The 59,770-nt window shown below is 41.0% G+C and overlaps 4 protein-coding genes across 4 annotated transcripts in view; 1 reads left to right on the plus strand and 3 right to left on the minus strand.

Moving 5' to 3' along the window:
• The first annotated feature begins 905 nt into the window (after positions 1–905).
• Positions 906–7,345, plus strand: LOC119729788 (tubulin beta chain-like). The gene is made up of 3 exons (XM_038202531.1): positions 906–1,050; positions 4,597–4,938; positions 5,384–7,345. Exons 1-3 carry the CDS (start codon positions 991–993, stop codon positions 6,287–6,289), a joined length of 1,308 nt encoding a protein of 435 aa, XP_038058459.1. The 5' UTR covers positions 906–990; the 3' UTR covers positions 6,290–7,345.
• A 1,247-nt stretch (positions 7,346–8,592) lies between these two features.
• On the minus strand, positions 8,593–34,691 carry LOC119729492 (gamma-aminobutyric acid type B receptor subunit 2-like). The gene is made up of 17 exons (XM_038202062.1): positions 34,351–34,691; positions 32,609–32,746; positions 24,111–24,278; positions 22,285–22,392; positions 17,862–17,927; positions 15,994–16,185; positions 15,517–15,759; positions 14,879–14,951; positions 14,497–14,580; positions 13,837–13,987; positions 13,318–13,450; positions 12,668–12,781; positions 12,332–12,454; positions 11,772–11,949; positions 10,512–10,681; positions 9,378–9,518; positions 8,593–8,889 (listed from the first exon to the last, which is right to left on the minus strand). Exons 1-17 carry the CDS (start codon positions 34,642–34,644, stop codon positions 8,803–8,805), a joined length of 2,463 nt encoding a protein of 820 aa, XP_038057990.1. The 5' UTR covers positions 34,645–34,691; the 3' UTR covers positions 8,593–8,802.
• Positions 34,692–45,444: 10,753 nt separating this feature from the next.
• LOC119729475 lies at positions 45,445–51,695 on the minus strand. The gene is made up of 10 exons (XM_038202040.1): positions 51,249–51,695; positions 50,616–50,738; positions 49,693–49,835; positions 49,312–49,534; positions 48,870–49,010; positions 48,308–48,705; positions 47,857–47,955; positions 47,234–47,317; positions 46,691–46,767; positions 45,445–46,421 (listed from the first exon to the last, which is right to left on the minus strand). Coding segments are annotated over exons 1-10 (1,593 nt in total). The 5' UTR covers positions 51,553–51,695; the 3' UTR covers positions 45,445–46,420.
• A 4,636-nt stretch (positions 51,696–56,331) lies between these two features.
• The window catches only part of LOC119729821 (platelet glycoprotein Ib alpha chain-like), a gene marked incomplete at both ends in the record, with an annotated part of 4,020 nt that continues 581 nt past the window's right edge, over positions 56,332–59,770 (minus strand). The window contains 2 exons of the mRNA XM_038202610.1: positions 56,332–56,382; positions 56,587–56,715. Coding sequence (XP_038058538.1) covers positions 56,332–56,382; positions 56,587–56,715 — 180 coding nt within the window. The remainder of the gene's footprint in view (positions 56,383–56,586; positions 56,716–59,770) is intronic.

Consider the following 59,770-nt stretch of genomic DNA (forward strand, 5'->3'; position numbering starts at 1 on the left):
ACTGAGGTAGACAACTTTAAAGACTGAGGTCATTAAAAAAAGTACCAAGTTCCCTCAAAACGATTTGCAATTCATATACATACAATATTATATACATATATTTAGCTGTAATAAACTGTTAGCAAATAAATTATAGTTAATTAATCATTAATGCATGAGATAAAAGCATATTTTATGAGGCATTGTTGCAGGTTTGGAAAGTTTGCGCCCACATTATCGGACACAAAGATGTTGTGCAAGGCCATGAATATCGTGCACATTCTGGGTCGACACTATGGGAGAATCAAACTCTTTGTCAAAATAAAAAAAAAAAAAAAATCAGCAGCATAAATGTGTTTTTTTTTAAATTTCTTTCATATCCATGGGCTTTCATATCCTAGATTTTGATAGTGCTACAGGCTCAACTTCATTAAAAATTTGGACCTGCAATTTAAGATGAGGTTTGTTGTTTACTCGCCCTGTATAGCATGCGGTTAATTCTAAAACCTGATCATGCGGGTAATTCTAATGCTTCATTGGTGCAGAGAATCATACAAATATATACAACCTCATTAAGTCAAACGACTGAATAGTGGCGATAGAACACTTATTATTCGACTTTGTTACCCCTGCTCAGGTGTGAATAATATTAACCGCACCAATGAGCATCGGTCGTGCGCTCGTTTCTGCAGGGAAACTCAATATGGAGCCGGTTTACATCGCGGATTAATATTGCATGCATTCATAAAATTATTCTGATTAATTTCAACTGAATAATGTTAATAAATATTCATCATCGGTTCGAAAAACGTCTGCACAATGAACAAAGAACATGTTGGATATCAGCATCGACCGCCCTACTTGTTCACGCGGATGACTTCCTGAAATCCCCCGCTCAAAAAAAAAAACCATTCTGACGACAACAAGGTACACTACGCCCATCAGTAAGCATCTGTCTCTTGTGAGGATCTGTTGTCATTCTTTCTGAGGGGAAACGTCAAGTTGATAAAAATGTCGCGTGAAATCATTACGCTGCAAGTTGGTCAGGCTGGCAACAAAATTGGCAACAAGGTAAGAGAACTGTTGAAGAATCAAAATGGATACGTTCCTGCTCAGGGTTTTTATTCACCATTTCATAAACAACAAGGCTCGTCAAATTATTATGGACCGTATGGAAAGAAACTGTACATCTTACATGTAGTCTATCTGTTCAAACTGTTGGCTCTATCGTGTCTCTTCCTATTTTATTGTAACCTGATGCCTGGAATTAATTTAACCCGAGTTATGGAGTGGGCAGTGGTTGGGTATTAATTTTTTATAGGTATGAGTAAACGTTCTGTGCATTCGTTTAAACAAACAACACAGCACATCCTCTGGAGTGTCTGTAAGTTCCTCATAGACCAGGCCTGACAATTTCCGAAGCTGATTATGTTAAGGAGAATACACGAGAAAGTGTGGATTCGTAATTTAAGAATTCACCAGGCGCGAAGCGCCGAGTGAATTCGTAAATTAAGAATCCACACTTGCGAGTGTATTCTTCGACTTAAACCATTGCGTCAACAGAAGTATTGGAAAGAATGTTGCAACCTGACGCCACTTTTTTCTTCATATATCATCTCAATGAAGGTCATTCGTTGCAAAAATGATGATAAGTCATGAATCTGGGACTGAGAACTGTTTCCAATTTTGTTAGGAAATACTTGAAATGACTCTCCATAGACTTTGTACACAAGCGCGGAAGTGGCGTCAGGTTGCACCATTTTTCGCCACACCCGTGTGTGTACAGGCTCCTTACGTCAAAATGGATAGTTCAGACGACGATTTCTTTCTGACTAAAAGTAGTTTTTGCAGCGACGGCGGAGGATCTGACTGTGAAGATGCATTGGTAATTTTCGGAAAGTAAATTTTCACGCAGACGGTCCTATTCATGCTCATTATCATTGTGGAGACAATTGTCCGACGTTCAAAGTGTGGATTCGTAATTCCGAATCCACACTTTACTAAAGATTCGTTATTCCGAATCCCATACTTTTTGATCAGTGTAAGAGATTCGTAGATCCGAATCAACACTTTTAACAATAGTGTGACGTCATAGCAATGGTTTCAAAGAATAGTATACACAAATTGAATGCAACCTCGTCCCCAGGGTGTCGAGCAGTACGCTTCCACCACTACCTGCTCTCTCACCCTGGTATTGGATCATTTGCATGTGCAAGATTTTTGCACACGTATGCAAATGAGGAACAGTCTGGTGCCTGGATATGCGTTACACATTAGCGTTTGTTTTTGTATGGGGTGTCTGGGGTAAAAACAGAGTCAATTCGTAGCAGCGCGAGCACGGCGTGAGTTACGAAAACACGATTTTTGAAATCAAACTGTTACGATCTTATCGAGACAACATGCAGTATCATATTTCATATTAATATGAACAAATTGGAAAGGAAATTAGTATTTTCGAGAAGGCGTGGACGAATGATCGCGAAAACACGTACTGCACGTTATGAATATATAGCACCAAGTACACGATAAAAATCCATTACTAGCCAATTGCGGTATCCAATCAGGATACAGGAAGAAAGTTTCCTATCCAGGGTTTTACTTTTGGAAACGCGGTTGGAAATAAAGTAAGCACTGGGGACGAGGTTGAATTGAATGCTTCGAGTGGTGTAGTAAAACTAGCCTCCCGAGGTGATCCATGGACATTCTATTTTCCCGAGGCGAAGCCGAGGGAAAATAGAATGGTCCATGGATCATCGAGGGAGGCTAGTTTTACTTCACCACGAGATAAAGCATTCAACATTTGTTTTATAACACTTCACCCACAGATTCTGCTTGATTTTAATATTTTAAATTATTTAAATCTGAACACAGTTGAAATAAACTTCAAATTCAATACAAAATTGGTGGAAAATGTATTTCTCTCTTCCAAACTACCCCTTCACGAAATGTTTGAACCCAAGTCTGCGGTGCGCTCTCTTTGGAACAAACGCGCTGCTACGCGCAACGCGCACACAAGCATCCATTTGCACACAAATACCGCGCCGTGGAAATAGTACTTTGGTTGCCAGTGGTATAGTACTTTGGTTGCTACGGGTATAGTACTTTTGGCCGTGCACAGAAAGATAGCAAAATTAGAAAGTAACATGTGACTCGCTCTCGGCCAATCAAGACACAGAATCTGTGGGTGAGGTGTTATAATATTAGCTGTTCATCCATATGGACAAATGATGGGTATGGGCGGTTTTATAATACACTCGGCCAAAAAAGAAAGTCGCCCCTTAATACTTTCTTGTCACACTCAAAAGCTACTGGGCACATCTTGCTCAAATTACAACTGATCAGTACATAAATTCCGTAGCAATCCAGTATACTCTTTGTTTGGCCCAAAACAGTGATAATATGTGCAGAATTATGCGATTGATGACAAATGCTACCGAAACAATGTTGCACTTTTGTACACGTGCAAAGTGAGCGTGAACCACAACTTGGGCGTATACAAAAGTGCAACGGTTTTCGGTATCATTTTGTCCTAAATTGTTTAAATTCATACACATTATCACTGTTTTAGGACAAATAAAGAGTATGGCTGGATTGCTAAGGAATATCTGTACTGATTTAGTCGTTATTTGAGCGAGATGTGCTCAGTAGTTTTTGAGTTGGACAAAAAAGTATTGGAAGGGGGGACTTTCTTTTTTTGGTTGAGTGTAGCATGATGCACTGTACAGTATTGCAAATTGGTTATGTGGCGACACGTTCATCACGAGCTACTTAAGGCCAACGCAGCTGCAAAGGGCCTACAGACCCCTTGCATCAGACGTCATCATCTCAGGGCATGTCTCTGTTCCTCTGTTATAGGTATGGGAAGATGCATTGTACTTCCATATTGTCACTAAACTTAAAATGACCAAACCTGTTTTCAGTGAGGGCGCGCTGTGATGGTGATCTATAATGCAGTGCCATTGCAGCACAATGCCTTATGACCAAACACGGACACTGCCGCATAAATTTACGCCAAGAAAGATGGAAAACCAATACCCGGCCTTATCTGTATTTCATTTCATTTGAAATTCATAAAACAACTCATACCACCAGCAACTACTCTCTCATTTAACTGCCTATCCTTGCTCTTATTTAACCAATGTTGAAAGTTGTCTCCTGACGTTATTTTTGAGTTTCAACAAGAAAAATAGCCTTTTTAGTGTTATTTTCCCCCTCTACAACAGTTTTGAATGAGACAATGCATACAAATCCGTTAAAATTTAGTTACGGAATAATTGATTTCGAGTTATTTGTGGCCAGCCCGACAGTTATTCATACGGATCTTTTTTGCCGTTTGCTGGGGGGGGGGGGGAACTGAGGCCTGAAGTGTTCGAGGGGGGGGGGGGTCGTGCCTCCCATGATCCCCCGGGTTATGCCAATGGTTGCAGACACTTAGAAAATAATAGTTTTTCATTAAAATAATGACATACAAAATACGCAAGAAATTGTTCTTTTCCTTTAAATTTGTTGAAGAACACGGTGTTAGCAAGTTTAAGCTTAAGCCAAACGAATGGGTTTGTTTTGCTCTTACGGTCGTTTGTTTATTTGTTTATTCAATCTGTTTTCTTTTCCCGACAGTTCTGGGAGGTGATCTCTGACGAGCATGGCATCGACAAATCCCGCATGTACCACGGTAACTCCCCCGTCTCGCAGTTGGAACGAATCGACGTCTACTTCGCTCAAGGTTCGGCAGCAGAAAAATATATACCCCGAGCCGTGCTGCTCGACCTGGATTTCGTTAGCCTAGCGTCCATTCGGTCTGGACCTTTGGGGGCGTTCTACAATCCGGGACACTTCGTCTCCGGCTTCGGTGGAACGGAAAACAACTATGCCAAGGGTCACTACACAGACGGGGCTGCGATCGTCGACGAAGCTATGGACGTTTTGCGAAGAGAGGCTGAGAACTGTAGCTCGTTACAGGTATGTCGGCCTGTATCACTGCCGATTTCTGGCACAATTATGCCTAGGCCATTTGAAGTCCGTGATGTCACATTGACAAAAAGTTAAAACAGTGTAATTGCCTGATAATAGTGTTGGGTTATGCGTTTCTCAAATCGATACACCTTTACAATTCATCACACACACAAAAATCACGTTTAAAGGCACAGTTACGATCTGAACTTTTACAGAATTTATGGGCGTCTGCAGGTGATCGATGGGCAAAAGTCCCCCGCCCACCCTAAAAAATGTGATAAATTGAGAATAATTATGCTGGAGAAAGTACGAGAATTGTTTGGGGGAAAATTTGCTTTGCCCCCCCCCCCCCCGAAACAACATTCTGGCGACGTCAATGATTTAGTAACTGTGACTGAGCTGTAAGTGATGATGATTACTATCTGCTTTATTGTGTTTTTTTTTGCTCCAGGGATTCCAAATGACTCATTCCCTTGGTGGCGGTACTGGCTCGGGCTTGGGAACACTTCTTCTAAGCAAGATTGTCGATGCGTACCCAGACCGCATGATCTCCACCTACAGCGTTGCACCTTCCCCGAAGATGCCACACGTAGCTGTGGTGGAGCCGTACAATGCCGTCCTGGCATACCATAGTCTCATCACACAGTCACATGCCACCTTCTGCATCGACAACGACGCCCTGTACGACATTTGCTTCGACACCCAGGGTGTGAGCAGCCCTACGTTCGACGATCTCAACCACCTTGTGTCAGCCACCATGAGTGGTGTGACCGCCGCCTTCAGGTACCCTGGTCACGTCAATGAAACCCTCATGAAGATGGCAGTAAACATGGCCCCCTTCCCCCAGCTCCATTTCTTGCTGTCTGGTTATGCTCCTCTGACCAAAAGAGGCAGTCCACCCAAGACTAACCTAACCGTTCCCGAGGTGGCCCAGCATTTGTTCGATGCCAAGAGCATGCTGGCCGCTTGCGACCCCAGTCATGGCCGTAACCTGACCACTGCCGCCCACTTCCGAGGCCCTATGACCCTGAAGGAAGTTGACGAGCAGATGCAGCAAGTGAGAGACAAGAACAGCGACTACTTTGTGGATTGGATCCCAGACAACGTCTTGACCAGCGTCTGCAAGATCCCACCACAAGGCCTCAATATGTCCGGCACCTACATTGCCAATAGCACCGCCATCAAGGAAGTGTTCCAGCGCATCTCCAAACAGTTCGCCAAACTGTACAAGCGCAAGGCTTTCTTGAACATGTACAAGAGCGAGGGTCTGGATGAAATGGAGTTCCAAGAGGCTGATAAGAACGTCAGAGACCTGATGAAGGAGTACCAACAATACGAAGATGCAACAGCTGATTAAGGTGGGGGCGCCCTTGATTAGGAGTAAACAAAGCAAACAACAAACAAAAATCCACGAACAACAAATAAATACATTCAAAACGAAATCTTTAGACAACGTTCAGGACATCTTTTTAAGCATTTTTCCGTCTTGTAAATTTGCCGGTTTGAAGGTCAATCAGACTATAACGGGTTTTGTGTACCGTAACTTGTTGCTTAACGCTTATAGAGGGTTTTAATATCTCGGGAGTTGCTGTATTTTAATTGGCAAACCGATATGTTTACCCCACTAGCACATTACATCGGATTCGAAGAGTCTTTGAAATCTGTGGTTAAAAATTGCTGAAACACTTCGTGTTTGAAAAGCAACGTTTTATGACCGTACAGGTTCAGTTTTCGGGATTTTAGTTGAATTAAAAAAAAAGTGTTATCAAAACATAAAAAACACGTTACTTTTTGTGGAAATTGCCACAGCAAATTTATTCGGCATTTACGGTGTGTAAAAATATCAAGATTTAAGAGTCCATTCCATTCTTGTTAAAACGACAAGTTGTAAATATTCAATAGCCTCCATTCATAATATAAACGTAACTATAATGATTCCATTGTTACTTTTACTTCTTTTCCTTTACCTGCATAGACAAAGTAGCCACGTGCTATAATTTTATAGTTGTAGTCAGTTTGAAAAGTTGTATTTATTTTAGACTAGTTGGTCACTGAAGTCTAAAACACGGATCATCAATCGAAAGTATTGAACCATGATCTGACAAAAAAACTGTGCACTCTCATAATATATATTGGCTGTTTCTCCGTCAGCCAACTTTGTTATGCGCGCATGCGCGAATTTCGCTACCAAGGTTTTCTGTATAGTCATATTCGATCAGAATATTTGCATTTGTAATGATTTAGAACATAAAGACAAATTTAATATTTAGCGAAATTCTTGAGGTGGATTTCTTTTCCCAATTGTATGATAATTTACATATTTATGGTTTTACAGGGTCTTTGCATACCAAATGTTATGGTAATTCAGATTAATATTCATGCAAATTAAAGCAGTAGCTGCGATGTTTTTTTGGTCAGGTCTCCATTTTGTGTGTTTAATTCTCTGTATTATGTAGGCCTAGTGTTCTCTCTACATTCCAAAGAGTGACATTAGGGACTAGACGTTTTAGAGTGAAAATTACTCTCCTTTTCGATTGAAATAGTCTGAAAAAAGAACCACTTCAGTCGAAGCTCAAGTCAAAGCTCAATCTTTACGATTGAAAAAAATTCAGTCGAAAACGTCTAGTCCCTAGTTTCCGACTGTGAGAGTGAATCAAATGGAGTGAATTGTCACTCTTTGGATTTGAGAGAGTATGAAAGCCAGTCAGTGCGGAGTAAACTAGTTTTCAAACTTCTTCAACAATCACTGTTTTTTTGGTTAATAATTTCTTCTTAAAAAAGGTAAAGTGAATGACGAAACTGATATCACGGTAATCGTGTTTTGTGTCCGACAAATACCATTATAATGGGTGAAAACAGTGCACTTTAGAATATCACTTTTTAACTACTGTTGGCACTATAATCGTGACGCCATTTTGGCATAAGACATGTGAATCACAGTGAGGTAATTGTCGTCGGTTTACATTTTGCCATAAGGCCAAAAAAAAATAAGTCGGTCTCTGGTCAGCGCGCGCGTCGATTTTAATCATGCGCGTCGATCTTTTTTATTTCCAAAATGTTCCGCGGTAGCTCCAACAGCGCCCTCTATTTCCGCACCTCCTCAATTTTTTTTTTACCAAAGAGCACCAAGGAATGGGAAAGTGCACCAAGGCAAATGATCGAAAGCAAATTATGGAGGACACCAATGTACATGAGGACACCAAATAAGCAAAATAGTACCCACCTGGTCTGTACAATCCAAGCTTGAAGAAAAAAAAAATTCGTCAATTCCGGAACTTTGGTCTGACCAGAGACCGAATATTTTTTTTTTGGCCTTAGTATTAAAATATATCTGTCAAAGGATCTTGATTTTTTAGATCGAAGTAAAGCTACATTTCATTTTGCATCCATGACCGCCGTGATGCTTTCCACTGATCTCCATGTAAACAAGCTGAATGGCTTGTTGGCCATTTGGCGCTTTTACAAGTGAATCTGCACGCTGGTTCCCGATGTTGCTAGTGAGGAGGGAACCAGTCTCAACCACTCCCATCGTTCAATCAAAAATAAAATTGAACGAAACATTAATTTGTTCCTAAGCTGAAAAATTACGTTTAGTAAAAAAAAAATGTATCATGTCAATTAAAGTAGATATATTTCTTTATAAATTAATTGTTCGGGGGGGGGACATGACGACTTCACCTCGATCAGCCGATGGGCAATCCAGAGTTTTAAGAGATCAGTGGATATTTATGTTGTTTAATTTAGAAAGGTACACTCACATCGCCCTCATTCGCCCAGAAATAACTATGGTAGTTTATGACTGTGCTCGCCGGTGAAAATGAATATCCCAACTACGGTGTAGTTTTAGTAGTCACCGTTGATATTGTTCGTTCAGTCCCTCGTTATTTGCTGCCGTTTGTGTAAAGATGCAACCACAATAGCAAGATGTTGCTTAAGGCGCTCCAAGAGAACTTCCTTCTGAAAGACATAAATGAAAATGGAAGTCAGTCCATCATGATCTGCGACAGGAATATTAGAAAGTTCGACTGGTTTCTTCTAATAATACTGCGCCATTCACATCAGCGACTGCCAGATTTAACTCTAAAATAGCTTTGTTTTTGCCTTCTCCCCCAGAAGTCAGCAGTTCAACAGCATATTTCATTAAACTTTGGTACACTCACGTTGTGACTGACGTCAACACCAATTAGAACACTCTAACCCTTGACGGAGCACCAACTTTTCACAGCCAGTGAACAAATTAACATTGGACGCACATGTCTCCAAAGTTCTCCATGTCGCAAATACAATGCCTTCCATTGCTTTCCTCCACGAAATTGGTGTCAAAACGCGTGGGAGACACCAGCAAAATACTCATTTAGACTCGGTACAAAAACACATGCGTTTATAAATCCTATAATCGGTCCACCATATCTTGAGCAAAAAAGGAAGAATTCATTTGTTCTTACTTGCTGTAGTTTTTCCTGTAACTTGACGCTGGAAGCCGATGCGTAATCGCTGAACGTGGCCGTGGAGTGATTGGACGGGAATCTGGTCATCATCATACTCACGTGGAAATTCGCACGACCCACTTTGTATAAAAGACATATCTGACGATAAAAAACAATATAATAGTAAATATGACAAGTTTTTACGAAAATGACCAACTGGTTGCATTCTGCAATTATGTTCACTGGTTGCATTCTGCAATTATGTTCACGAAGAAATTCACCTGATCTACTTTGTATAAAGAGACAAATGAAGATGAACAAAATCACACGATTGAAAGTGATGTCCAATTTGTTGATATCTTATAGACTACTTTTACTTGCAACTGTAACCCATTCCAACATCGGACTCGTATTATCCATTTTGAGATAATGATTGAGACAACGGGGGCTTGCTATTTAGAGTCGGTAAACTATTAAGTGTTTTCCAAATTTACCAACTCCGAATTGGTCAAACCCACTTTGTGTAAGAAATATATCTGGAGATGAAAATGTAAATGTGCATCCCAGAGTAAGTAAACGGTGACCAATAATTATGTGTGTAACTTTATCTCAACATCGAGTCTAAAGCTATCTTAGAACAAACAGTATATACCTACCCAAACTGTCCAAGTCGTGATGTCAGGAAAATGTTAACAGCGCCACCATTTGGTCACAGTTCACGCGCATTTCATCGGGCGACATGAACAATAGCTTTTGATATAGCTGGCGTAAACCACAGTTGTATTGTCGGCCTGAATCTCTTTAGGGGAGCAAAAAATAACCACTTTCCTTTCCTGACTTCACCATTTCGGGTATTGCTTTCTAAAATTAATTCTTTATTATATTTTGCGGATGTAAATGTCTGTCTGTGGACGTTCCGTGTGTGAATGCGTCGCTATATGAAATGCGCGTGAAACGCTGTCACAGAAAATGATGAGCCCTTTCTCGAAAGAAGTGACATCATATTCAACCGCGTAACCTTTTTTCCGAGCATATGCCATGGACGCTTAATCCCCTTCTCCGGCAGCTTAATGGCTTTGCAACTCGTGAATATCTTATTCCTTACAGTGGATAATACACGTTAAAGAACAGCCTCATTTTTTTCTATCCTACCTTGGGAAGAAACACTAGACACAGGACGGTTGTGTTGGTGATGATGATAGCTGAGCCCAGGATGGCGAACTCGATGGTCACGTTCTGCCGCACCACGTGCAGGTTGAGCAAGGGAAGTACAATGGCAAGAAAGATGGCCACGACGTAGATGGACATCGCGATGTATTTACCTGGTCGGCGGGAGTAATATGGTAACATTAGCTTGAAATTGTCACTGTTCGTTACAGTGTTCATTTTGAGACCAAGTCATCACAAGCCATCCAGACTCAAATCAAGTACAGGGTCACCGTGAGTTAAAAACAAACGAAACCCAAATGTTGGGGCCATATCTTTAGTGAAGTTCTGCATGTAGCACTTTCAAAATCTAGGATATGAAAGCCCAATTCATAAGCTTACCTTTTTAGTACAAGAATCATTCAATCACTCATGTAAATTTTAAACACAACCACTGTTTTAAAGTTCTGTCCACGGATCACAAAACGTTAAATGTTCTTTCAGCAAAACGAAAACAAATCACATAAGGATGTGTGTGAATTGTTCTCGTTTTGCTGAAAGAACGCACCTTATATAAGAAGGAGCTCACTACATCCTGCTTATTGACTGTGCAAATGGACTTTTAATTTACCTTTTACCGTACGTGTGATTGAATCGACTACAACACCCTCAGAAACCCTACTTAAGCAAAGTGTAGATTATGCTTTCATAGCATCATGCATTAATCGTGATCCCTGACCATATTACTACAGGGGATTAGCGCCCATGAAAATAATTAGAAAACGCCAACATAGGGTTGGATGGCTCAGTTGGAAGAGCCCCGTTAAGGTCTTCCGAAGGTCGCAGGTTCAAACTCCGCTTCAGTCAAAAACAAAACAAACTAGCCAATTTCTCATTGTACGTTTTTGTTTTTTCTCTCTCACAAACGACTCAAAACATTTGGATGAGTTAGACGTTCAGTATTCAATCTCAGAACCAATAAACAAAATAGAACTGATAATGTGAAACAAATACAAACTAAGAGCAAAAACGTACTATCAAAGTTGTCCCCATCACTCACTGCATGGGCCGATTGGTATTATTTGATGCAGTAGTTGACATCAGCTACTTGACAACGATTATGTATAAGTTCCCGCCTCAATTAAAAGTTATATGATACATATTATAAACTAATTCTACCGGTAGGACCGCCCATCATAGGTCAAAACAATATATTTTTTTTTTTGAGGGGGGGGGGGGGGGATAATCAGGAAGTCAAACACGTACTATCGTTCAGTGAAGAGACCGTGATTTTCTTGGTTTCCCAAGCCAGAAAGATGCCGAACATCAGTAGAATGCCCTTGGTGGCGTAAATCACGCCCATGAAGTAACTCACGTAATCGGACGTGCAATACGGAATGACGGACACTATGTAGATCTCTTCGCCAGGTCGAGACACATCAAGCTGTTTCAAATCAACACAGAAGAAGAAAAATATCTAAATGAGATTGCACACCATTGAAGATTTTGACTCAAAATCCAAATCCAATCTTCATGGAAGGGCGTTTTTGTATTGGCTAAGACGTGTTAGAGGCCCCTCTGGTCTATTTTTTTTTATTTTGATGAAGTTTAGTCAACTTTCATGCTAAGTATACTTTCAAAGGTTTAGGTCAATCAGACAAATCGTGAAAATCGTGCCTGATCGTCAAGGGCAAAACCTAAGTTGATCGTGAAGCATGGAAATAAATGTGAAGTTGAATCGAATTGAATTGAATTGAGTTGAACTGAATGTTGTAGGCCTTTAGCATTATTATAAAACCACAGCAATGAACCACTATGCAACTTACCCTTGGCTCAGACCTTGTTTCAGCAACATACGTCTCACCAAATAATATCCATATCGTGAATACTACGATGTCAACGGCCACAGCAAGAAATACGCCCAGTATGAGCTTACTGTTTGGCAATGCCTGATCGTTCGTGGAAAAAAAAGAACAAAATGTGCCTGGATAAGCTCAACAAATTGTGACTTTACTGAACAGGAAGACGATATACTGATATCTATAAGGAAATACAGTGAGTGTTGTTTTCACCCAATACACATTTAACATTACCTAGCATGTCTTCCACATAATACACCAACCCACAATACACCTGCACCGTCAATTAATAAATGTAATTACCACGCGTTTCAATTTGGCCACAGCTCTGCTGAATATGGCGTGGATTCTGTAGGTTTTCATGAAGAGCGCCCCGAACGCCAGAGAGATACCAACGCACACTAAGCTGAGTTTTATCTGTGGAAAGGGGAAAAACTCATTAAACGAATAGGCCTACCTCATAATTACCTGCAAGGTTCCTACAGAAATCTTAAAAAGAAATTCCATGAGTATCTCAAAACAAAATTAGGGCTTTCCATGACCGATTCCTATGCTGTTTTTGGCATCTTAGGTGCCTATTCATAATACATTGGTCAGTCATCACACCAAGGAAAGGGATGTCAGTCCCTCGCAGCCTTCCAGTCAAAGATCCATACTATTCGTATCGTTTGTGACCGGTCACCACTCCCAGCTGATTTGTATATAGCTCATCAATATGCTAAGCACTTTTCTGCTTATGGCCACACGTCCGAATTACTTGTCTACGGCTGAATGTTACACACGCGTCTATGGGAGGCGGCTGCAGCCGCAGCCGCCTCCATAGGCGCGTGTGTAATTGATTGCCATAGCGAAGTAATTCGGACACGGCCTTATTATAGACAATGCCTTATCATATTTTCTGTCTGTTTTCCCCTCATTTTTTGTTGGAAGATAATAACACTGAGGTCACTCACGTGACATAGCCGAATTATTTCTGTATCCGTGAAGTCAGATTGGTCTACACCAAACAGGAAGACGGATGCGTACAGCATGAGGCTACCGAGCACGATCAGGTTATTCAAAGGTGGTGTAGATATCTTGATTGCCCTGGGGATAAGAAGACAATTGGCCCCGGTTCAAATGAAAATCCCTTTTATGCGATATCCTCGTCCTGTACGATGTCCTTGCATATATAAGATGGAATTGAGGGGACCATCTCAATATGCTTGCCGTTAGATGTGTTGGATAGTAACCCTTAGGCCTATAGTTAAAAATTGTCCATCTATATACAACTCTATCCATCGTACCTCATTTCAAAATAATTTGATGTAGCTTCATGGGCAAGCCCTTTAAAAGCACACAAATATTATGATGGTATTATTGGAGACGAACAACTTAAGCCTGCCTTTGAAACTCATTACTTTTCACCTGTTTGTGTTATTGGGTGAACGCAAAGAGGCGCAAGGAAATTATCAACAATGAAAAAATCTCACCTCTCTTTTCTAAATTTGACATTTATGTAAAGAAATGCAACATCAAGAACAATCCCCGATGAAGTGAAGATAAAGAACGTCAGCCGAACAGGTGGACCGATTGTATCCTTTTGGTCGATAAGTGTTTTCCCGTCCACTGGTGGCGTTCCATCTGTTCATCACGAACAAACAGATAAATTCAAAATCGTATCAAGTCACTGTCGTTATGGAATGGAGGGAAGGGGGGGGGGGGAGAGTTATTAGATCTCCCCCCCCCTAAAAAAACAACAACAAAGAAATAAAACGGAGAAGTAAAGGGAGTACTGAAGCTACTTAATGCAAAGGTTTTGTAGAAATTGCCGTGCGTTTGTATTCTCGTGTTTCTATATTACGAAAACCGCCACCTAGTTTTAGATATTTCTAGCTCCTGCTCTTCGATTTTTTCAAACGTCTTATGATGACGTCTTTGAAAAGATGACGTCTCTGATAAACCTCCTGACTTATGTCATGAAACGTTTCTGTTGATAATGCACTCTACAATGAGTAAATATGAAAGGTGTCGCTTGATACCATTTGCTTCATTTCCTTTTATGGGTTTCGACTTTCGAACATCGTTTGGAATTATGAACAGCAACATAATGTCAAATTTGTGTACATCTTGTCGACGCTTCAAAAAAATACCTGGCCAACGAAACCTTCTGTTCTGCACTTCTCGGAAAGTCGTTGACTCGTTGTGATATTCGATTATTTCCGTCGACTTCCCGTCTGCAACGATTATCACATCAGAACACACACGTCTAATATTAATTTGTCTTTGTTCTCTTCTTCGGAAGAATTGTTCATACTATGATTTTTGTGAATACATGATTATTAAGGAATCACAATTTCAAGACGCCCGGAAACTATTGTCAGATTGTTTTTGTTCAGAACAGATGCTATTGTGAATAATCAAAGAAGATTTCTCTCAAACAATATTAAGTGTCGTGAGCTATTTTTGGTCACTATCCCTTGCTTGCGTTGGTTGCCGCGGAAAGACACAATAGGCCCGTGAAGCCATTCTTACCTTGAAACTGAGCGATGAAAAAACGCACATTGTTCTCCAACCGGAAACCACCATGCTCTATTAAAACAGAACCCTGTAAAAGTTGGGAGCGTAGACGGGGAACGATATTAAAAGTAATGAGCAGTGATCGACATGTACACGAATTCCAAAATTATAGTTGAGGAACAACTCTCCATTTTTGCCAATACACCTAAATTTCGACGTAAGTTGTCACTGCAAGTATTCTCTATACTAAGCTAGTGAGCACAAGTAAATCGAAAGTCTTCCCATCTCGAAGTGACAAGCTAGAGTCAAGTGAAGTCAGACATCGGTTCTTCTTTTCGTTATAATGTGACCTGATGTTATTTGCCTCCAGGATCAGGAGTGAAATGCGACTGATATTACGACCAGTAGCATTTCTTGGGGGGGGGGGGGGGGGGAAAGCAAAATCACCGATTTTAAAGGGGGTGTGACAATCACGAGGACTTATCATCTTAAAACAATCCTTTTAATTCTACAGAGGTCTCGATTAACAGCGCGTATGCATCATTAGATGAAGTTATCCACAAATGTTAGATGCCTGTTCAAATTCCCGATTTATTTTTTTAATTGTTTATTATTAAGTGCATGCACTTTGGTAATTAAAGACAAACACTTACCGTTGGCCCAACGAAACGAGTCTGGTAGACACTCTCCAACAGGACGCCTGACATTTCTCTGTCCGTGTAGGAGAAATCGTGTAGCGCCCTCGCGGGCTCAAGGCTGGCCAGCTTCTCGATCGAGCGGTTCAGCGACATCGCTATGTGGATGAGGGAGTCGTACGACTCGATATGCTCAAGTCTATCTACGCCCTCACGCGATAAGAGACCGCGCAGAAAGTCCAGCTGGTAATCAGGTGGTTTCTAATAGGTCAATAAAAAAAAAAAACCAAAGTCACACAGAGAAAGTCTACGTTAGGTAGTAAAAAAAACCCAAACCAACAACACACCCAACAGCCTACAGAGAGTACCATCAATGTGGACAGGCTTCGTTATTTAAGTGCAGTGATAATAAAGATACAAAGAGTCTACTTAGAGGAATATAGACCTGCCCTCAGCGAGGGCGCCCTTTGCAAGCTCTCTATCGGTATAACTTACGATGTGGCCGTAATTAATTTCATCCAGGTTGTCTACAGATCTCCAGGCGGGTACGGAAAAGTGATACCCTAGTGCTTTCTCAAGCTGCTCTGCGGTGCAATCATCGTCATTCACGGCCATCCACCACTCCTCTGGGTACCATCCTACAAGGATCCACGCGTACCTTGGTCCGAACATCTCCATGCGATAAATCTAAAGGGAAAAAAAAGAGTCACATAGTACGTTTTTGGAGCACGGCAAGGCTGATAGCTACACTGGGTAAAGGGCCGCTGAGAAAAATGTTAAATGACAGAAACAAAGAAAGGAAAAGCAAAGGAGATCACTGATTAATTCAATTAATTTAAGAAAGAACACATTTATAAAGGAAAAGATCAAAGAATGAACGGAAGCAATGAGTTCCATAAATATACCACTTGAACAATGGCCACATCAATAAAACGAACAAACAACTATACATCGTCTGTGGGTAAAGCGCTGCACACCGGCAAAGAAATTGAATATTCCTGCTTCCCGAATCCTTATGTCACGCCTTATTACCACGACTTTCAACCAGCCTTCAATTAAGTAAATATTGTTACCGCTTCGCTTGAATTCAAAACACAACTGAGCGAACAACGCCGCCGTGATTGAATTGAGCCGTCTTGAAACATTCTTTCCGATAGTTAATGGGAAGCATTTTGTGAACATAAATAGTCTCTGGAGTGCTCCCAAATTGAATTCTGCCGCACTTCGTGAACTCAGCGATGTCAGGCAACGAACACATTACATCGTCAGTTGAATTTAGTTGCTATTAAAATGTGTCTGTTTCTAATTAAATAACACATTAAAAGTGCTACAAATCAATCTTTAGCAGGAAATGGACGTTATTGCAAATATTGGGACAAGGTTTGCGCCCTAGCGGCGAACTCAATCAAATTTACAGGCTGAGAACGGGTCATATAAACACACATACATCATTTATAAACACTGCTGCCACGTCCTTTTTACCGTTGTTTTGTTTGAACTCCTAAAATAAACTTCACAATCTACACTATAGAAATGGGTTGTTTTGTGTTTCGGAGCCTTCATGTTGGCAAGTGGTTGAAAGCTTTTTGAAAACAATAATAGTTTAGTCCTCACAAAATATTTTTTTTTCGTTCGTGAACTCTGCAAATTTGACGTGCGTTGGAAACACATCGCATTGTTATTTTTAATTTAGTTATCAATCCGTACGTTTCCGTTGCTATTTCTACAACAGATACATTTTGACAATTGAGCAATATTCTTGCATTCTTTTTAAACGGAAAGAATTGCTTCCATTTATAAAAGTGTCGGTAAAGTTCGCATCTAATACAATAAAAGTTTCGAACTTCTTGTCAAGTTGGAACGATGTACGATATCCATTGTTTCGCTGATTTCCTTTCCCTGTAAAGTCCGTTTTAGCTTGCATACCAACCAGGGATGTAGCGACCGGGGAGGGGGAGGAGGGGGGAAGGGAGGGCGGAGGCCGGAGGGGGGAGGGAGGGGGAAGGGAGGGGGGAAGGGAGGAGGGGGTTGTCTCAGTCGGCAAATGAACAACCCAATCAAAATACAGAACAAGGGCTCATCTCACGGGCGTCGCCATAGGAGGGTTGTGGTTGGTAGCATGCACTACCCCCGATTCCAGTAATCGTTTTTATCAGCAAAATCTTCCCATTGGCAAAATCGTCTGTTTGTCAGAAAATATGGTGCAACGAAGAGCGCCACCTAACACCTATTGTCCGATAGTGTCCAAGATCGTCATGCTTTGTGTAGTCCTCTAATATCCAAGATCGTCTGCTGTGTGTAGCACCTTTAAGTCAGATGGTGTGGGTCCCCCCCCCCCCCAAGAAAACACAAGAACAAATTACCGTGCAGAAGAGCTTGATGGCAGTGTCGAAATATGAGAGAGCGAAAATGATTCTCGCGTCGTGTCTCTGAAAGAAAGAAAAGTGCACTTAGTGATGCTTTATTGTATCATACTCCAGCTCCACAGATGCATGTCATATCAGGGTCGGGACTCTATCACATATGTCTCATTTCTATTATTTGTAGGCTTGTGCGATTTTAGGCGACACTGTCTTAGTGGAACACGAGTACAGAAAAATCGCTATAAGTGTATTTCTTACCAGCCGAACATGACGCCAAGTCGCCACATTGAACGGATCTGCTGACTACGAAAATCTACGATTTGTCACATAATAACCGAATGGCTTTGTTCGTTCTATTACAGGATGTTGGCGCACGTAAAGTTCATGCGTTTTCTCGGCAGACCTAACCCGTGCAATACGCTAAGCTTTGCAGCACAAATTGGGCGGAACACTGCTCCCAATTTAATTATGTAAATTTGAGTTTTATATTGAACACGTCTTCGCAGTAGTCGAGGTAGTTAAGGGAGGACGGTCTAGCGCTATACTAGGCCTATATCGGCAATACTGTAAACTAATCTTTTTTACGTTCACGGTAGACGCCTGCGTGTCGCAAGGCACGTATTGGGCGCATCGTGGTTCATTTGTAATACAGTTCCTGACATGAATTTCGTAAGCTCACTGAATGCAATACGAAATCCTTACGGGAATTGAAATAGTATCGGTCGTCATATTTCGGCAAACTATTCCTGTGGGGCTGTGTCAATCAATGGCATCCATATTCGACCACAAGACCCAATGGAATACCTGCAGGGTTAACAACCGAACAAAAACAAAGAGGATGATTTCCATTGTACGACTCATTCATACCTGCTTGGTATTACGTAGGCCTATGATTAAATAGCGGCCCATGGATATTATTGGAAATAACGCCAAAAAAGGATAACACATTTGTATTACGCATTTAGATTGTGGTCGTGGAAAAATGGGCAAATAACGCAAAAAGGGTAACAATGTAATATAATGCGTGGCTTTCATACGCTGTTAATAAATAGTTTTCGAGCCCCTCGTAATCGATACGCGTCTTTCTACTTCCCCAGCTATTTTACGCTAACATTCAATTTTGTCAATTTTACCAACGTCCAGCAAAATTGATTTACTGCATATAGTTTCCCCCGGTATAATTGTAATTATAGTTATCATACATTCAAACCGTAAGCACACATATTCATCAATTAGCATTGGATTTCGTCCCAGTCCCGTAGCCAGGATTCTGTTTGCGTTGCAAAATACAATTTTCATCCCGTTAAACCCATTTTCCGTCCCGATTTCGCTTCGGTCTGCGTCCCGATTTTGCTTTTTGAAATCTCCATCCCTTTGGAATCTGCCAATCTTCAGACACCCCCCCGGCTACGCCAGTGTTTTTATATCAAGCCTAACCATAGTATTCATTGTCTTATTTTACACAAATTAATCATAGTTTTGTTCAATTTAATTGTTTGTTTAATCATTATAATTGTTTTCATGCGTTACATCCTTACACGGCATCTGCAATATAGATGGCTTTAAAAAAAGAGAATATTGGTACTTGCCACTTTTTTACTTCTCCGTTCCTTCTTGTTCATTTTTTTTTCAGTATTACTGTTTTTTTCTTTTTCGGAGTGCATTTCAATTCTCGGTCTGATAACATGTGAACGAATGTAGCGATTGCACTTGGCGACACAAGGAAGATTGCTGTATCCTTATACCATACTTATTTTCTTAACAACAGCATTTGAATGATATTGTGTGTGGAATTCAATGTCTGAATGTTCCCGTTTTACTACAGGTGTGAGGATTTCGATCGGTATTGACGAATATTCATATTTTGATGTTTAAATCAGAAGTCCAAAGAATGATAAATGGCTAAATTGATTTAAAAAAAAATGCATGTGAAATTCTTCTTAGGCGAATTTGAATATCAATATTTGTGAACTTGAATCATTTGCGGTACAAAAAGAGCTGGGAAACCAGTACGATTTTAATTATGGCGGAACGCATTTCTTTCCTTAAGAATCCAATAATACAAGAACAGGTGCTATATTAGAACGGTTACATTTTATGCAGGGACCAATACACAAGTGGGGGAATTCACTGGCCTGGGGGGGGGGGCACTTGCCCCCCACAAATTCCAAGTCATGGTGTTCCCCCAGCCCACACACACACACACCCAAAATCGCCCCTACACTGTAAAAACGTTGGGTAAAATACTGTTGGGCAATGTAATTTACCTGACATTGGTATGAAATTACCTCATGTTGGGTTGAATTGGGTAAAAACTGTCGAACTATTGGGAAGAATTTGCCCTACAGTGTAGGCAGTTGATAATTCGACCAGCACTGGTCGAATTATCAACCCGACCAGCACTGGTCGAATTATCAACCCATTTTGCCCAACTTTTTTTGTTTTACAGTGTACCGTCATGAAATATGTCTGGTTGTTTTTAGTAATTAAACAAGGAGATGAGTATAGTACTCGATTAGTTTCAACTCGATGCTACTAATTCCCTTTCCCCCACGGATCTGAGTAAATCTATTTGTAATAAGAAATAGGGGTAGAGAACGCCCCCTGGCATCAAATGATGTCCGGTCGTGTTCCCCTCCCCAACTTTTCTACTTGCAGCAGCATGCTTGCCAGTTGATTTGGGAGAATGTGGTTCTGGATCCCCCTTGGTACGTGCCCCCATAAACCACCACCACGCAAATGAAATAAATATCCTTGATACGCCATCACATGGGCCGGAAATCGCGTGCAAAAGGTTACTCTGTGCTAAATCTTACTGGAAAAGGTCAGTGGACTCGTATTATAAAGAACTTCCATTTATTGTCTCTCTCCAAAAGAGACGCTAATTGAGTCGATCGAACCATGGTCACCCCTAGGAATTACTAAAAGCATGGAAGATGATTGTCTCATTTTAATCGGCAACGGTAATTAGCAGATTCTTCGCCAATTAAAGTATAATGAGATAAGACATTTTCCGACGCACACAAATGAATGGGACCCTTGAGGAATGTAAGACTTTGTAAGATGACCTTGCGCAAGGACAAGAATACTACGCACGTTGGCCATTTCCAATAATCAGGGACAAAACAGATTTCCTGTTATGTCCCTCGTGCGAACTAAAATGAAAAAAAAATGAAGAAATCTTTCAGCGAGGCAACTTTCAAATCCCTGACATTTTCCAACGTTGGCAGGCTATTTTTTTTTTAAGAATGGTACTTTGTGATACAGAGGAAAAACTTTTTAAAGAAAAAAAAAAGCATTTTGTCAGAATTTGCCGCTGCAAAGTGCGACTACCTTGCACATAGAATTTCGTGTAAATTAAGACAACTGCGCTAAAAACCCTGTTGCATGTCTTGGTCTTTATTTATGTCCTTTCAAATACGAAACTACAGACTACACTTATAATTTAAATATACGTTTTGGTACTCAAATGCATTCGTTGTGGTACTAAAATGAGCCTAAAACTGCAAAGTTTTTATTAGAAAATTGCACCTTTGCCTCGGAGATCCTCTGAATTATGCATTAAAGAAACTTGTAGATTAAAACAAACATGACAAAGGAGCTACGTATCACTCCCCAGGTATATGTCAACGCCATTATCAATGTTTTTATCAATAGTTGCTGAAATAACAGTCAAAAGCGATCATCTCGCTGTTGGATTTGGTTAAGAAATTGTTTTTAACATTATACATTCAATGCGCAGGGATTGCGCGCACAGGGAATTGTGACCCGGATCACTGGCTACATGAAGCCCTCCTCTGAGATCTCAAAGAAACTGAAGAGCACTCACGCCATATATAAGGCCAGTGCTTCCTCTTTTAAGGAAATTTCCTTATTTTAAGGACATTTAACGTCCTAAAGAAATTTCTAAGGAAAAGAAACTAAATAAGAAATGTTTAAGGAAATCCAAAATCTGAAGGACATTTCAAAGCAATTTCGAAAATACACGAAAAAAATCAAGCAAATCATTTGAAAGGTTAGTAAATTTGAATCCAAACGAATTCTTAGGCCATTTGGGGGGTCTCTATGGAACAGGACTAGAGCGGCTACGGCTCAAGGGCTGCGTCCTTAGTCATGGCCAGCACACACAAAGGAGCCTTTAGCCGAAGTCGGCATCAAAATATTACACTGATTGCAGATGATATGAGGACACAGCTAAGCTTTGTAAAAAGAGAAAATTAAAAGTTCAGAAATAGCCGTTTTGTATAATTAGCCTACCAAGGTGACTTCATTATGGAAATATATCAGTAAAATTCCAGAAAATCCTAAAGAAATTTCAGGAAATCTCTGGAAAATTATGTGTCAAGTTAAGGAAATTCATATTAGGAAATAGGAAGCATGGAGACGAGTAAATAGCCATGTGACTTGACCAAAGAGCTCGTACCTTGAGACTCAATAGCTGCTGTTCAGGTTTACCAGCGTCACTGATTGCTTCGATGGCAATCACGGTCACCCTTTCTGCCTCTAGTTTGGCGCGAAGGTCCTCTGCGTTCTGCATTTTTAAATAAAAAAGGACAACAAAGGAATTCTAAATTTTATCACACTACTGAAATCGAGGCTCTTAGTGCTGAGCCATTGTATAAATAATCCAACAAAAGACAGCGCTGAGGCCTTCGGCTTCAGTGTCAATCATTCGTCAAGTTTGATTCAATTATTTTAAGCATGCAACCAGCGTTTTTTCTTGTATTTTTCTGTTTTCTTTTTGTCAAACATGCAAATCAGTTCGTAGTGTTTAACAAACGGTGTAAGTTGTATTAAATCCGTGCTTATTTGATGCTATTAGGGAACTATTTTGTTACGCCATTACGCGGGCTAATACTTTGCATTAATAAGAGTTCAGCATTCTATATAAGGCTTAGGCGCGGCCGTTTGAATTCAGTGGCCGTCAGCCTGACCTGGGACACATCTCATCATGCCTTCATTTCTTTGTGAGTTTTGTTTAATATTAAATTATGTTTGAGATGATAATTGGTTTCCAGAGTTACTTTATTTTGTCACTGTATCCCGGGGCAAAAGAGGACCACATAACAATACACTAAAACGAACGTAGGTCAACCGCGTATGCAGAATCAGAATTCATTTAAAACGTTCGTTTTAATACTACACGAAAATTACGTGAAATGTTCACAGTTACTAGTCAATAACATGAACTTTATTTCTACGTATTTTCTTAAAAAATTGAGCGAGCCATTTTTCTTTTTAAATATATTTTTTTCTGACTCACTTTGTACTGTGAAGTTTTACGACTATATTGCCCGTCCACACGATCAGATTTAAATACACCATCGAATATGGGAACTATTTTATCAAGCAAACCCCTGTTTATTTTAAGAGCAACATAAATATTTTTAATTTGATAGGAACATCTCAAAATGACGTACGGTCTATAAACCGGTACTTGACACGCGCTGTGCTTTTTGAAAATCAATGATGTACTTTCTCGCAAGGGTGAAGTATATGGGAAAGTCTATAGCACGGGCCACTGAACTGTTCTAAGGACATGACATTCTATTACAGCTTGCTCTCCTTCTGTCTGTATTGCCGGTTTTTACCATCTCTCATTTAATAACCCAACTTGTGTTCATTCACCATGTAATATATGCACCTTGCGAACTATTAAACAGTATTGTTGGTGAAGGTCGGTTGAAATGTCAGCGCGCCGACATGAATGTCGAGGCACGCCGCTTCATTGAGCCTTTTCACACGGTGTTTAATTGTTCTTGTGTGTCGGCTAGTTTACGCCATCATATTAAACACCGTCATATTCAATGCCCTGCATTTAATTTCAAGGACGACGATGTCGCAACTGTGCCCTTACACTTGCTCTTCAAAAAAAATCTACTTTGGTCTTCCTATGAAAGGTTTCTTTAATCTTAACAACATTCTTTCGCATTAACTTGTTTGGGTGTCTGCAACCCTCAAACAACCCTGAACAACAAATCTGTTTTAACCATTCGAAATTTCAATATTTTTGCTCCTTACCTCATTCCAAAATATTTTGTAGAAGACGAGGCATAGAAAAATAGTGAAAGAAAAAAGTTCAGGGTGAAATTTGAGCATGAAGCAGGGACAGTGCACCTTTAATTTCAAGGACCACGAGTCCTGACACCACTCTCATACTAGACTTAAATCAAGCCTGACCAGTCGAATTAAATCCATGCCGCGTACTTTGAGACCAAGCGTGAGAATACATTTCAAACATTGTCTTACCAAGCGAAAGTACTCGTTATCTTCGAAGATAATGGCTACCCTGCTCCAAGCCATATATCGCATGAATGCTACCCGTGCTGGGTTGACGCTGTCTTCGCTCCAATACATCTGTACGGTCAGTGGGTACCTTGTCCGGTCGCGTAGAGCTTGTGAATTGGCCAGACAAACCTGTTTTGCGAAAGGACAAACAAAATGGCACACTGAATTCTTAAAGGCACATATAAGATAATTTGCATTTATCCCAAAGGTACCCTACCAAATTATTAGCAAAAAGCTCATTGGATGAAAGATCGCACTGGTACTAAACACCCCGTGAAATTATTCCGTCTACTTTGCTGTCATTAAGAAGAAATCAAGAAATGTAGGTGATTTCCAACGATCAGTCAATATGGACTGATGTTTTTTTGAAAATAAAGAGTTATGTAGACGAAATCGTGTCTTCTCGAAAAGTGTAATAGGCGTATTTGCTGAGCTGAAACTTCAACAGGTTATAGGCGTTGAACATTATTAATTAGATATTAATATAAGAGGTGTTATTATTGGAAACGAACAAAGACATGAAAAGCAAACGATCCTGTAGGTTTTTAATACGAAAGTATTTTTGGGTAGCGTAGATTTCACAGAGTGTAAGTTTTGAATTCATGAACTCGAGGCTCGAACAAACCCGGCCAATTACCAACTTCAAAATGTATTGTCTTGTTGTTCCTGTGATCGGCAAATGTATTGTATTATTGCAAATGGTTTTCATTACCTTTATACCCAAAATGAAAATCACAAGCAACATCTCTCGAGGCTGAACGCAGGCCTGTATGGACAAACAGTCTACGTATAAATAAGCCTCTTTGTAAAGCCAGGGCCGTAATAGCAAGCATTTCATCGTCGTGGCAACGATGTCAAGTGGCTTACATATTATGTTACATATACAAATTGCCATACATAGATTTCAATCAAGTCAATCACAAACCGCATTGTTATAATGAGTTCAATTTCGCCAGCCCAATCTCGTTAGCATTAACCCATACGACAATACGATATAGGTTAATATGTCAACGTAAACATCAGCTGTACAAATTTAGGCGTGGGTTTATTTGTACTTCTGAATTAATTAGAACACTGAGTGACGAAGTCGTGAGTCGTTACATTTTCTCCAATATGACAGATTTCCATTTATGTAGTTGAGTGTCGTATCTGCATTCATGTTTTTGCTTGTCCATATGTCCTCTTTGTATCTATCTCACCTACCTAATGACTAACTGACTTACGGAATGTCTCACTGCCGACTGACTGACTGTCACGTGTGAGCCGGGCAGTGCTATCTCATAGGATTACCCCATAAAGCCAATGAGAGTACACCACATGCATACAGGTTTTATAATCTTGATTGTTTTATTTTTAGTTATCTAAATTTTCGATGTGATTTTGATTGAAATTGTGAAGTTATAGAGGACAAAAAAACAAAAACAAAAAAAACAAGATTGTCGAAATATTGAGCAAGCTCTGAATGAAACAATTTTGAGGGTTGTTGTTGAATTTATTATTCCCCATAGTTTAAGGGATTCGATTTTTTTTTGAATAATTCATTTATGATAAGATGGCTGCTTGGTAATACATCAGCCTTGCTCTAACACCGACCACTGTACTTGGCAAGAAAGGTCACTCAAGTAGAAGATTACAAGAACCTCAATCAACAGAAGAACATGAAGCTCAGTCAGAAACGTCATTTGATAAATTTGGGTTTGAATTTTTATCATTTATATTTAAATTGTTAGAGAGAGTATATTGAATTCGATATGTTTGGAGTACTGGAGTTGCATCGTGAATTCGAATTAGTAAGTAGGGCCCTGCTAAAGAGATGAGGTAAACTAATTTTGATAAAGAATAGAACTGTTAATTGTGAAGAATCATTTAACTGTATTAAGAAACTCAAGAAACAGTGGGATTGCCCCCAAGTGATTTGTAAAATTGTGCCTTTAAATAGATGACGATGAGAGTTTTAATATAATAAAGAATTTTTGGACGTGCTGCATTCCTTTCATTCATGGTGTCTGATTTTGTAAGTGTTCTGTTTTAAGACCTGGGATTGCCCATCCAAGTTTCATTCGGTTTATACTCTAGACAGCTTAATTCAGGAATGGTGACAAGACGCTTCTAGAGATAGCCATTGTGATTCAATTGAAAAGAAATCTGCATGTGCACTTCATGACCATTTTATTTTAGCTTGTCTTGTTTTGTTTTCAAATTGACAAAATTGCAAATAGAGGAAGAACAATTCGCAAACAATAGTGGCTATTTTTAGTGAATGATTAGACATGCTCAATCGGTTTAATTTGATGCTGGATAATCTTAAAATTCACACGGTTATTCTTTTCCCCCAAGAGATTAATCAAATTTCATTATTTGCGTTTCTTGTACTTTAGTCGCGGGCCTCGGCGAATTAAGTGACTAATTTAATCAAGCTTCGTCGGAGCCGGAGATAAATGCCTAACGTTTCAATTTCCATCAGCGAGAGAGCGTTACGGTAAACTATTCCTGCCAATTACTTTTCAATAGAGTGAGTTAGAATGTCCTGACACTAAGGCGTATTCGAAACTTCGATCTCAAGTGACCCGCGAACAGTGTTCTCGGTTGCCGACGGATTACGAACGCCAAAGTGCACAGCTGGCCGCGCATGCAAGGTGGTAGCCGCCATATTAAAACGTCGAATAAAAAGAAGTGAAAACTATATTTCTATCTTTTGAAACCAATTTTAAACACCCATAAAAATTCTAACGCCTATAGAGCCCTCTGTGCTGAAGTTCAAATTACTGCTCCTGCTCTGAATTAGTGATTTCAATTTTACACACATAAACATTAATGCAAATAGCGGTAAGTCCGCCATCTTTGCCCTTATTCTTCATATATCCCCAATAAGTGGGAGTGAAAATCCTGTTCGCGAACACCGATCGCGTGTTCGTTCTCTTCGTTCGAAACCCCGTTCTGGTGTTCATTCAACACGAAAACGGGGTGCGTAATTTTTTTTCCTAGGAGGGTTAGGGGCAATGTCATGAATAATTCAGTTTTTCCTTTGAATCATTGCAAGACTTAGGTTCTCGTTCTATTTTCCCCTTAATTTAAAATTATCTCAGTGATAAATTTGGAGAAGAAAAATAGCTGAAGAAAATGAGCAGCGACGACGTGGATTCGAACCAGGGATCTTTGTATCCATAGCTCATCTCGCTATCCACTAGGCTACTGTGTGGTAGCTCGACGACAACCGTTCTTTAAAATGCTTTAATGTATTGTAACTAGTTGAGTAACTAACAACAATGCTGTTGATGTCATTGTCCGTTCTCATGGATAAACATGAATTATTCATGACATTGCCCCTAACCCTCCTAGGAATAAAAATTACGCAAACGGGGTTTCGAATACGACCTGTAGATAAGCGCCTCACACGATCAAAAACTTCAAAATTTTCAAACATAAAACTGTACTTGGTCGACGAGAATCGTGATCCCCTACTGAGAAGGGCGCACAAAAATCCGGAATTATTTGTTCCCCACAAACATCCACTGTCGCGCTTTACACCACAATCGTGTAGGTAATAATTTACAGCACTTATCCCCCATCGAATGTCGTGCCCAAGGGGTTCCATCTGCCTACATAAAGACAGGTGTTGAGGATGAAGTGAATACACGCATCTGAATGTTTCGTGACTAGGCCAGTGTGACAGTTGCCGTAATCATAATATCATAATGTCACAGGTAGCACATGAACATGAAATTTCCAACGCTTTTGATATTATTAACTCGAATATAACTAATTGAGTGTATTTGTTAGACGTTGCAAGATTAATTGTTCACTGGTCAATTAATTTAATTTTTCGGATAAAGGGGTAGTGTAAACAGTAATGCTTGATTTCAGAGGTAACGTTAACACTGATGCTTGGTTTACAACCTTAAACACTTGTTATAAAGAGTTTGGAATGTACGCACTCATCGTGTTGTGTAGTGTTCACAGGTTCTGCCAAAGCTTTAAAGAACTTGTTTCGCCCCAATGATCTCTGATTTATATCCGTACTGAGAGTTTTGTTTCTCAAGTTCTCGCAAATCTTTCTCTCGCATTCATCCTCTTATCTTTAGCGCCAATTAATGACCTGTAATGTCTTCGGGTCTCATTGATTAAATTGTATTTTGTTCACGACATTTTATGTGCATTGTTCATGACTGCGTGCACTGCAAAACCTGCTGTTTACATTATAAACGCTCTTTGGTTAACAGTTTAAAAACATTTGAACACTATTAAAGGGAGAGGCGCCATTTGCTGTAGTGAAAGGCCCAGGCTAAATTATGAGTCAGATTAATCATTTAGATGTCAATGTACCAAAACAAAGCTTTAAATAGCTGGCTTAAAATTTGCAGCTGCTTGTAACTGATATTTGACTTTGCCTTTGTCGGGCAGTGGGTGCGTGTGAAGCAATTTTGCCACCGTCGTAAATATTTAAATCCTCTTAAAAAAAGGCCTTTATTTCAGTCCAACTCCCAACGTAATCAAAGTTGCATAAACCTTCACCAAAGCCACGCTGTTAAAAGCTTTCCTCGTCTCAATCAAATTCAATATCTCGCCCATGCCATGAATGTTCCATTATCGTCAAATGGCACAAAGAGTAATCTTCAAATCCTTATTCGGATTTGTTTTCAATGTTCACGATCGCTTTACCTCCATGAAAATTCATCAGACACTACGGCACCCTTGACATTTAATATCCACGACAAGTGGAAAATGGTTTCATTTCGCTTTGATAAACGAGGCAGAAACATTATCCGTAACAGTCTATAAATTCTCCCAAGTACATCACTCGCTATATGATATACCAAACACACACCATTTATCCGTTGCATGATATTCATCATAATCTCAATACAGCACACTCTCTCGTTAGTGTGCAATGATTTACAATGACGGTTACCCTGCCCGGGCCGTGTGCATAATACAGGAAGCCAAGGCAATTTCTCGAGTCTCGACCGTTATTAAAACCGGCAGCTAATTCACTAGCAAAAGGTAAAACGTTTCATACCTAGCGAGTCATAGTGCACAACTGATTGATTATTGGAGTGCACAGCGATTACTGCTCATGCGTGTCCCAGGAACCATAGCGATATATTGTTTTTGTTTTACTGGCTTCGTGAGAGGCGTGGACTGAATCAACAGTTTGGCAAGTGATAACTTGCCGTGGGTTAGCGATTGCCGCGCGTTCTGTCTCATCTTATCGCCCACGGGATTTCAATCATGGATATCCTTTGATGTTATCAAGCTGGTATCAATCTGAATGTGTGGCGCCAAAAGCAACAGAACACACTTGCTAGGATCATTTATAAGAGATAATTTCATTAATTTTTAGTATGTTTGACAAACGCTCGTGCCCTGGATTACATCCTGATAATCAATTCAAGAGAATTCATGATTAGCATAAATTCAACGTCAGGGAATCATTTAAGGAAATACAGTGTGCCAAAAAGTGTAACATTAAAACAAAAACTGTTTAATGTGATGTCACCAGTTCAATTACCTATTCCATGCCTATTCAATGTTTAACCCAAAGTCAGCATGTGCAGGTGAGAGTGGACCAAGTAAAATTTACACCCTTTCACTTAATCGATTGTATTTCTGGATCTACGGACTTAAATGTTATGGGGTAAAAAGGAGTAAATTGAAAATAGTCAGGCTTTAATGTAATATACAACAAACACTTTAAACAGTTTTATTACTTGTTTTCTGAATGTTGCACTTTTTTCACACTCTGTACACACCATCATTTGTTTTTATTTACTGTGGCTGGTAACCAGTTGTCATCATTTGTTTCTATTTACTATGGCTGGTAACCAGTTGTCATCACCGAGCAATTACGTCACGTGTTTATCCTTTGCCCTGAGCTTCGTTAAATTCGACTGACCACTATGGCTGCATTAGGTGCGTAAAGTCCTATACTGTTATGTGTTGCGTCAAAATGTGAAAATCAGATCAGATCTCTTGATATGTGAGCCAAGATAGCCAATGAAAACATCTATTGTATTATTTGTACGTCAGTTTTCATCAGTAGTACCATTGAGAACTCCAGATTCAAGATCCGCAGGGTTTTAAAAACAACTTCTGGGTGCTAGATAAGCCAATGGAAAAACAATTCTAAGATGTCCGCGCCCAGCTGCATATACAAAGGTCCACACTGAGGTATCTGTCACATTATCAGTGGTTTGAATCGTAGCATAATAGCATATTAGCTTTTCACAAGAGAGGTATGCTCCTACATTACACTGACTTTATGTGATAATGATAATAAATCATTGCTCAAAGTGGACTCGAAAAAATTAAGGATGTTTGTCTCCTTGTCCGGTTTGTTTTGGTATCCTTTTGGACTATTAACTTGTCGCTCTCATAGTAAGTAAGGCAAGTACCTCTACTTGAAAGTAAGGGATGCGTTCAACGGCTTACCGCGGATTTTCCCGCAGGAGTAAAAAAGCCGGGTCACACTTTCTTCTTCTTGTACTGTGATAAACTGTGTTCATCACTCGGGGGAAAGTCGTCTAATGCACAGAACCCTCGCATGAATCAATACCAACACATGATTCACTCTACAGCTTGAGAGAAGATATACTCTGCCGAAATAGTCTGGGGACATGAAATCTGGTGGATTGTAAACCGTATAACATTTGCTCTGACTTCTTCAACCCCATGACAAGCAGAGGAAAATCCTCCGGAGAGAAACGAAAATCCATTAAGTGGTTACCGAAGATGGCAAGAGGAGAAGACATTTGCGACTAGGCATGAAGATACAGTCTCAGGATTACATGCCAACATTTGCAATGAGAAAGGCGGTGTCTGTTGGAGAGGCTAGGCTCTGACCTACCTATAACGTCATGGCGAGCCGACAATGCATTCTGCCGGCGGTTTAAACAAAATGCTCTGTTATGTTGAACTGCCGTATCTGGGATATCATTGCCAGTTTGTGTTTTTTAAGCAACGACCTTTTTTAAAACAACTGAACAGTGGTTTGCGGAACAGGTGATTTAGATAGCTAGGGGTAGATGAGTTGTAAAATCGGCAGGCTGGCAAGTGCGACATCTACGCTCCTCGTAGTCTGGAACATTTTGCCGTTAAGAGAGTACGTTTTGAGCATTCTATATTATATTTATATTTCTCGCTTGTTCAACGTCTAGACGGGATTGGTATGCAGTTGCCGGCCTTCCATGGTCTGTGCGTAATAGTATTTCGGGAAGTGGGGTCGAGGTGCGGTTGCTTAATAGTTTGGCGTTTATAAGAACAAATGCACAAAAACGTTGTGCAACACAGCAAAACCACTAATTTATTGTTAGTGCACAATACAAATATTATAAACTATTCGCACATCAAGGGAATTCAGGTTGGTATTTTTCGATGTCTTGGTACTAAATCAGAATGAGCATTTCTAATTCTCAATAACATGTTGTTCATGTTACGTTTTGAGGTTAATGAGACTGATGAGTTTTTACATCAATAACCTGTAAGTTACTTATGTTCCATTCAGTCAATTAATATGAAGAATACATCCAAAGCTGGAAGAATATTTATTTATAGACGAATCAGAGCACGTGCAACGTACGCCCACGAGGTCCCCTTCAATGGAGAAACCATAGTACAGGCGATTGTACAAAGCAACTGTCCCATGATGGATTATTATTTTTTTGTTTTGTCTTGTCTGTTTTGTTTTGTTTTCGCTTCTTGTCTGTTTCCTTTCGGAGGTTGGGTTTTTTTTTGTCTGTGGGGCCATTTGTTTCTTGTTGGATTGTCTCTTTGGAGTCTGTTTTTTTTTGGGGGGGGGTTGTTTTGTTTTGTTTCTTTGTTTTTTGTGCAGTTGCACGTTTTTTTTGGTTTTTTTAGATATTAAGTTATCTTGGGGGTGTTTTCCTTGCTTTTTCTTGTTAATATGGTGCAATATATAAAGTTATTACATTAATTTCAGGAATTTGTGCTATTTTACAGGGTTTTTCTTTTCGCCCATGGGATTATGTGTTACAGTGTAAGTTTGCTATAATGTTTGTGTTTTTGCAAAATAGGGTTTTTAGTCTTGCTGTGGGAGAGCTACTTGACAGTGATTTAGTTCACTTTTTAGCAATCCCGCAGGGGCGTGCAACTATTTTGGTGTAAGGGTTTTAGTCCTTTTATAAGGTTTAATGTGTATTTTTTTAACTGTGTCTTTTTTATGTCTATACTGTCTGTAATATTATTATTATTTTTGTTTTACCCATTGTAAATTTGACCTGCGAAATAATAAATGAAATGAAATTATCTGAACAATAGCTAGCACAATGCTGTCACCACTGAAGGGGGCCTTCATGGTAGAATTAATTGATGGATTGGCGCATACAGTAATTACCATTTATACGCTAGAAATTGCGCCCGCTTGCCATGATACGAATGTGAATGTAACTGTGTTCTTGTATTGTACAGATGGTAACAATTCCGGTACGCTATAGCAGTTTTACCTGGACGACGTTGTAATAAGGCGCCACTTCATTAACCACCAAGGCTTGGCGGGAAAGAATCGGTCCCCATGACATCAGTAGAGTTGGCCCCTCGTACAGGAGATCGTTCAGCAGCTCCAGTGCCTCATTAGGCTTACCCTGCGGATAGAAAAGGTTGGACAAACTACATTTCATTTCAGACGAATGATGATCTTTTTCCCCTGGTTAATGAGTCCCTCAAAGTACAGCGACATGGCTAAGGAGGGCTTTGTCTGACGTTTTGTGTGTTGGGGTGGTTTTTTATTACTTTTACTAATTCATATTTTCTTATCCTGGCGTTTGTAAAGTACTATACATTCGTTTTCTCCATTATTGTTATCTTAATTTATCAACTGTTTCAAATCTTAAATTTAAATTTTAAGTTTAACTGAGGATTTGTTTTTTTCTGATTTGTTTGGATTTAGTCGTTATTCTTCTTATGTCCAATTTAATTTAATTGGATTGTTGATGTTGTATTGTGAATGATATATATATTATGTTTTGTTTTCATTCAAATTATCTAACTGTTTTACTTATGTTTATGTAAAGGAACCAGGGCCCTTATGGAAAGCAGTTTTCTAACTGATAAGGCCACCCTGTATAAATATGACAGCAAATAATAATAATAAAAAAAAAATTTTTGGGGGGGGGGGGGGGGTTGGGGTTGGGGGGGAATTGGGACCCGCCCAAGCCTGTGCCCTATTTGAAGCCGCTTTGACTGAAACCCATTGACTGCCACCTCCAGAAATTGAGGCCCAAATATCCTTGCCTTGGAAAATGAACCCTGGTCAATTGATGGTCTGACGATTCCTTAGTCATCACAGGAAGCTTATTAATTGCACACCAATGCAAACCAAATATTAAATTTGACATTTTAATTCTCTGAACTCGTTCTTTTAACATCATGAGCGATGTTTTCCTTTTGAGATTCGGTATACTTTAGACAAAGTTTCCATCAGAATGTACCTTGATATCAGCAATCATATTCTAAAAGCATCAACGAGGCAAAATTCTTCGGTATCGCTGCATTTATAGCGGAAGTAATGTGAGAATGTTCCAACAAAGTTCACATTGAATCAATTGTATCGATCTTTGTGGTCAATGACTTTTGTATAACCGAATAAGCGAAATCCACGCATTTTAAAGTGTACTAAACCGGGGAAATTCGCCCTATGTCCCGTCATGGGTGAGACGATCGTTAATCAGGCGTTAAACACTTAACGTCGCATTCAAGCTGTGCGGACGGCCCAGGAATGAAGAAAACTCATGAGATTTGAGGTAAAAGCTTTTGATAAACCTCTTAGCAGCCCTATATGATTCCTTTTATCCTAATAATCCTTTTGAAGGCAATGTCTGAACATTGAGTAGCCAACTACAAAGAGTAGAATTGATGTTTCCCCCTTCGATATTTAGTTACAACATACAAGAAGTGAACCATACATTTACAGTTTTTTGTAACTTTTTTTTCCCCATCTTTTAAGGAATCGTCACTTCGTTTCCACGTTAATAGTCTTAACTTATATAATTGTTATAAAGTTACAATGACTTATTTTTTTGGCAGCATACATACAGCTGACCATCAAATCAAACCTGACATTATTTTCTCGTCAAATCTCACAACCTTGCTTTAATGCGCATGTGAATGTAGTAGTATGTATCGTACTCCGGCACCACTTTGGTGGTTGCGCGTATAATGTCAATGATCCCACATTTGCTGTACTTACATTGGTCAGTCGGAACCGCATTCTCAGCTCATATCCGTCCAGGATCCCCGTCAGATTGTTCACGTGATCGATGGCTGTCTGAACGGTCCGTGGTAAAGCACCGAAGATGGAGTTGTTGGGAAAGGCAAAGAACCCTCCGATGTAGATAGGCGTCCGCTGGCCGGACACCAACGGGTCAGATGTCGTGTTGGCCACGGTGGCAGAGGTATTAGGATCGAACGTCGCTCCGTTCGCTTGGAAAAGCGCAACAGTATTTGCCACGAACAAGTATGAGAGCAGTCTCGTGGCATGCATGGTGCCGTCTGGTCAGAAGTCTATTTCAGAAAAATCCTGAAATCATCCTTCGAATCACATCTGTGTGAGAAAGAAAATGGTCACTTGTAGACCCTTCTTGCCAACGAGAACATTTGACCGACAAATTACAAATACCTTTCATCTTTTCCCTCTCTTCTTATGATCGAATCACGCGTCCACACGGGTTATTTATTAATAGAACGAGGTTAACTGCAATTCCTGTCCTTCCAATTGTTGGCCTCTTGGCACCGGGAATGATCGACTTCATTTGCGACACGATGGCACAGACATTTTTATAGTTCACACCGGCTGTTAGAACTTGTGTAGCGATGGTGAATCATTGCAGCACGCACTGTGGCGCCATTAATAGGTCCGCAAGTAGAAGCGAATTGCGGGAAATAAGTGCTGCATTCTAATGATGAGACACATCGTCTATGATATTCGCTCAGATTCGGCGATTATGCAGAACAAGATTGCGCCTTGACATCCGGATTCTGACCATTCAGCGGGCGCCTTCTATCGGATATTCCGTAACCCATTGTCGCATTTCAAAACATGGCATTCAAATGGACCAATCAAGAGCTTAGTGCACATTAAATGGCGTCAAAGTTTCTAAAGTTGACTCTGATTGGCCGGTGCGCGGGGTCGCACGATAAATCAGACGTTCGTACCGTGGCTCTCGGCGCGTGATCGTCTGAACCTCAGACTGCTTTAAGACTCGCGCTTGCAATTCAATCAAAATGGGTACCGGTACTATATAAACCAGATGCGGGAACGCTATCTTCTCACGCGAGCCCCCCCCCCCCATGTTCAGGATACAGTTGCTCTGTACAATATCAATCCTTCGCCATTAAAGGGGGCCTCCGCGGGTGTACAGTGCTATATTTAGAAAGAGACATCCATGGTAGACACGTTTCAAGCCTAATTATTTGATATGGAGAGCTATAGGCATATATGTCAGAAAACACGTTTTGTAAAAAAATGTTTCGGAAAAAGCTATGCCTTTTTAGATATAAAAATAATGACCTTTCTGGTGAATGTCTTCCTCAAAAACATTAATAAATGTTGTGCTTGTTTAAAACGTTGCACACTCTGTTAGACAAATTAGGCCCTCCCAAAAAATAGTTCTGCTTCCGGTTACCCTACCTACCCTATTCTGACAGCCCCTACCCTAATTTGTCTTTGGGAGAAATGAGGAAAAACACTAAAAATCATCAATTACTACCTTTTGCCCTTGACTACACGTAGACACCTCCATTATGATCGTACACAAAAAAATGCCCCCCCCCAAAAAAAAAAAATTCCCTACCTACCTTCCCTATTTTCAAATGCCATCTAATCGGAAGCAGAAATATTTGCTTTTTGGCCTTAGCGAAGACAATGAACTGAAATGTGCCTTGTATCTCGGTGCTACCTTTTTTATCAATTTAAAAAGAAATGATGCATTCTTCGCATTACATGTGCGGCCCGTGCGTATTACTGACAAGGAAAAGAGAGATTGTGTGAAGATGATAGAGCATGACATCTTGTAAAACTGACGTCGGGGTGGAAGAAGTAGGTGTGCGCATAGTGCATGCAACTTATCACCCATTTTTCATGGATATTATTTATACGCGGGCTACCGCACGATTTGAGTCATATCGTGTGGACAGTGATGTGGAGTTAATGCAAAATATATCGAGCGGAATGGGGAAGGGCAACCGTTTAAAGGCACATAGGATGATTTGCAATTTATCCCAAAATAACCTGCCGAGTTAGTAACAAATATCTTACTTGGATTATACTCATATACTGGTACTATAACGCCCCGTGAAATTATTCCGTCCGGCGTGCTGTCATAACGAAGAAATCAAGAAGGATCAGTCAATTGACCGATATTTGGAATAAAATGTGCTATTGAGAAAATCGTGGATTTATTTTATGTGATCAAAAGGTTGTGTCTTGTTTTTCACTGTTTTCTCAAATAGAGTAATCCACTGAGCTGAAACTTGAACAGGTAAGGCTTTGAACGTTTAGGCCTAAAAACGAACACTGCCTGAAAAGCAGATGGTCCTAAATGCCTCGAACATGCTCTTAAAAGGCTAGACATTAATGGGAGACCGACAAATGAGAAAACAGGATTGCAGGTGTCACTGAAATGGTTTAACACATTTGCTCTCGATAATTCGGCAATGCTACATGCGCATAACGTTAGCCTCGTGATATTTACGTTAAATAGGTTATGGAATGGCCAGCATTACTCATGCTTCAAGCCCACTCAACAATTGGATTGACCATAAACAGATTAATACATCGCCTAGTCAATATTCCCCACAGACTTCCCCCTGCCCGTGTTCGTAGTCGTGTCACCGTAAAGCAGTCATGTGAGTGTGGTCATGAGTTGCTAGGTTGTGCATGATGGTGGTCTTCAGTTGCTCAGCTGTGCGTGTTTTCATTAGTTGCTCAGTCGCGCTAAGTTTGGCTCCATCAATCGAAAGGGTTATACTGCAGGCTTTTTAGAAGTTTTGTTTGCAAACGAGTGGTGTTTATGTTGTTCCTTTGAGTCTCAACCCCGCCTCCCCTCCCGAAGCCGCCGTGCTATCACTGTCCGAACGCAGATTATAACATTCGTTCGATGCAGCACTTGTAACTAATGGTGCAAACAAATCATGAAGTGAAGCGTTTATGACGTATTACTATACCTCATAAATATTCATCAGGCAACCGCAACATTTCATTGGTCCATTCCAGCAACTCAACTGTGTGAACGTTTTTACTATCACCCCGCGTCCTCGCACGCACGCGTGACGCGCAAAACCAGGGAGGTACTATCACACACCTGGGTCGCAGCCTTAGATTTGTTCCAGTACTGTAATATCTCTTTACCAACGACGCATGTGCTTTTACGTGCGTACCGTGGAGAACACCAGTGAGGACAGTTGCTTGTGCCAGTCTATTACGGCATACATCAAAATGGTGACCGGTGGTGCTCGCATGCAGTGTTTTGCCTCGGGAGATAGTCCCAATCATCCAACACCTCGGGGTAATTAGTTTTCACTATTTCCCGACAAACCATGCTATATTTTTATATTACCACATTCTATTGACCCCAATATTTCACAAGTCTAACCCGTACGGGCTAATGAATCACGCCGGGACCAAGTTGGCCGTTGAAACATTGCTAAAGACCTATTTTTTTCACGTGGTGCAAAATGGTGACATATCGACAGCTAAGACATAATGTGGTGTACTAAAGGTGACAGCACCATTTAAAATGATTCATTGTTAAAACAAAAATGGGTCGCAAGGATGTTTCAGAAGACAGACATGGAAATATGGACTTTGATTTAGTGGCGTAAGGAGGGTCCCATTTTTTTTTTTTGGGGGGGGACACTTTTGGCATTGTTTCCCGGAAGTGGACACTCACTGTCTTTCGAGCAATATAAAAGCTTTCTTTGGCACCTTCCAATTCTGGGCAGGAAGGTGGGGGTGGGGGGTTGGGGGGTAGGGGGTAGGACAATCCTCAGTGGGGTGAGGATGTCATGAACCTACCCCGTACCCATCAGTTACGCCACTGCTTTGATTTGTGGAGTGCTGTGGCCTCGTATTTAAGGGCACTGGATTCGTGGTCTGTGGGTTGTGGGTTCGAGTCCAGCCTGGGGTCATGGCGCGTGTGCCCTTGGGCAAGGCACTTTGTCACTTATTACTTCTCTCCACCCAGGAGTAAATGGGTACCTGTGAGGGCAGAGATGATTATTGTGATTGAATTAGCTTCCTTGCGCCTAACAGGCTGCATCGAGCTGCATACCCCCCAGGGAGCTGAGATGGTATTTGGAATGTTTAATTGGCCCAATGATCAGGGGTAATAATAATATAAAGCGCTTTGATCTTAGTGTATATAAGAACCCGTTATGATTATTATTAAACAATTACCCGTTCCATGTGCAGCATTTTCCGTATTATCTTTTTGGGATGACAGATACAAAAACCCGTTGATGATCTTTAATTGTCAGGAATTAAACTTGCTGTTTGGTGGAGAGTTCCCTCCCAATATTTTTTTCGTGCATGTTATATATGAATAGGTAGGCTAAACAGACCGAATGACGTATGCATGGACTGTACGGTTCGGGAAATTGCGACGAGATTGCGGACAAACTCGAACTAACTGTATGGTACGATCTTCAAGTTACATAGGAAGCAACAAAGTTGCTCAAAATCTTAAGAAGAATGCTTAACAACTAACTTTTTTTCGTTTTAGCTCAGTGGGCACTATACGTTTTGAGAAAACAGAGAAAAAATATGCACAGTGTGTGATGTCTCTTAACTAAGGCACATAAAACTGTGCCCACAGGCACTCCTTCTTAAACCACCTTCACTGATTGTTTTGTTTTTCCAATAAAACCATTTCAGGCGGAGTAATTTCACTTTGAGCAAGGATTTTTTTCCGTTAAATCGGTATATACATTACCAGGTTAATGCAAATGTTTCTAAGTGCCTTTACTTAAGTTTAAAAAATAGGCGAAAAAATGGCGAGTTATCTGTGAATTATGAAAGACATGGTCTTTCGTCAGCTGTCGTCGCACCCTGCATCCCCTATTTTCAACGAGTTACCACTACCGGTAGCATTCCTATATAGAGTTTTAGATATAACTATAGCAATAATTGGTTTGTGCGTTAGCCTAAACGGGTTTGCATGTATACAGTTTTCAGTGAACCATTATGTGACCATATACCATTGTATTACTTATGTATACTTGAAACCAAAAGGTGGTACCTTAAACACGAAATATAAAAATGCAATGGAAAAGCAAATCACACACGTTTAAAAACACTTCCCAGATTTAGCCAGGTTAAAACAGGTTGAACAGGTTCTTAAAAACTATTTTCGTTGCATGAAACGTATTATGATACATATATATCGAAATGATTTGAACAGCTCTCTCACCTTTTTTGTCCGGATATGCACTGGCTTGAAGGCAAGGACTGGGCTTCGAGAGTACGGATTAACATGCCTGTTCATGCATGCCTTGTGACCATGGCCAACTTAGTCAACGGTTCGTCAAACGGCCTAGTCAAATACGGCAAAATTTAAAATCCAGTCACCTAATAAGAAGGTCTCTTGCAGAATCACACAGCCCCCGTTTCGCCACTTTGTTGTCCGAATACTTATTGCAGGTGACCCTGTTTGGATGAGACGTTGAGAAATGACTTGCCGCCAATTGCGCTCGATATATACGCCTGTTACACGCCTTCTTCACTCGTCATTTTCACTGCCTCTCTCCACATGCACAATGCAAATTGTTGCGCGCGCAGGTAATGTCACCGGTGATGACGTAATAACAAAGCTGCCGTGACTATCGTCGCCAGGCTACCGTTGCTGGAATTAGTCAGAAAATCAGACCTTTTCTCGGTGTTTTGTGAGTGCTGCTCTGCCGTGACTATCGTCGCCAGGCTACCGTTGCTGGAATAAGTCAGAAAATCAGACCTTTTCTCGGTGTTTTGTGAGTGCTGCTGGTCGATTAGGTTCCATCGTGGTACAAAAGTAAAACAGAAAAATGCTTTTCCGGTGGTTGTTTGCAAACACGCGCGGGCTTTTAGATGAATTCTACTTAATGCGATAAAACAAAATAATTACGTTTTAGGTCAGTCAACTGAAGTTGTCGGCAAAACGATTCGTTACTGAATAATGGAATTTTGATTATAAGGTTTCATTATTTTTTATTAACACAGTCACTATCAAGGTAAAAATAATGGCTTTTTCACTCCCACACGCTACGCCATTAGCGTACAGCCAATTTTCGCTATTGTTTTCATTAGATGAGTCAAAATATTATGAAAAGCAATCCTTGTACAATTTAGCTGCCAGTTAATACCATTTTTGTTTTACAATCGACAATGGAGCTTAGTTTTCATATTCCTCGTTCATATCACAACTCTCTATACCATTTACAAATTAATGTTTTTTTTTCATCTCAAGGATGCACATTTATGCTCGGAGGGGCACATTTATGTCCGCAAAAGGGGCAAGTGCGCCCCCCCCCCCCCCCACGGTTCCGCCGCTCCTGCCAAGTTTAAATAGTTGGATTAAAAACAGGTAGCTGGATAAAACGTTTGAAGACAGTATTAATGGTTTATCATGAAATGTCACCTTAACAGGGTTGGATTTAGCTTTCAAGAAAGGTCGGGTTCATATGAAGGGGCGGGGCGGGGGGGGGGGGGGTGAGTGATAGCGTACCGAAGGCAAGCCATGCTGTTTTGATTCAATGAAATTGAAAGCCAAAATTGGCTGTATATGTTGGCTCCTAATGGCTTAACGGTTTGGAGTGCAAAAGCCATTATATGTACCTTTTTGATGACTCTATTAATTCAAATAACGAAACCTTATATCAAAAAATCCGATTATTCATTAACGAACCCTTTTTGCCGACAAATTCAGTTGACTCGCCTAAAACGTAATTAAATTTTCTGATCGCATGAAACTTTGTAGAATCGATATTTTTTCTAAAAGCCCGCAATATTTGTTCATAAAGTGAACACGGTGTCCTGGCGTTCTAATACCAAAACACATTAACTCTAGTAGCAGGTGCAACACAAACTGCACACAGTCCAATCTTGGTTGTTACGGTTGCACGACTGCAGACATTGCCTCACCCCCCCCCCCCCCTCAGTCCCTGCGCACATGCGGTGATACCTGCAATGATTTGCCCCTACATTTTTTCCTCTTCTTTCCCGCCAAATCTGTAACGAACACAAAAGGCTTTGACGTTGGCTTCTGGTCAGAGATCTGTGACATGAAAGCAACTCCTCCCCGATCGAGCGTCTGCAATACTCGCAGAGGAGATCAAGTTGCACGTATTTTGTAGGATATTTCCCAAGAGATTTTCGCAATGTTCTTCAAACGTACCATTTGGGTAAAAGCAAATAGACCACAGCTGCCCGAGAAAGGAGAATAGACCGTCGCCTCCAGGGAAAGGAGATAATAATAATTTGGGAGGCTAATCATCCTTACTCGCAGCTGGGATGCTGAATTGCGAAGGACGCGGCTACAACGTGGTCGGGCCGCTGGCACGTAAAGGCGCCTCTGGCTGCCAGCCACATCGACCCATATAAGACCACGGAGCACAGCCTGAGATCGAAAGTGTTTGATTTTTCCGGAGGGAGGAAAACCGGAGGGCCCGGAGAAAAACCCTCGTGGCACAGGAGAGAACCAACGCACAACTCTACTCACATGCGATCTGCGGCCAGGATTCGAACCGTGGTCACCTTGGTGAGAGGCGAGCGCTTTACGCACACGCCACCCGTGCCACCCTAGATCAGTGGAATTACGGCACACGAAGTAGAATTTTGCACTTAAGTTCCCAAAATTCCCTCAACTACGGACTAGGCCAAAACAGTTTGCGAAACTGACCGCTTTCTTTTAAAAAATAAATTGCGGAGCATCAATGTACATAGTACAAGGCCCGAACACATGGGCCTCTCACATTTTGTGGGGCCTCCGGTTCTGTTAATTGTCTACCACTGTTCGTCCTTTAGTGGGAAAAACAAGATTTTGAGCTGGACCCGAAAGCTTCAGTGTAGGACTTTATTTGTACGCAGTATTAGTCAGTCAGAGGACGATAGTCTGGCCCTTCAGGTTTAGCAAGATCGTACCAATGGGAACGAGGTTGAGGCCAGTCCACAATATGAGATATTGGTATATCGTAAATTCATATTGTTAACGTCACTGAGATGATAGCAGTCTACTCGCTCCCAAAACGTGGCGCATTATATTTTTAGTTTTACCAAAGGCTGTAGCGCATCGCTTGGGCAAAAGGTTTTAATCCCAAATTTGAAATATACATTTAAATGTATATATGAATCTTGAAGTTTTATTTCGAAACGATTTCCTTATTTTATTAAGTAGTGCGCACTCGCACTGCGCACTTCATCAAGGCTCCGACCCTCCAGGACGGAGTCTTTATCTAGACGGGTGAAAGACATCGAGCTGTATTCAGTTAATTTAATTATAGTCCTATGGTTGCGCCTGGGTTTATTTTGTCGCCTAATGGCAATCAGGAGTGGCGATTTATTGTACAATTTGGGGGACCATTAGCTTGAGAAATTGGGGGGGGGGGGGTTGAACGCTAACATAGTTAGACTGTTTTTCAAGCATGTACGTTTGGACATAAATACATCTGTATTTACGACTTTTCCTACCATTATGTAACGTTAAATGATGTATTAAGTTGGTAATGGACGACAGTATATTTGAGCTTATTACAAATTGGAAACACAATTTTTGTGAACGTTTGTGTAATTTTGGTAAAGCTTTGCAACGGGATTAATCCCCCCCCCGACTGTCCTCGAGATCGCCACCCGTAGCAATATTTCAAAATTCAGGAAAACAGGTTTCGCCCCTCTGTACTTCATAAAATTAGGTTGAGTAGAATTTATCCATCTATTACACCCAAGGGGGATTTACCTAACAGCTTGTTTTTCAGGTCGAATGGCACAAATTAATTCATAAATCACACTGGTTGTTTTCGCTGCGAATGTAGAACTAAAGCGGCTCATATTATAGCGGTTTTATTATGGGCTATGACTGGTACTTCTTGCGTCTAGGATCGCACTAATTGCATTCCAATTTTGAGACAACTGCGTTTCATGAGATTTTCTTTTTTTCATTCCTAATTTTCTCTGTTTTTTTCTCTTTAAAATAGTGACGGTGGATATATCATGGGTCTCTTAAAGTACAGTGGGTTTGTATTTTGCCCAAATGTTGGTCAACACACCCCCTGCCGTCACTAAGTCTCTTAGTATACTTGGCAACGGCTGGGGGTAACGCACGTGACCACGGGTAGCCAATCAGCCACTTTCATGGACGCGTGATTTATTGCAAACCGTGGCAAGTTCTAAGGCGACACTATTTTGTTCACGCGAGACAAAGCTTTTTAGAAAAAAAACTAAAAAAAAATCAATTTCTTTCGTCAATTAATTGGCAATTTTAGTCCCGCTGGCATCCTTGGGTACGTTTGTGTGAAGCTCCTTGATATACCCTTTCCTGAATTGACAGGTCGTATATTTTTAACTGCTGGAAGTCAAAGCCAATTAGCTAGCCAACTAATCAGTACAATGCGACACAAACATGACGCCGATTTATTGCGTTTTTGTTATGAAACTGCCTGCGTATGTTCCCTGGAGTCTCGATAATAAGCACGGGAAAACAGCACGGAGCTGAAACACTTAATGAGGTAGAAGCCTGAGCCTGCTTCTTCCATGAAATTGAAACGAGCTTCCAATTGTGGCAAACCTCCATCAATTTATTTTCATATCCATCACTGTCTAATATGTAACCCTTCATCAGTTCATGGTAATCAGTTCAGCAAACGGTAATTTTTCTGCACTGCTACATATTGTCAGGTTTGGCTCAAGAGAGGGGGTTAATCGGTCGAGGGTAAGCCCAAGGGGAGGCCGTGATTTTTCCTTTTTTTGCGGCCGGGGGGGGGGGGGTGTTTAAACCCCCTTACCCCCACCGTAGATCCGGCACTGATTATACACTGCCAGTCTTTTTTGCAAGGTTGTGTGACCTCACTTATCCTGCCAAGAAATAGTTCGTTCAAACAGCCAAACACGTTGACCTACATCGATGATATTTTAAGATCATAAACGAAAACAAAGTCTTCCTTGGCAAAAGAGGTGCTTCCCCATGTTAATGAGCTCCTTCGTTCTAGATTTGACTTTCAAATTTCCACCGCCGTGTTTGTTCGAGTAGGAATTTCGCTCTCAGGTTGCGAGTAAACAAGAGATCGGATTATTATCATGCTAAAAGGGGCATTCAATTTTTCAAACTTGAATTTGATTTTTCCCCCCTATAGTCGAATAGTACACAGTGGCGTATAAATAGGCATGACCTTCTTTAGGTGCATTTCAAGGGGGTAACAAAGGCAGTGACACGTATCATTAACAATGCAATATGATTTGTCAAGATCTCAAAAGGGGGGGGGGGGGGTTTGAAGGGGACGTTTCCCCCCATTGCGTCCCCCAGTAGTTGCGCCACTGGCAGTACATTTCCAATTTTAGGAGGAAAAGGATACGAGAAATAATTCAGAAAACTGAAAAAAAAAAGCAGCAGAAAACGGGATAACCAATAAAAGGAAAACATCATAAATAAATACTCTTTTTGTCTTATATCTTTTGTATTCTGTAAAATAGTTCATTTGTAAAAACAAGGCACTTGAGGGTGGAATATGCAAAACAGTGTGTATTTTTATCTGGTTCTCAATTTTACTCAAGCAATTCATTGAGGTAGCTGAAATTATAAAAAGCAATAATGCACTGGCTCTGAAGCTTTTTTGCTGTTGTTTCGTATCAGATTTACCATATTGTACACATTTACTAAAACAGTTTATTTGGATAACATATATGTTTTAACTGATCTAAGCACAAAAAATAACAAAATGGAAAAAGCGATTGGATTGGATACAAAAAATTAACAAACAGATCTTTCTTTTTTTTAAAGTCTTTAGGTAATTTAGGTGTTTTGGGCATGCAAGTCACTGATTCTCAAAATCCCAAAAACTTGGCAAAACGGAGAGTATGTGACCATGTTATTACGGTTTCTTTAGCATTTCTCCCAGTGCGTTTTTTCCACATCAATGTTCTGGCAAATGTTCACCCCCATGTAACTTAAAGACAAATAAGAACATATTCTTAAAGCGCTTAACATGAAGCAGTTATTATAGAGTATTTACATGATTACAAAAATATCTTTAATAACGAAACGTGCATCGATTTTCAGTAAACAAGGCACATAAAGGAACAAATGCATATCTATAATGTACACTTTAATTTACGTTAAAACCGCACTGTCTTTGCAGCACTATACACATTTTTCAAATTTGATAAACGATAACATTATTTTGACAATGAGTGAAAGGTTTGGACATTTTAATTTAAATAAATCATTTTTATGTGATTCATTTGTATAAAGGAAATAAGTGCAAAGCAAGACGATATTAGCAAATCTTGCAATCACATAAAAACTCTTCTGTAGCCCTACGCTAATCATATTTATCAATTTCTTTTCATTATTATTTTGAAGGTGCATTTTGAAATTACATATTGGAAAACCCCATGTAATTGGTCTCCTAGGATAATTCAACCCTCCCGTTCATTTATCCCTGCGACTTTCCCACAGGCCCGGCCAATTTCCCTCGAAAAGTTGTTTCGATAAGCCGTAGGCGGCAGCAAACTGCTTTAAAAGTGACACACAGCAATACGCACAGTGCACTAGCACACGAATGTATTGTCCTTATGCAGACAAACAATTTAAGTGGAATGGAAGTTTGAAGTTTGACGCTGCGTTATATCGCCTCGCAGCTGCTTGACCATGGTTCATTGCAAGTTCCCATCCAGGCTGACATGCAGCTTTGGTTTTCAGTCCCTACCTGATTTCGTGAGTTGTCCTAGATTATCCCTACGAGGTTTATTGCCTCTAAAAGTGGGTACTTCTCCCGTCTTCTTCCTTAAGGCTTTCCAGCTACAGTACCTAATTGTGCACTCTTGAAGAATTATTTTGTTTCATTGTAAGAAAACAGATCAGTTGAGAATAAGTCAGAGAGGCAAAACGTTACATTCCAGGTGCTTGCTTGTTTCTATCAAACTAAAGAGAAAAGATTGCCTCTCCAAAGATACACGTAACACTTGATTCTGCGCAAAACATTCGTCTACGTTATCGCAGGTGTCATTTAGTATATGATGACTATACGTCAAAGAATCGTGTTTCCTTGTACGGGAGCGCAGAAACGTGCAGTTTCGATCTGTCCAATCATAATAGGGTGGAAAAAATGAAAAGATCAGCGGTAATGGTCATTGAACACTAACAAGCAAATCGTCATTTAATATGAGCAGTGAACTTGTTTTTTTAAGAGTTCTTTGCTGGCAGAATAACAAAATTATTTGATTATTTTATAATTGTTATCAATATTTGAACTCCAAAATGTTCCATCACAATAAGACACAAAATTTCAACTCAGTTTATTGGCCCAAAAGAAAAGAAAACGATGTGAAGCAAAATGTAAAGACTCACCAGAAGTAATCGTAGCTTATAACAATTCTATCCGGTCTTCCCCTTGCGCCGAGGTCACGCAAGGCCGATTCGTGGGTCTGAAAAGAAAACATTTGACAAATGTTACCCAACCATCCAAAAAATAACCCATTTCTCGAGATGGGATCTCAATTCCTTTTCTCTCTCACTTTATACATTGTAAGAATGCTATTTTAAGTGAAATAAGACCTTCCAAACCAATTTGAAATAATCACTGTGGATCTAAAGATTTAATGGGATATTTTAAACTGTAGAGTATTACATTCAACACAGTGCATAAATCTGCAAGGGGCAGTTTGCAACTTACATTTTAACCATTCCAACGCTTATTACATTGTTTTGTCGTTGTGGTTTCCCAAAGAAAGATCAAAGCAAGGTATCTTTCGCAAGGACACAAGTGCTACGGTAAGTTCGAGTTTTGATTAACAATATTGTTGGCCCACAAAGTCATTGCTGATACTTGTATAATAATTGGCTTCATTTGATCCATCAGCGATGTTATTTGTGCGCCGATTACTTTCTTACCGTAGTAAATGGAGTTCCTCTGACCGGACTTTGAGACCGACGCCTGGGGAGTCTGAACCGATCCGTCTGCTGGCCATCATCGCTCTGCAGAATAAAAAAAGTAATACAATTCCTGACCAGATCCCCGAGTGAGTTTTAGGAAAAAGTGTTTTTAATTATTAGTTATTTGTAGGAATTAAGAAACGCGAAAATTGATCTGACATTATGTAGGTAAAAGTTGACTGTTCCTGTTGTTTACACTGTGAAAGATTCTGTTAAAATGCCAATTACTCATAAGTTGCTCTGGTAATTTGTGACCAATTTTGGGCTCACATTTATGTTTCAGAGCATTTTGTGGGCTGAAAGTTGGAATTGGAGTGAACGACGAAGTTTGGTTAATGAAATTCCATTCTTTAATGTTATACACCTTATAATAGACGATTTCAAATTAGATTTAGACCTCGTTCTCTTTTTTTGTTGAGAGGATTCAAAAACAGGAAAGTTCCCTTTAGCACTGACAGCCTCGACCTGACTACTTATCCGGAACTAATTCCCTGTTTTCTTAGTAAATAAAGAAAGAGACGTATTCAAAAATTTGAAGAAAGGTAGGATACATTTGTTTTTGCGTGTTTCGTTAAACTCACCACAGTTGCACTTCTTTTTACATGGGATTGTGTACGAGAGCTACTGGCTAGTTCGGTCTCCGGGAGGCGTAGCAGTGGGAGACTGTAGGCTCTCTGATTCTGTGAAAGACAGAAATGCTAGATAAGATTGAGCATCCCGAGACTATTAGACAACTAAACGTAACGTCCCCAGATGGAATACTGTTGCCTTATAGGAGCCAAAGCTTCTGCCTGTCATTTATCTCTAGTAGATCGGGTTGCAGAAGCGAAAGTCTTCGATGCAAATGCCAAATGCAAACCATCAATAACAAAAGAAAAAGGTTTCAAGTTCAAGTTTGCAGATGGAAATAATTTGTCTCGCAAATTCCGTACCACTTTACAACAGAAGGGTTTGACTATATCTGTTAAACTTAAAAATGATAATTTATTTTAGACTGTTCCAAATAAATTGACTTCTGTGTGACATTTATACCTGTGGCACTGTCTCGAAGACGGTTTTCAGATTCTGCGCCCACTCCAGTTCCCTCTCAGTGAGCGATTCCTGCGACCCAGAGCCCACCCCTTCACCGGCGTGTCTTGCCCCAGTAAACACAGCCTCGTCCCCGTCGGTCACCATGTCCAAGTTACTCAGACCGTAGCTGGACGGGTACAGGGACTGGCTGCCGTGTGGGGTGACTCGCCTCCACACGGGCTGACTTAGGCTCAACTCGTCCGGTGACTCCAGGGAGTAAGTGGACGATTTACGCCTCTTCTTCCGCCGACGCAGAAGGTGAACTACGACCAAGACGAGGGCGATGATGAGAAGCACTGCAGCGGTGACGGAGGACGCTATGATGATGATGGTGTAGTCTTGCTCTGGGCTGATTGGAACTAAATTTTTGTAAGAAATTATAACGATTTCAAGTATAAAAACTATTTTAAGATTATAAAATATCTAACGTCATACTTTTTGTGTGTATGATGTAATGCTTTAAAATTAACATGATTTAACTGAATTTGACTAGTCAGACTGACAAGATCATTCTTTTTTATACCTAATGAACAGTATCTGCCCGGTATATCTGTCCTTAGATCAGTGTATCCATCCACACAGCTACACGTGAAGTAGTCTTCCGTGTCCGTACAAATAGCGTTGTCGCTGCAGTCATCCATGTCGGCCTCACATTCGTTTAGAGCTAAATAGGTAAATCGAGCAATACATGCCGGTGAATGTTGAGAATTGGTAAGTTATTTATGTTTCTCAGTAATAGGTGCAGTTAAGATTGGTTAGGTTTAATATTTGAAACACCCTAAAATACTGTGCGGGGAACCAATTACACTTTTCATAACAAGCTTTAGCTGCTATCCCGCAGCTAAACAGAAACAGTAATAAACGGTAATAGATAATCGACGGTTAATCAGTTGGACGATCAAAAAGAGTCATTGTCCATTTCAAACTCTTCGATTTGTTAAATTGATGGATTTAAATCGACTTACCACTCACAATGATGGAATCATTGGCCACCCGTAAAGTATTGTTTAAAGTATCCGATAATACTGCCTCCTTCATAGTGTCTTGAAGGTAGGTTTCGTTGACCGTAGAATTAGAGGCTAGTTCGATGGTGTACTCGGCTTTAATACTCCCAGGTGCAAATCGAATGACACTACAGCTTATGAAGATGGTGCTTGTGAGAGGGTCGTTCCTGTAAACCAATGCAACCTGTGGGAGAAAAACGATTGGCTGTTTATACAATCAATCCAAAGTGTACGTGGAGTAACGTATACAGCTTTTGGAACGAATATGTGAATTGAGAGAAAATTTCTCTTTACCAGCCCTATTTACCAGATGAAATCATCATGAGGTTTACTCCTACTCACCGCGGAGCAGACTGTTATTTCAAGAGATATAAAACTCTCGCTCGTTCGAATGGTCAAATCTGTGGTGAATACTGCCTCTTGACTCGCACCAGTCTCATCGACGAGTCCTGTTATACGGAATGATGACTGGAAGGACTTCAGCTCTGGATGGGAGTACAGCATGAGATGGTTCAGTGGCGTCGATGGTTACATTTTGACATTAACAAAATGGTTTGACATGAATGTGAACAGCTTAGTACGCTATCGTTATCCCTTATCGGTGTGCTTTGTTATTGCTCAATTCAAGAGAATTGTTGATGCTCAATGGCACTCATACTTGTCACTCATTATACGCATTGAACTAACTAGATACCCTATTGTGGCTACAACTTTGTTTGCTTCTTCAGCCTTATTGCACGACGGTTGAAATGGATGTCAGATATGGTGCATGTCAACCGGAGGGCCTATACTAAAGGTTTAATCATTCAGATTGATATCAATTCAATAGTTATGAACCAAGACTGATGAGTATTCGGATATTTGCAGGATTTCATGACACTTAGGAACGAACCTCGTTTTACTCCAACATTTGAAATTAAAGCGGTAGTTGCGATCCAAACACAACTAATCCTTGTTAATTGAATAGGATTTGTTTCACCAGTTTAAGGACTCTCGGTACTCAACTAGATCAGTCAGAGGACCACAGTTACCGGAAATTATAGAAGTGGTACTTTACTCCCATGTGTTCTGAATTTGCGTATGTTTGTAATGTGATAACCCCGTTGGTGTAAGGAACATTTTGTGTGCGCGTGTAACCTGCACATGAGCGTGGTACAAATTGTACCATATTAATAATACCCTCTGATTGCGTTCGCCAGTTAAACCCGGAGTTTATTTTAATGTAAAACCATTTTCCACCGCTTAAAATACATGATTTATCTTACTGGTACATTTGCCGGTCGAGTCTAGCGTATAGCCTGTCCTGCATTCACATGTGTATCCGATTTGTTGGTCTATGCACTCCTGAACCACACGATCGCAGTTATCGAGGAACAATGCACATTCATCTGAAAAGAACGGGAAAAAAATTAATATATCAGCTTCAATTTACAGATGCCATTGAAATCAAAGCAAAACTGGATAACGCTGTGTGGCGAAGTAACAACAACTTGTCAATACCCCTTTTTGAGATACTTCAACTAGGAGGGTGTATTTGGTTCGCTTCAACTCATTTCCACGTATGACACTTTTGTCTTAACTCAAGTTTTAAAGTCGTCTCACCCCATCATGGCTGCAATGATCTCAAACAGGCTAGCAAACACTTTTATTGACAATTGTGTGGACAGGGTACACAAACCATTTATTAAGTTGCCTCAGGGGAATGAACCTGAATATAAGTGCACGTCTTGGCGTTCAAGTCCTTAATTAATGTCCCCTTTTTGACAGTTGACGGCGTGCTTGTGTACAACGTCCATACTGTTCATATATCAGAAGGATATTAAGATATCTTGTTTTAATTATTGGGTGTATTAGTTCCATTGGTATTGCGTAATTAAACTTGATAACAAAACACGTACCAATCAAATTTGTAGCTGTCACAGTTGTGATTGCTGGATTGAGAGGCGTAGTGACTTCTGAGGTGGTTTCCAACTTCTCCGTGGTGGCTGCCAATGTTGATGTTGCAAATGATGATGGGTTGCCAGGAGTCGTAGTCTGGACAGTAGAGGTTGCCATTGTAGATATCAAGCGTAGAGATGTTGCTTCAGAAATAGTACCAGCTTGTTGAGTGCTAGTTAAGTGAGACGGAATTAGACTAGTGGTCGCCTCTTCTGTTGACGTTACTTTGCTTGTTGCAGGACTGACTGAAGTGGCAAACTGCATAGTGCTTCCTACTGTAGATAACACGTCTGGTGTTGTTTGATCGATTGTAGTTGCCAATTGATCAGTGCTTGTTATGACAGTGGAGGCAAGTTCTTCCGATGAAGACTCCAGAGTTGTACCAGATTTCTCCGTTGTTTCGAAAACAGTTGTTACAACGGCTTGAGATGTAGGATACAATGTAGTGTCTTCCTTCTCTGTTGAAGGTGGAATATTTGTCGTTTGTGCCTCTGTTGTCGGCTCAAGGGTTGATGGAATGATACTTGTAGCATCTTGATTCGTGGTAGCCACCTCTGTTGACGCTTCTTTGGATGTTGCCTGATTGGTCATACTACCAACCTCCGTAGTGGGCTCTATCGTGGATAACAAGTCTTGTGTTGTTTTATCGATTGTAGTTGCTGCTTGATCAGTGCTTGTTATGACAGTGGAGGTGAGATCCTCTGTTGAGGATTCCAGAGTTGTAACATCCGTTGTCTCGAAAACAGTTGTTACAACTGTTTGGGATGTAGGATACAATGTAGTGTCTTCCTTCTCTGTTGAAGGTGGAATATTTGTCGTTTGTGCCTCTGTTGTCGGCTCAAGGGTTGATGGAATGATACGTGTAGCATCCTGATTCGTGGTAGCCACCTCTGTTGACGCCTCTTTGGATGTTGCCTGATTGGTCGTAGTACCAACCTCCGTAGTGCCTTCTATCGTGGATAACAAGTCTGGTGTTGTTTGATCGATACTAGTTGCTGCTTGTTCAGTGCTTGTTATGACAGTGGAGGCGAGATCCTCTGTTGAAGATTCCAGAGTTGTACCATATTGCTCCGTTGTCTTGAAAACAGTTGTTGCATCTGCTTGAGATATAGGATACAATGTAGTGTCTTCCTCCTCTGTTGTAGCTGCAATATTGGTCGTTTGTGCATCTGTTGTCGGTTCAAGGGTTGATGGAATGAGACTTGTAGCATCCTGATTCGTGGTAGCCACCTCTGTCGACGCTTCTTTGGATGTTACCGGATTGGCCGTAGTACCAACCTCCGTAGTGCCTCCTGCTGTGGATAACAAGTCTTGTGTTGTTTGATCGATTCTAGTTGCTGCTTGTTCAGTGCTTGTTATGACAGTGGAGGCGAGATCCTCTGTTGAAGATTCCAGAGTTGTAACATCCGTTGTCTCGAAAACTGTTGTTGCATCTGCTTGAGATGTAGGATACAATGTAGTGCCTTCCTTCTCTGTTGTAAGTGGAATATTTGTCGTTTGTGCCTCTGTTGTCGGTTCAAGGGTTGATGGAATGATACTTGTAGCATCCTGATTCGTGGTAGCCACCTCTGTTGACGCTTCTTTGGATGTTGCCTGATTGGTCGTACTACCAACCTCCGTAGTGGGCTCTATCGTGGATAATAAGTCTGGTGTTGTTTTATCGATTATAGTTGCTGCTTGTTCAGTGCTTGTTATGACAGTGGAGGCGAGATCCTCTGTTGAAGATTCCAGAGTTGTAACATCCGTTGTCTCGAAAACAGTTGTTACCGCTGCTTGAGATATAGGATACAATGTAGTGTCTTCCTCCTCTGTTGTAAGTGGAATATTTGTCGTTTGTGCCTCTGTTGTCGGTTCAAGGGTTGATGGAATGATACTTGTAGCATCCTGATTCGTGGTAGCCACCTCTGTTGACGCTTCTTTGGATGTTGCCTGATTGGTCGTACTACCAACCTCCGTAGTGGGCTCTATCGTGGATAACAAGTCTTGTGTTGTTTGATCGATAGCAGTTGCTTCTTGTTCAGTGTTTGTTATGACAGTGGAGGCGAGATCCTCTGTTGAAGATTCCAGAGTCGTACCATATTGCTCCGTTGTCTCGAAAACAGTTGTTGCATCTGCTTGAGATATAGGATACAATGTAGTGTCTTCCTCCTCTGTTGTAAGTGGAATATTTGTCGTTTGTGCCTCTGTTGTCGGTTCAAGGGTTGATGGAATGAGACTTGTAGCATCCTGATTCGTGGTAGCCACCTCTGTCGACGCTTCTTTGGATGTTACCGGATTGGCCGAAGTACCAACCTCCGTAGTGCCTCCTGCTGTGGATAACAAGTCTTGTGTTGTTTGATCGATACTAGTTGCTGCTTGTTCAGTGCTTGTTATGACAGTGGAGGCGAGATCCTCTGTTGTAGATTCTAGAGTTGTAACATCCGTTGTCTCGAAAACAGTTGTTACAGCTGCTTGAGATGTAGGATACAATGTAGTGCCTTCCTTCTCTGTTGTAAGTGGAATATTTGTCGTTTGTGCCTCTGTTGTCGGTTCAAGGGTTGATGGAATGAGACTTGTATCATCCTGATTCGTGGTAGCCACCTCTGTTGACGTTTCTTTGGATGTTGCCTGATTGATCGTACTACCAACCTCCGTAGTGGGCTCTATCGTGGATAACATTTCAGGTGTTGTTTTATCGATTGTAGTTGCTGCTTGTTCAGTGCTTGTTATGACAGTGGAGGCGAGATCCTCTGTTGAAGATTCCAGAGTTGTACCAGATTTCTCCGTTGTCTCGAAAACTGTTGTTGCATCTGCTTGAGATGTAGGATACAATGTAGTGTCTTCCTCCTCTGTTGTAGCTGCAATATTGGTCGTTTGTGCCTCAGTTGTCGGTTCAAGGGTTGATGGTATGAGACTTGTAGCATCCTGATTCGTGGTAGCCACCTCTGTCGACGCTTCTTTGGATGTTACCTGATTGGCCGTAGTACCAACCTCCGTAGTGCCTCGTGCTGTGGATAACAAGTTTAGTGTTGTTTGCTCGATACTAGTTGCTGCTTGTTCAGTGCTTGTTATGACAGTGGAGGTGAGATCCTCTGTTGAAGATTCCAGAGTTGTAACATCCGTTGTCTCGAAAATAGTTGTTACAACTGCTTGAGATGTAGGATACAATGTAGATCCTTCCTTCTCTGTTGTAAGTGGAATATTTGTCGTTTGTGCCTCTGTTGTCGGTTCAAGGGTTGATGGAATGATACTTGTAGCATCCTGATTCGTGGTAGCCACCTCTGTTGACGCTTCTTTTGAAGTTACCGGATTGGCCGTAGTACCAACCTCCGTAGTGCCTCCTGCTGTGGATAACAAGTCCTGTGTTGTTTGATCGATAGTAGTTGCTTCTTGTTCAGTGCTTGTTATGACAGTGGATACGAGATCCTCTGTTGAAGATTCCAGAGTTGTACCAGATTTCTCCGTTGTCTCGAAAACTGTTGTTGCATCTGCTTGAGATGTAGGATACAATGTAGTGTCTTCCTCCTCTGTTGTAGCTGCAATATAGGTCGTTTGTGCCTCAGTTGTCGGTTCAAGGGTTGATGGAATGAGACTTGTAGCATCCTCATTCGTGGTGGCCACCTCTGTCGACGCTTCTTTGGATGTTACCGGATTGGCCGTACTACCAACCTCCGTAGTGCCTTCTATCGTGGATAACAAGTCTGGTGTTGTTTGATCGATACTAGTAGCTGCTTGTTCAGTGCTTGTTATGACAGTGGAGGCGAGATCCTCTGTTGATGATTCCAGAGTTGTAACATCCGTTGTCTGGAAAACAGTTGTAACAGCTGCTTGGGATGTAGGATACAATGTAGTGCCTTCCTTGTCTGTTGTAAGTGGAATATTTGTCGTTTGTGCCTCTGTTGTCGGTTCAAGGGTTGATGGAATGATACTTGTAGCATCCTGATTCGTGGTAGCCACCTCTGTTGATGCTTCTTTGGAAGTTACCGGATTGGCCGTAGTACCAACCTCCGTAGTGCCTCCTGCTGTGGATAACAAGTATTGTGTTGTTTGATCGATTGTAGTTGCTTCTTGTTCAGTGCTTGTTATGACAGTGGAGGCGAGATCCTCTGTTGAAGATTCCAGAGTTGTACCAGATTTCTCCGTTGTCTCGAAAACTGTTGTTGCATCTGCTTGAGATGTAGGATACAATGTAGTGTCTTCCTCCTCTGTTGTAGCTGCAATATTGGTCGTTTGTGCCTCAGTTGTCGGTTCAAGGGTTGATGGTATGAGACTTGTAGCATCCTGATTCGTGGTAGCCACCTCTGTCGACGCTTCTTTGGATGTTACCTGATTGGCCGTACTACCAACCTCCGTAGTGCCTCGTGCTGTGGATAACGAGTCTAGTGTTGTTTGCTCGATACTAGTTGCTGCTTGTTCAGTGCTTGTTATGACAGTGGAGGCAAGATCCTCTGTTGAAGATTCCAGAGTTGTAACATCCGTTGTCTCGAAAACAGTTGTTACAGCTGCTTGAGATGTAGGATACAATGTAGATCCTTCCTTCTCTGTTGTAAGTGGAATATTTGTCGTTTGTGCCTCTGTTGTCGGTTCAAGGGTTGATGGAATGATACTTGTAGCATCCTGATTCGTGGTAGCCACCTCTGTTGACGCTTCTTTGGAAGTTACCGGATTGGCCGTAGTACCAACCTCCGTAGTGCCTCCTGCTGTGGATAACAAGTCCTGTGTTGTTTGATCGATAGTAGTTGCTTCTTGTTCAGTGCTTGTTATGACAGTGGAGGCGAGATCCTCTGTTGAAGATTCCAGAGTTGTACCAGATTTCTCCGTTGTCTCGAAAACTGTTGTTGCATCTGCTTGAGATGTAGGATACAATGTAGTGTCTTCCTCCTCTGTTGTAGCTGCAATATAGGTCGTTTGTGCCTCAGTTGTCGGTTCAAGGGTTGATGGAATGAGACTTGTAGCATCCTCATTCGTGGTGGCCACCTCTGTCGACGCTTCTTTGGATGTTACCGGATTGGCCGTAGTACCAACCTCCGTAGTGCCTTCTATCGTGGATAACAAGTCTGGTGTTGTTTGATCGATACTAGTTGCTGCTTGTTCAGTGCTTGTTATGACAGTGGAGGCAAGATCCTCTGTTGAAGATTCCAGAGTTGTAACATCCGTTGTCTGGAAAACAGTTGTAACAGCTGCTTGAGATGTAGGATACAATGTAGTGCCTTCCTTGTCTGTTGTAAGTGGAATATTTGTCGTTTGTGCCTCTGTTGTCGGTTCAAGGGTTGATGGAATGATACTTGTAGCATCCTGATTCGTGGTAGCCACCTCTGTTGACGCTTCTTTGGATGTTGCCTCATTGGTCGTACTACCAACCTCCGTAGTTGGCTCTATCGTGGATAATAAGTCTGGTGTTGTTTTATCGATTGTAGTTGCTGCTTGTTCAGTGCTTGTTATGACAGTGGAGGCGAGATCCTCTGTTGAAGATTCCAGAGTTGTAACATCCGTTGTCTCGAAAACAGTTGTTACCGCTGCTTGAGATGTAGGATACAATGTAGTGCCTTCCTTTTCTGTTGTAAGTGGAATATTTGTCGTTTGTGCCTCTGTTGTCGGTTCAAGGGTTGATGGAATGATACTTGTAGCATCCTGATTCGTGGTAGCCACCTCTGTTGATGCTTCTTTGGAAGTTACCGGATTGGCCGTAGTACCAACCTCCGTAGTGCCTCCTGCTGTGGATAACAAGTATTGTGTTGTTTGATCGATTGTAGTTGCTTCTTGTTCAGTGCTTGTTATGACAGTGGAGGCGAGATCCTCTGTTGAAGATTCCAGAGTTGTACCAGATTTCTCCGTTGTCTCGAAAACTGTTGTTGCATCTGCTTGAGATGTAGGATACAATGTAGTGTCTTCCTCCTCTGTTGTAGCTGCAATATTGGTCGTTTGTGCCTCAGTTGAAGGTTCAAGGGTTGATGGTATGAGACTTGTAGCATCCTGATTCGTGGTAGCCACCTCTGTCGACGCTTCTTTGGATGTTACCTGATTGGCCGTAGTACCAACCTCCGTAGTGCCTTGTGCTGTGGATAACAAGTCTAGTGTTGTTTGCTCGATACTAGTTGCTGCTTGTTCAGTGCTTGTTATGACAGTGGAGGCAAGATCCTCTGTTGAAGATTCCAGAGTTGTAACATCCGTTGTCTCGAAAACAGTTGTTACCGCTGCTTGAGATGTAGGATACAATGTAGATCCTTCCTTCTCTGTTGTAAGTGGAATATTTGTCGTTTGTGCCTCTGTTGTCGGTTCAAGGGTTGATGGAATGATACTTGTAGCATCCTGATTCGTGGTAGCCACCTCTGTTGACGCTTCTTTGGATGTTACCGGATTGGCCGTAGTACCAACCTCCGTAGTGCCTTCTATCGTGGATAACAAGTCTTGTGTTGTTTGATCGATTGTAGTTGCTTCTTGTTCAGTGCTTGTTATTACAGTGGAGGCGAGATCCTCTGTTGAAGATTCCAGAGTTGTACCAGATTTCTCCGTTGTCTCGAAAACTGTTGTTCCATCTGCTTGAGATGTAGGATACAATGTAGTGTCTTCCTCCTCTGTTGTAGCTGCAATATTGGTCGTTTGTGCCTCAGTTGTCGGTTCAACGGTTGATGGAATGATACTTGTAGCATCCTGATTCGTGGTAGCCTCCTCTGTCGACGCTTCTTTGGATGTTACCGGATTGGCCGTAGTACCAACCTCCGTAGTGCCTTCTATCGTGGATAACAAGTCTTGTGTTGTTTGATCGATAGTAGTTGCTTCTTGTTCAGTGCTTGTTATGACAGTGGAGGCGAGATCCTCTGTTGAAGATTCCAGAGTTGTACCAGATTTCTCCGTTGTCTCGAAAACTGTTGTTGCATCTTCTTGAGATGTAGGATACAATGTAGTGTCTTCCTCCTCTGTTGTAGCTGCAATATAGGTCGTTTGTGTCTCAGTTGTCGGTTCAAGGGTTGATGGAATGAGACTTGTAGCATCCTCATTCGTGGTGGCCACCTCTGTCGACGCTTCTTCGGATGTTACCGGATTGGCCGTAGTACCAACCTCCGTAGTGCCTTTTATCGTGGATAACAAGTCTGGTGTTGTTTGATCGATACTAGTTGCTGCTTGTTCAGTGCTTGTTATGACAGTGGAGGCAAGATCCTCTGTTGAAGATTCCAGAGTTGTAACATCCGTTGTCTCGAAAACAGTTGTTACAGCTGCTTGAGATGTAGGATACAATGTAGATCCTTCCTTCTCTGTTGTAAGTGGAACATTTGTCGTTTGTGCCTCTGTTGTCGGTTCAAGGGTTGATGGAATGATACTTGTAGCATCCTGATTCGTGGTAGCCACCTCTGTTGACGCTTCTTTGGAAGTTACCGGATTGGCCGTAGTACCAACCTCCGTAGTGCCTCCTGCTGTGGATAACAAGTCCTGTGTTGTTTGATCGATAGTAGTTGCTTCTTGTTCAGTGCTTGTTATGACAGTGGAGGCGAGATCCTCTGTTGAAGATTCCAGAGTTGTACCAGATTTCTCCGTTGTCTCGAAAACTGTTGTTGCATCTGCTTGAGATGTAGGATACAATGTAGTGTCTTCCTCCTCTGTTGTAGCTGCAATATAGGTCGTTTGTGCCTCAGTTGTCGGTTCAAGGGTTGATGGAATGAGACTTGTAGCATCCTCATTCGTGGTGGCCACCTCTGTCGACGCTTCTTTGGATGTTACCGGATTGGCCGTAGTACCAACCTCCGTAGTGCCTTCTATCGTGGATAACAAGTCTGGTGTTGTTTGATCGATACTAGTTGCTGCTTGTTCAGTGCTTGTTATGACAGTGGAGGCGAGATCCTCTGTTGAAGATTCCAGAGTTGTAACATCCGTTGTCTGGAAAACAGTTGTAACAGCTGCTTGAGATGTAGGATACAATGTAGTGCCTTCCTCCTCTGTTGTAGCTGCAATATTGGTCGTTTGTGCCTCAGTTGTCGGTTCAAGGGTTGATGGTATGAGACTTGTAGCATCCTGATTCGTGGTAGCCACCTCTGTCGACGCTTCTTTGGATGTTACCTGATTGGCCGTAGTACCAACCTCCGTAGTGCCTTGTGCTGTGGATAACAAGTCTAGTGTTGTTTGCTCGATACTAGTTGCTGCTTGTTCAGTGCTTGTTATGACAGTGGAGGCAAGATCCTCTGTTGAAGATTCCAGAGTTGTAACATCCGTTGTCTCGAAAACAGTTGTTACAGCTGCTTGAGATGTAGGATACAATGTAGATCCTTCCTTCTCTGTTGTAAGTGGAATATTTGTCGTTTGTGCCTCTGTTGTCGGTTCAACGGTTGATGGAATGATACTTGTAGCATCCTGATTCGTGGTAGCCACCTCTGTTGACGCTTCTTTGGATGTTACCGGATTGGCCGTAGTACCAACCTCCGTAGTGCCTTCTATCGTGGATAACAAGTCTTGTGTTGTTTGATCGATTGTAGTTGCTTCTTGTTCAGTGCTTGTTATTACAGTGGAGGCG

This window comes from Patiria miniata, unplaced genomic scaffold (genome assembly GCF_015706575.1).
Source record: "Patiria miniata isolate m_02_andy unplaced genomic scaffold, ASM1570657v1 HiC_scaffold_21, whole genome shotgun sequence".
NCBI lineage: Eukaryota > Metazoa > Echinodermata > Asteroidea > Valvatida > Asterinidae > Patiria > Patiria miniata.

What these genes read in the sequence shown, in the direction of transcription:
- LOC119729475 (XM_038202040.1), bottom strand. Translation starts at nt 51,552, where the DNA reads ATGCAGTTTGCCACTTCAGTCAGTCCTGCAACAAGCAAAGTAACGTCA. An exon ending in CTCGACCGGCAAATGTACCA is followed by an intron (nt 49,836 to 50,615) that starts GTAAGATAAATC and finishes ACTCCCATCCAG; the next exon opens with AGCTGAAGTCCTTCCAGTCA. An exon ending in TGATTCCATCATTGTGAGTG is followed by an intron (nt 49,011 to 49,311) that starts GTAAGTCGATTT and finishes TTACCTATTTAG; the next exon opens with CTCTAAACGAATGTGAGGCC.
- LOC119729492 (XM_038202062.1), bottom strand. Translation starts at nt 34,644, where the DNA reads ATGCATGCCACGAGACTGCTCTCATACTTGTTCGTGGCAAATACTGTT. An exon ending in CTCGTTTCGTTGGGCCAACG is followed by an intron (nt 14,952 to 15,516) that starts GTAAGTGTTTGT and finishes CAACTTTTACAG; the next exon opens with GGTTCTGTTTTAATAGAGCA. An exon ending in GTCAAATTTAGAAAAGAGAG is followed by an intron (nt 13,451 to 13,836) that starts GTGAGATTTTTT and finishes TCTTATCCCCAG; the next exon opens with GGCAATCAAGATATCTACAC.
- LOC119729788 (XM_038202531.1), top strand. Translation starts at nt 991, where the DNA reads ATGTCGCGTGAAATCATTACGCTGCAAGTTGGTCAGGCTGGCAACAAA. An exon ending in GCAACAAAATTGGCAACAAG is followed by an intron (nt 1,051 to 4,596) that starts GTAAGAGAACTG and finishes TTTTCCCGACAG; the next exon opens with TTCTGGGAGGTGATCTCTGA. An exon ending in AGAACTGTAGCTCGTTACAG is followed by an intron (nt 4,939 to 5,383) that starts GTATGTCGGCCT and finishes TTTTTGCTCCAG; the next exon opens with GGATTCCAAATGACTCATTC.